General features: G+C 34.1%; 1 non-coding gene and 1 pseudogene across 1 annotated transcript; one reads left to right on the top strand and one right to left on the bottom strand.

Annotated features, from left to right (window-relative positions):
- The first annotated feature begins 17,277 nt into the window (after nucleotides 1-17,277).
- On the top strand, nucleotides 17,278-43,873 carry LOC114051742 (annotated as a pseudogene).
- Nucleotides 26,308-26,432, bottom strand: LOC114051784. The gene has a single exon (XR_003570196.1). It is a non-coding gene; the product is annotated as a U6atac minor spliceosomal RNA (small nuclear RNA).
- Nucleotides 43,874-72,089: the final 28,216 nt, after the last annotated feature.

Below are 72,089 nucleotides of genomic sequence, written 5' to 3'. Positions count from 1 at the left end.
TGACACCTACACAAAAACTGACCATGCATTATGGCATTAAAAACCTCAACATCCAATGCAGAAAGACAAAAATATTAAATGCATCATTTTCACCACAATACAATAAAAATCATATGTAATAACATATATCCCATAACAGACACTAAATTAGAAACATTTAAAATCAAATCAGAGATTAATAAAATTGAAATTAAGTTAATTGTTGAACTAATAAATAAAACTAAGACCTGGTTTTATGGAAAAAAAATAAAGTAGATAAACTTTTATTTAAATTGATTTAAAAAAAGAAAGAAGAAAACCAAATTACCAGTATAAAAAATGAAAAGGATGAATTCACCACAATTAAAAAAGAAATTAAATCAATAATTAGGCACTATTTTGCCCAACTGCATGCCAATAAATTTGACAATCCTAGTGAAATGGATGAATATTTACAAAACCATAGATTGCCCAGATTAACAGAAGAGGAAGTAAAATACTTAATGAACCCCATCTCAGGACAAAAGAAATTGAACAAGCCATCTATTAACTCCCTAGGGAAAAAAATCTCCAGGGCCAGATGGATTTACATGCAAATTCTATCAAACAATTAAAGAACAATTAATTCCAATATTATATAGAGTATTTGGGAAAATAGGAGTCCTACCAAATTCTTTTTGTGATACAAATATGGTGCTGATAACCAAAGTAGAAGAGTCAAAACAGAGAAAGAAAATTATAGATATATTTCCCTAATGAATATAGATGAGAATGTTAAATTGAATATTAGCAAAAAGATTACAGCAACTTATCATGAGAATAATACATGATGACCAGGTTGGATTCATACCAAGAATGCAGGGCTAGTTCAATATTAGTATAACTAACAGCATAATTCATCATATCAACAACAATACTAACAGTAACCATATCATTATCTCAATAGATGCAGAAAAAGCTTTTGATAAAATGCAACACCCATTCCTCTTAAAAACACTACAGAGCATAGGAATAAATGGAGTCTTTCTAAAAATGATAAGTTGCATCTACCTAAAACCATCAGGAAGCATTATACATAATGGGGACAAGCTAGCAGGATTTCTAATAAGATCAGGAGTGAAACAAGGATGTCCATTATCACCACTACTATTCAATATCATACTGGAAACATTCACTTTAGCAATTAGAGAAGAAAAATATATTGAAGGTATTAGAATAGCAAAGAAGAAACAAAGCTAGCACTCTTTGCAGATGATATGATGACATACTTAGAGAATCCTAGAGAATCAAGTAAAATATTGCTTGAAATAATAAACAACTTTAGCAAAGTTGCAGATATAAAATAAATCCACAGAAATCATTGACATTTCTTTATATTACCAACAAAGACCAACAGCAAGAGATAGAGAAATATATATATATATATACATATATAAAGTTACTATAGACATTACAAAATATTTACCACTCTACCCGCTGAAACAAACCCAGGAACTATATGAACACAATTACAAAACACTTTTCACACAAATAAATCAGATGTAAATAATTGGAAAAACATCAGTTGCTCATGGGTAGGCCAAGCTAATACAATAAAAATGATAATTCTGCCTAAATTAATTTGCTTATTCAGTTCCGTACTAATCAAACTACCAAAAATATTTTATAGAGCTACAAAAAATAACAAAATTCATCTGGAAGAACAAAAGATCCAGAATATCAAGGGAACTAATGAAAAGAAATATTAGGGATGGTGGCCTAGCCATATCATATGTATCATAAAGCAGCAATCATCAAAACTACTTATTACTGGCTAAGAAATAGAGTGGTAGATCAGTGGTTATGTCACAGTCATCAATGAGTATAGTAATCTACTGTTTGATAAACCCAAAGACCCCAGCTTCTGGGATAAGAATGTACTATTGACAAAACTGTGGAAAAAAACTGGAAAATACTATGGCAGAAACTGATTATAGACCATAATAATATACTGAAATAAATAAACTAAATTATACCATATACCAAAATAAAGTAAAAAATGGGTGTACAATTTAGATATAAAGCTGATACTATATGCAAACTGGGAGAGCAAGGAATAGTTTACCTGTCAGATTCATGGAGAACAGTAGAATTTATGATGAAACAAGATATAGAGAACATTATAAAATGCAAAATGGATAATATTGATCACATTAAATTGAAAAAAATTTGCACAAAGACAATGCAACCAGGATTAGGATTGAAGCAGAGAACTGGGAATAAGTTTTACAAACAATATCTCTGATAAAGGCCTCATTTATAAAATATATAGAGAACTGAGAGGATTCTGGGAAGATGCTGGAATAGGTCAGAAACTTTCAAGGTCTCAAGATTTTCTTCCACTAAATAGATAAAGTAGTGCTCTGGGCAAACATAGAGCCATGAAAACAAATAAGAGTAGGGTAGAGAGAGGGCTCCTCCTGAGAGAATTGGAGAGAATTGAAGAAAAATCCTGGATGAGATGTCTTCCCTCTGAAGAGTAAAGACCTCCAAGCTAAGGTCTACTTTAACAAGAATTGGCAAGATGCTTAAACAACAAGTGACAAGCACTGGGATTAGCAGGTTTTGGAGGCTGCATTGGCCCAAGCCACAAAAACTTTTACCTCTGGGACAGTGAGGGGAGTTAGGTGTCTGAACTGTGGACTATTGAAGGAACCTCTGCTGACAAGGAATGCCAGACTCAGCTGTGCTGCAGAGAAGTAGTGGGAGCAAGAAGGAACCAGAACATGCCAAGTGAGTGCAGAAGCAGTGGTGTGGGATGCCCCTGTCTATGGGCACTTACAAGAGGCTGAAGGTCTTTGTTTGAGTTCAAGGTCAGAAAGGATAACTGAAGAAAATTAGAGGCACCATTCCCCATACCCCATGAGTAGAGGTTAGTATAAAAACTGTTATTATCAAAAAAAATGCCTAGACAAAGGAGAAAGAATCCAAACATAGAGAGCTACTATGGATTAGAGAAGATCAGGATTTGTCGTCAGAGAATACTGAAGCAAATAAACCATGTTCTACCCCAAAGAATAATGTCAAATGGTCACCTACCTGAAAAGAATTAGCTGAAGAACTTAAAAAAGACTTTAAAAATCAAATGTGAGATATTGGGAATAAACTAAAAAGAAAAATAAGAATAATGCAAGAAAAACAGGAAGATTGTTAAAAGAACATCAACCAATTGGAAAAGGAGATCCAGAATCTTAAGGAAGAAAATGACTCCTTGAAAATCAGAATTGGGCAAGGGGAAGCCAGTAAACTCATAAAAGATAAAGAAATTTAAAAAAATCAAGAATGAAAAAAATAGAAGAGAATGTGAAAAAACTCATAAGAAAAACAACAGATTTAGAGAACAGATAAAAAAGAGAAAACATAAGAATAATTGGATTAACTGAAAGTTCTGATAAAAAAAGAATCTTGATACAATAATAAAAGAAATAATTAAAGAAAATTGTCCTGAAGCATTAGAACAAGAGGGGAAAATAGAAATAGAAAAAAAAACCTCAAATTCCCTGATCACCACCAGAAAGAGATCCTATGAGGAAAACTTGCAGGAATATTATACTCAAATTCCAAAACAAAAAATAAGGACAAAATATTACAAGCAACAAGAAAAGATAAATTTATATATGGTGGTAACATTTTTAGAATTACACCAGACCCAGCAATGGCAACAGTAAAAGATCTCAGGGCTTGGAACACTATATATCAAATGGCAAAATAACAGGATTTCTGACTGAAAATATCATACCCAGTAAAACTAAGCATAATCCTGAATGAAAAAAAAATGGACATTTGATCAACTGTCAGACTTATAACTCTTACAGGTAACTTATAAGGAAGATTGTAATAGACCTGAGTATGATATGACTTCAGAAAGTAAAACCTTTCAAGTGCAGCTAAAAGAATAATTATCTTCTACAAATGAGGTGCAAGAGAAAGAACCAACACAGAAGAATTAATTCTAGAAATCTACTCTTATCAGGAATGGGTTTCAGAGGGCAAATATATATACATTTAAAAGACTATAAAAGTCTTCCAAATTTAGAAAGAAATACAAATGAAAGGGGATAGGGAGAGGGGAAAAGATAAAGGAGGGATCTTTAGAGGGGAAAGAGTGGGAATGGGGCAAAAGGGGTGTATAGAAAGGGGTTTGGATTTAGGGGAATTGGAAGATAAGGGAAGGATTGTCTGAGTGAGGTTAGGTTAAGTAATAGGAGAGAAAGGTAGCAGTAAAAATAAAGTGGAAGAGTTAAGAGAGGTAGGAAAAAAAGATATATGCACAAAGATAAAAAAACAAAGATAGAGAGTAGAATCTCTTAGGGAAAATGTTTGTTTATATATATCTACATATATATTTATGTATGTATGCATATATGTGTGCATATATATGTATAAGTGTATGTATGTATCAATACCTATATACAAATATATCTAATGCTGAATTGTAGCCTGGGGAGGGGAGGTAGTTAAGCAAAGAAAAGATGGACAGCTTTCAACATAATGCACAATATTTACCATATAGGCTTTCTTGAAATGAAAAGTTATTGACATACATTTTGAGTCCTCTATGTTCTGATATGCACATGACATTTTTCTTATTTTTTAAGTTTATAATGTTTCTTTTTCTTTTATTATGTATTTAGGTTTTAACATTTGTCAAAAAAATAAACTAAGGAAAACTGAATAAAAAGTATGTAGAAAACTAAGTCAAATTTATAAGCATACAAGTCATTCCCCAATTGATGAATGGTCAAAGGATATGAACAGTTTTCAGATGAAGAAATTAAAGATATCCAAACTCATATGAAAAAATGCTCTAAATCACTATTGATTAGAGAAATGCAAATCAAAACAACTCTGAGGTACTGCCTCACAGATATCAGATTGGCTAACATAACAAAACAGGAAAATGATAAATGTTGGAGAATATGTGGGAAAATTGAAGCACTAATGCATTGTTGGTGAAGTTGTGAACTGATCCAACTATTTTGGAGAGCAATTTGGAACTAAACTGAAAGAGCTATAAAAATACAAGACTCAAGAGAAACATAAAAAAGTAAACAAGAAAGAAAAAATGCATCATATTATTAATAAGGGAAAACTATTTACATCCCTACAAGGGGAGAAGGCATTTGTAATGCTTCAGAACTGTAATGTCATCATGACATTTAAAAGGCAATATACTTAGAGAGCATGAGTTTAAGTTTACTTTGATGTGACAGTAAAAAACCTAATTAATTGATGAAAAAGGATTGTACTGGGAGAAGAAGAAAAGAGGAGGCAGACAAAGATAAATTACATCATATGAAAAGGCATAAAAACAAATGCAGTAGAAGAAAAAAAAGGGATGGAGATGAGCATTGTTTGAACCTTACTCTCATCATATTTAGTTGAAAGAGGGAATAACATAATCAGTTAGGTATATAAATCTAACTTACCCAATAAGAAGTAGAAAGGGTAAAGGGAAATGAAAAAGGAAAGAATTAGTAGAATAGAGGGCACACTGAGGGAGGTGGTGGTCAAAAGCAAAACTCTAGGGGGCAGCTAGGTGGTGCAGTGGATAGAGCACCAGTCCTGAAGTCAGGAGGACCTGAGTTCAAATCCGGCCTCAGACCAAACATACTTGAGACTTACTAGCAGTGTGACCCTGGGCAAGTCATTTAACCCCAAGTACAAAAAAAAAGCAAAACTCTACTGAGGAGGGAAAGGGAAAAAGGAGAGAAAAAAGAATAAACAAGGTGGGAGGGGAATAGGATGGAGAGGAAGCAACAGATAGTAATCATAACTGTGAATGTGAATGTGAATGTGATGAACTCTCCCATAAAAAAGAAACAGATAGCAGAGTGGATTAAGAAACATAAACCTATTGTCTACAGGAAACATATTTGATGCAGAGGTAAAAGTAAAAGGTTAGATTAGTATATATCATGCTTTGCCTGAAGTAACAAACAGCAAGAGTAGCAATCCTTATCTCAGACAAGGCAGAAGCAAAATTAGATCTAATTAAAAGAGCTAAGGAAAGAAACTACATCCTGCTAAAAGGTACATAGATAATGAAATAATATCATTACTAAACATATGTTCACTTAGTGGTATAGCAGCCAAATACTTAAAAGAGAAGCTAAGGGAGATACAAGAAAAAATAGAGAGCAAAACTATACTAATGGGGGACATCAAAATCCCCCTCTCTGAACTAGATAAATCTAACGACAAAATAAATGAGAATGAATTTATGGAGAATAATAAAATCTTAGAAAATTTAAATATGGTTGACCTCTGGAGAAAACTGAATGGGGAAAGAAAGGAATATACATTTTTCTCAGTGATACATGGCACCTAAACAAAAATTAACCATGTACTAGAGTATAGAAACCTCACAATACAATGCAGAAATGCAGAAATATTAAATGCATACTTTTTCAGATCATAATGCAATAAAAATTACATGTAATAAAGGGTCATGGAAAGATAGACTAAAAACTAACTGGAAACTAAATAATCTAATTCTAAAGAATGAGTGAGTCAAACAAAATAATCACAGAAATAATCAATAACTTCATCCAAGAGAATGACAATATTGAGACAATATACCAAAACTTATGGGGTGCAGCAAAAGTTGTCCTTAGGGGAAGTTTTATGTCTCTAAATGCTTATATGAATAAAAGAGGGAAAGAGAGATCAATGAATTCAGCATGCAACTAAAAAAGCTTGAAAAAGAACAAATTGAAAATCCCCAATTAAATACCAAATTAGATATTCTGAAAACCAAAGGAGAGATTAATAAAATTGAAATTAAGAAAACTATTGAGCTAATAAATAAAACTAAGAGCTGATTTTATGAAAAAAAAACAATAAAACAGATAAACCTTTGGTTAATTTAATTTAAAAAAAAAGAAGAAATCCAAATGACCACTATAAAAAATGAAAAGGGCAAATTCACCACCAATGAAGAAGAAATCAAAATGATAATTAGGAACTACTTTGCCCAACTGTATGCCAATACATTTGACAATCTTAATGAAATGGATGAATATCTACAAAAATATAAATTGCTTAGATTAATGGAAGAGAAAATAAAATACTTAACCCCATGTAAGGAAAAGATATTGGACAAGCTATCAATGAACTTCCTAAGAATAAATCTCCAGGGCCAGATGGATTTCCAAGTGAATTATATTAAATATTTAAAGAACAAGTAATTTCAATATGATATAAACTATTTTTGAAAATTGGTAGAGTCCTACCAAATTATTTTTATGATGCAAATATGGTGCTATCTAAACCAGGAAGAGTCAAAACAGAGAAAGAAAATTATAGACAATTTCCATAATAAACACAGATGCAAAACTTTTAAAAAAAACATTAGCAAATAGATTCCAACAACATATCTCAAGGATAATACACTATGACGAAGTAAGATTTACACCAGGAATGCAGGGCTGATTCAATATTAGGAAAACTATCAGCATAGTTGACCATATCAACAGCAAAACTAATAGAAATAATATGATTATTTCAATAGATGCAGCAAAAATCTTTTGACAAAATACAACATTCATTCCAACTAAAAATACTAAAAAGCAGAGGAATAAATGGAGTCTTCCTTAAAATAATAAGTAGCATCTACCTAAAATCTTTAGCAAGTGTTATATGTCCTGGGGACAAGCTAGAAGCATTTCCAATAAGATCAGGAGTGAAACAAAGATGTCCATTATCACCACTGTTGTTCAATATGGTGCTAGAAATGTTAGCTATAGCAATTAGAGAAGAAAAAAGAAATTGAAGGAATTAGAATAGGCAAAGAAGAAACAAAGCTGTAACTCTTTGTGGAGGATATGATGGCATACCTAGATGATCCTAGAGAATCAAGTAAAAAATTACATGAAATAATAAACAAATTTAGCAAAGTCACAGGATATAAAATAAACCCATTGGTATTTCTGTATATTATTAACAAAGCCCAGCAACAAGAGATAGAAAGAGAAAGTCCATTTAAAATTACTGTAAGCACTATGAAATATTTGGGAGTCAACCTGCCAAAACAAAACCAGCAACTGTATGAACACAATTACAAAACACTTTTCACAGAAATAAAGTCAGATCTAAATAATTGGAAAATATCAGTTGTTCATGAGTAGGTCGAGCTAATATAATAAAAATGGCAATTCTACATAATTTAATTTACTTATTCAGTGCCATACAAATCAAACTACCAAAACTTATTTTATAGAGCTAGAAAAAAAAATAACAAAATTCATTTGGAAGAACAAAAAGTTCAGAACATCAAAGGAACTAATGAAAAGAAGTGCAACTGAAGGTGGCCTAGCTGTACCTGATTTAAAATTGTATTATGAAGCAGCAATCATCAAAACTACTTGGCAATGGCTAAGAAAAAGAGTGGTGAATCAGTTAAAAGGTTAGGTATGCAAGACACAACAGTCAATGACTATACTAATCTACTGTTTGATAAATCCAAAGACTCCAGCTTCTGGGATAAGAAATCACTCTTTATCAAAAACTGCTGGGAAAACTGCTAAAACATTTGGCAGAAACTAGCAGCATAGACTAACATCTCATACCCTTTGCCAAGATAAAGTGAAAATGTATACATGATTTAGATATAAAGACTAATACTATAAGCAAACTAGAAGAACAAGGAATAGTTTACCTTTCAGATCTATGAAGAAGGGAAGAATTTATGACCAAACAAGAGATAGAGAACATTATGAAATGTAAAATGGACAATTTTGATTACATTATATGAAAAGTTTTTGCACAAAGAAATCCAATGTATTCAAGATTAGGAAGGAAGAAGAATATTAGGAAAGAATTTTTATACTCAGTGTCTCTGATAGAGGCATAATTTCTAAAACATATAGAGAACTGAGTGAAAGTTATAAGAATGCATTTCATTCCCCAATTGATAAATGTTCAAAGGATGTGAACAGGCAGTTTTCAGAGGAAGAAACAAGGTATCTATAGTCATATGAAAAAATACTCTAAAGCATTACTATTGTTAAGAGAAATTCAAATCAAAAAGTCTCTGAGGGACCACATCACACCTATCAGATTGGATAGTATGATAGAATAGAACAATTATAAATGTTGGAGAAGATGTGGGAAAATTGGAACACTAGTACATTGTTGGTGGAGTTATGTGCCTCACGTGGTAAAGTGAAAAGAGCACTGGATTTCTGATCCATCCATTTTGGAGAGCAATTTGGAACTGTGCCCAAAGGGCTATAAAATTGTGCATACCCTTTGACTCAGCAATACCACTTCTAGTTCTGTATCCCAAAGAGATCATAAAATGGGAAAAGGACCAACATGTACAAAAATATTGATAGCAGCTCTTTCTGTGGTGGCAAAGAATTGGACATTGAGGTGATGTCCATCAATGGGGGAATGGCTGAACAAGATGTGGTGTATGAATGCAATGAAATACTATAGAGCCATAAGAAATGATGAGCAGGCAGACTTCAAAAAAAAAACAACAAAACTTGGAAACACTTATATGAGCTGATGCAGAGTGAAATGAGCAGAACCAGGAGAAAATTGTACATAGTAACACCTACATTATGGGATGACTGACTTTGATAAACTTGGTTCTTCACAGCAATGCAAGAATCTAAGACAACTCCAACATGTTCATGATCAAAATTGCTATCCACATCCAGAGGAAGAAATATGGAGTCTGAATGCAGATGGAAGCATACTATTTGCTCTCCTTTTCTTTTGTTGTTTTATTTTATTGATTCATTCTCATGGTTCCTCCCATTAGTTTTAATTGTTCTTTACATGATGGCTAATAGGAAAATATGGTTAATGTGAATGTATATGTAGAGCCAACATCAGATTGTATGCTGTTTGGGGTGGGGAGAAATGGGAAAGGGGAAAATTTTAAACTCAAAATCTTATGGAAGCTAATGCTGAAAACTAAAAACAAATAAATTTTTAAAACATCAAGTAACATCTTAAAAATAATCCAAATAGTAAGAGGTACAAAACATCACTGATGGTAATAAGTCTTAAAAAGCAGATCAGAGAAAGATTATAGACATTATATTTCAAAAAAAATTATTAAGGAAAACTGCTTCAACAACCTGGAACAAATTGGTGAAGTAGAAATTGAAGAATCCATCAACCTCTTCCTAACAGAGATCACAAAATGAAAACCCCCAGGGATAATATTCAAATCTAAATTCCAATTCCTGTGAGGTCAAAGAGAAAACATCTCAAGTAGCCAGACAGAAACACTTCAAAAATCATGGAGCCACAGTCAGAATTACACAAGATTTAGCTGATACCATTTCAATAGAGTGGAGGGTTTGCCATATTATATTTTGGAAGGCAAAAAAAAAATAACAAAAAAAACCCCTAGGATTACAACTAGAAATGATGTATCCAGTGGAATTGAGTATAATTCTTTATTTTATTTTAAGGGATTTCTTAAAATAGATGTTTATTGATATTTTCTATTTCTTAAAACACCATAGCTTTCCCCAGGGTCCTTTTCACTCCCCTCTTCTCTTTTTTTCTGCTTAAACACTTTTTTTATTATTAATTTATTTATTTTTAGTTTTCAATATTCACCTCCATACACTTTTGAGTTCCCCTTTCTCTCCCCTCCACCTCACTGAGATTGTGTGCAATCTGATATAGGGTCTACATATACATTCCTATTAAACATATTTTCACATTAGTAATGCCATAAAGAAGAATTAGAATGAATATGAGGAACCACAAGAAAGAAGAAACAAAACAAAGTAGAAGGAAGAGAAAAGCAAATAGCATGCTTTTCTCTGGATCCAAACTCCACAGTTCCCTCTCTGGATGTGGATACCACTTTCCATTATGAGTCCCTAGGAGATGTTTTAGATCCTTGCATTGCTGAGAAGAGCTAAGTCCATTAAAGTTAGACATCATACCATGTGTCTGTTACTGTGTACAATGTTCTCCTGGTTCTTCTCACATCACTCAGAATCAGGCCATAAAAGTCTTTCTAGGCTTCTCTGAAGTCTGCCTGCTCATCATGTCTTATAGTAGAACAGTATTCCATTACATTCATATACCATAACTTGTCCAGCTATTTCCTAATTGATGGACATCCCCTCAATCTCTAATTCTTTGCCACCACAGAAAGAGCTGCTATAAATATTTTTGTATATGTGGGCCCTTTTCCCATTTTTATGACCTCTTTAGGATACAGACCTAGAAGTGGTATTGCTGTGTCAAATGGTATACACAGTTTTATAGCTCTTTGGGCTGAGTTCCAAATTGCTCTCCAAAATGGTATAGGCAGTAATTTGATGAGTTTACAACTTCACCAACAAGACATCAGTGTTCCAATTTTCGTACATCTTCCCAACATTTATCATTTTCCTGTTTTGCCATGTTAGTCATTCTGATATGTGTAATATGGTACCTCAAAGGGAGGGAGGGGAAGAAAAATTTAAAACTCAAAAGCTTATGGAAGTGATTGCTGATAAATCAAAATAAATTTTTAAAAAGGGTGTTGGTCTATGCCTAGTTTCCATCATACTCTTTTCCAGTTTTCCCTTCATTTTTTGTCAAATAGTGAATTCTTATCCCAGAAGCTGGGGTCTTTGAATTTATCAAACAGTAGATTAATATAGTTATTGATTGCTGTGTCTTGTGTACCTAACCTATTCCACTGACCCACTACTCTATTTCTTAGCCAGTAACAAGTAGTTTTGAGGATTGCTTCTTTGTAATACAATTCAAGATCTGGTATGGCTAGGCTACCTTCCATAACATTTCTTTTCATTAGTTCTCTTGATATTCCGGACCTTTTTTTACTTCCAGATGAATCTTGTGATTATTTTTTTAGTTCTATTAAATAATTTTTGCTAGTTTGATTAGTTTGGTACTGATTAAGTAAATTAATTCAGGCAGAATTGTCTTTTTTATTATATTATCTTGGCCTATCCATGAGCAGCTGATGTTTTTCCAGTCATTTAGAAATAACTTTATTTCTATGAAAAATGTTTTGTAATAGTGTTCATATAGTTCCTGGGTTTGTTTCACCAGGTAGACTCCTAAATATTTTATGATGTCTACAGTAACTTTAAATGGGATGTCTCTATCTCTTGCTGTTGGGCTTTTTTTGCTAATATATAGAAATGCTGATGACTTATGTGGGTTAATTTTATATCTTCCAGTTTTGCTTAAGTTGTTTATTATTTCAAGAAGTTTTTTTAACTGATTCTCTAGAATTTTCTAAGTATATCACCATATCATCTGCAAAGAGTGACAGCTTTGTTTCTTCTTTCCTTATTCTAATACTTTCAATTTCTTTTTCTTCTCTTATTGCTAAAGCTAATGTTTCTAGTACCATATTGAACAACAGTGGTGATAACAGACATCCTTGTTTCACCCCTGATCTTATTGGAAATTCTCCTAGCTTATTCCCATTTCATACTTAAGAATCTGTAAGCCCTGACTACCAAAATGAATGTTATATCCTTGGGATCCTTGAATTCAAGTATGATTGTGTAACTGGATTTTTTTTGGCATTGGCTTTATTTGGTGTTATTTAACTCAGAGTAAAAATCAAAACAGAACAACACCAAATCAATAATATAATGAAAAGAATGTTACTCTTAGGAGTCAGGAGAGTCTGTTGTAGTCCTCATTTGACCACTAAGAACCTGTGTGACCTTAGACTTGAATTCCATAACCCATTGTTTATCTTTTACAAAACTGAATCACTGGACTAGAGGATACTTAAAATACTACTAGTTCTGGAAATCTATGAAAAAAGGAATAGAAACTCTAACATAATCTTACATGATATTTTAAGTCCCAGGGACTCCATATTTAAATTCATTAGACATGAACTAAATTTTTATTAATCTACTTCTTTCTCAAGCAATAAATACTTATTTATTAAAATATATCAGTGGCTTGGTATTTTTCTGAGGTAACTGTTCAAAATTGAATAACAATGTTCTTTGATTCTGGGATATGTACACACTAGAAATAATGAATTGATCAACTTTTGGTTGATGATAGTTACTACTTACTTAATTCAAGGAAATAAAACAGTTTTCAGCAATCTGATTGTGTTCCATTGCATTTTGATCAGATTCTTAGTTAAAAATTTCCCCTCTCTGGAATTAAGAAATGCCCTTCACTCAAGGCAACATCTTTAAATTGTTGTATGAGGATGCTTGACAATTGAAAAGCCTTTGAAAATTTGTAATGTAATACTTTTGAGAAATAGGAGAAAAAGAATCATTGAATGATTCTAAGGGAAGAAAAGTTAAGATAATCATGTCAAGGTTTTAATTATAGTAAAAATACAGGTATTTAAACTTTATTGACTGATTTTATTTTTATGCTACATTTTATTGTCTACCTACTTCTACTTCCCCTGCATAGAATTCTCTCCTATAGCAAAAAAAAAGGGGGGGAATAAAAAACAAGGAACTTAAGTGAAAGTATATGCAACATTTGATGCCAATAAGGCCTCATTTTTCTACAAAGAGGTAGAAGAATTATTCAATGATCTATCCTCTGGAAACAATATTGGTTGCTGCCATTAATCTGTATTTTGTTACTTGTTAGAATTGATTTTGTATATTTTATTATGGATATCCTGCATGTATTTTTTTTCTTAGTGATATATTCCTCAGACTGCATCAGTTAATACAAGGCTTAACAATTAATTTTCCTCTGAATTCCACATTTAAATAATGTCTTTCTTATAGTATGGTATAAATTATTCCCTTACCATAATATGCTACAACCTGTTCAGTTATTACCAATGATGGGTATTCATTTGTTTCGATTTTTTTCTTATGAGAATGAGCTGTTATTTATGTTTTGTCATATATGTGACATTTTCTTTTCCCCTCTATCTTTGACAGCCTTGGGGGGACATGTCCAGGAATATAATCACTAACTGAAATTCTATGAAAAATTTAACAATTTTTATTACATATTTCCAGGTCATTGTTTCAGGAATTTGGAACAAATCATAGCTTCCCCAATTGCACATTAGTGTAACTTTTTTTCTTATAGCCACTCTAATATTTATTATTTCTATCTTTTATCATCTTTGTAGATTTGATGGTGGGATATAAAAAAGCAGAATTGCTTTTTTCTTTTTGCTTTTTGTTGAGACAATCAGGGTTAAGTGACTTGCCCAGGGTCACACAGGTAGTAAGTATGAAGTGTCTAAGGCTGGATTTGGATTCAGGTCATCCTGACTCCAAGGCCAGAGCTCTATTCACCGTGCCACCTAGCTGCCCCAGAATTGCTTTTGCTTATAATTATTTGGTTAGTGATTTGAAACATTTTTTTCAAGAGGTTGTGAATAGTTTGAAAATGACTTTTTTATTTCCATTGCTAACATATGGTATTGAAAGGTTCTTTATTTTTAAAAATCATTAATTCTTTTAGTTCCATATAAAATTGTATGTATCTAATTTCTTTCTATTTAAGACATTTGATGCAAATTTTTTCAACTAAAATTTTTCTTTTGACTTCAGATACATTTTTTTCATGTGAGAGAGAACCATAATTGTTTACTTTTTACTTAACACTTTTCTCTAACCCCCTTTTTTGTTTTGAAATATTCCTAATCATATATTTTCAAGGCAATACATTTTGTTCCCCTCTATTTAAAGATAATTTATTGATATTTTTAGTCTTTATATTACCTTCATTTTTCAATATATCCTTCCCTTCTCTCCCACTGAGAGCCATCTCCTAATGACTTTTACACAAAAAAGAAAACTCCAGTAAGAAAACTAAAAATTGATTAAATATAATTTTTAAAGAGATGTTCTATACCCAACATCCCAGTCTTCATCCTAGATCAATTCATATGTTTTCCTTTGCTTCACTATGTCCATCATATTATTTACTATGATGGAATAACATTTCTTTACCTCCCTATGTCATGACTGGCTAAGTAATTCCTTGGACAATGGGCATCTATGTTGTTTCTAGCTCTTTGCAACTAGGAAAAAATATGTATGTGTGTACATATGTATGTATGTGTGTATTTATGTATGTGTATAAATATATCTATAAGTCCTGGGATACTTTAGTCATTCTCTTTGCAGAATTCCAAGCTGGTTTTTATAATGGTTTTACCAATTCAAACTCATATAAAGCAGCGCTTTGAAATGCCCATCATTCCATAGCCCATATGTCACTATTGTCATCTTTTGTTATCTTTGCTAAATTGTTTTAAAATCAAGTTTCAGAGTTTCAAAATCAAGCTTTAGAGTGACAACATTACTAGACTAGGTATCAGTAAGATGTGAATTTAAATTTTGTCTCTGAAACTGTCTGTGAGACCCTGGACAATAATTTTAATTCTCTGAGACTCAGTTTGTTCAAGAATAAAATGAAGGTGTTAGCTTTTTTGGCCTGTTTCACTTCTCAGTTTCTAATTCTATGAAGTATCTCTTCATGACCTTTCATCACTTATGTATTGGGCAACAGTGTTTGAGCTTACATATTTCCAGTAATTTCCCACATATCTCAGATTCCAGATCCTTTTCAAAGATATCTGTCACAAACATTTATTTTTCTAAATTGAACAACTCCTTCCTTAATCTAATTTTATTAATGTTTGTGCTAAAGCTTTTTCAATTTTTAGGTAGGGGAATATGACAAAACTGATTTAAAATTCCAAAGAACTCAGGAATAATAAAACTCAGTTAAAGACTTTGAGCATAAGTAGATAAAGCAAAAAGAAAGATATTGAAAACAGAAGAAAATATGGCCAGTAGATTATGTAAATAAGTCTAAACATCTCTGAATAAATATTACAAAAGAAAATTAATCAACTCCTGGTGGAGCAGAATACCATGGGATTTGGAAGAGATCATGAAATCACAAAAGAATGTTCCCAAATGATTCAAAAGAGGATTAAGAATCATAAAAGCAGAACTTATGGCCCCAATGGCAAAGACTGATGAGTTGAATAGGGGAAAACAAAACAAAACAAAACAAAACAAAAAAACCTTGATTCCATGGTGGTATGTCTCATCAAAGAAACAAAAGAGGAAAAAAGAAGATTAGGAAAACAAAGACACAGAAAAGGACAATCTGGAAGAATAGAAGCAAAATGTCATAATTTTAAAAGAAAAAAAAGTCTTTGTACATGAAAAGCATATTGATTTTGAAGGGAGGATGTGGAAAGACAACTTAAGGATTATAGATCTCCCAGAAGAACACAAATCAAAAAGACTTGAACATCATAAAGTAAAAAAATAGTATAAGAAAATTCCTCAGAACTTCTGAGCACAGAAAATAGAATGCCAATTGAAAGAATACACAGAAAATCTCCAGAAAAATAAAATCATATGGTGTAAACTACACAATGCAAAATCTCAAATTTATCACAATCACAAACAGAAAGCTTTGCTAGTTACCAGGTTGAAGATCTTTGTTGTTGTTGTTGTCCTTCATTTTTGAAGAGGACCAAAATGACATCACTATACTAGAGTTAAGTTTTAGTGTGTCCAACTGTGGCTGATCAAACCAATAAGAGCTTGGACTATTCTACCATAGGTCATGCACAAATAATCCATTTGAACCTTTGGGATGGATTCTCTAAATTTGTGTATCTCTTGAGCTATTTCAGTTCTGCTATGCTCATACAGTCTTTTCTGATGTGGCCATGTCATACTGAGCTGCCCTGTGCCAGTGTCTCCCATGTTACACAGTCAATTCCAAAGTTCTTAAGAGAGACTTTCAGAGTACCCTTGTATTGTTTCTTCTGACTGTCATGTGAACATTTATTCTGTGAGTTCTCCATAAAATAATATTTTTGGAAAGCATACATTTTGCATTCAAACAATGTGGCCAGCCCATTGGAGTTGCACTCTCTGAAGCAGAGTTTAAATGCTTGGCAGTTTAGTTTGAGAAAGAACCTCAGCATCTGGTATCTTATCCTGCCAGGTGATCTTCAGAATCTTTCTAAGATAATTCAAATGGAATCCATTCAGTTTCCTGGCATGTGCTGGTATACTGTCCAGATTTCATAGGCATACAACAATGAGGTCAGCAAAATGACTCAGTAGGCCTTCAACTTGGTAGTCAGTCTAACACCACTTCTCTCCCATACTTTCCTTTGGAGCCTCCCAAACACTGAGGTAGCCCTGGCAATGTGTGTATCAACATTGTTATGAATGTGCACAATCCTGGAAAGTACACTATCAAGGTAAGTGAACTTATCTACAGCATTCAAAACTTCTCCATTTGCTGTAACCAATGGTTCCATGTATGGATGGTGTGGTGCATTGATTTATGATGGTCTGTTGTAGAAGTGTCCAGTCCATCTCTGTAGAGATCATGTCCTAGGATTATGTCCTAGAGAATATCTTTAATAATGAAAGAAAGGATCCTCTTCAGTGCTCCCCTTCACAAGCTGACATTGGACAAAAGAGATAGCAGCAGGAACCAGCAACTACTAGGAAAATCTCTGGAAACAGGTCCAGGAGCTTGAAAATGAACTTGCTCTGAAAGTGGTTTCCTTCAGTAAGCTGTGTATAAGTTATAGTCACTGTAGTGCCCTGATATGGAAGATGTGACAGTTCTGACACAACACCCCTTTTAAATGGATCAAGCCAAGGCAGAATGTGTTGAACAATGGCCATAGAAATTGAACAGCTCTTGGCAAGGCTAATAACAAAATGGCAGAATACATCAACAGTGCTGTCATCCCCTTTCTTAATGCAGTGCTCATTCACACCCTGAAGCAACAACAAGACATCTTTCAGGATTACAAGCACAAATTTCATAAAACCAAAGCAAATTTTTTGGAAATATAGGAAAGAGAGAACCTCATGAGAACAGTATGAAAGGATATTGAGTTGTACAAAAGTGGGTCTGGAGTGAACAACAGAAGAACTGGATTATTTCTGAAATAATATGACCACCTATGAAATTCAAATCAATTGAAGAAACAATAAACATCGCAGTGCCAATGAAAGAAAATATGACATCCCAGAGAGTGATACTGAAGTTTATACAGAGCAGGATGAAGACATTGGCCAATCATTTTCTTACAGTGAACAGCTTAATCCAGTGGATCAACTTGTGTAAACATTGAGACTACCTCATACTCAGTAGTGTCTTTGGCATTTGCACCATTCTCTTGCTACTATATGCTTCTGATAATAGACATTCTTTAAAGACTCTTCACAACCACCACTTCCTTGAGTTGATTCCAGTAACAGAGCAGTGGGAAGGAGACATGGAGTTCTTGACCATCATGTCATTTAGGGGCTGTGAGGGGTTGTGGTGCTCGTATGGGTTGGGGCTGAAGTTGCAATGTTTGTGTTCTCTTTTCACCAAAATTTATCTCCCCCTTTCATTTCAAAACCAAACCAAGAAAAGTTTTCAATCCTTTGTGTCTCTGTATGAGGTAAGTAAACATATTAAGGATAAAAAGTGGCTTCACAATGAAAACTGGCAATTCTACACTAAAAGAAAAAAAAAAGTACATCTGAAACTTGAATGTCTTCAGTAGGCCAGTGTTCCCTAAAGTCCGGATTTCAGACTCTTTTGACCTGTGACCAGTCCATTGGAGTTTTAAGTCATCAGGGTGGTTTGTGAATGAATGCTTTTTTTCTTTCTTTTTTTTATTTTGTGGTAAACAGTCACAGGTAATTCTATGTCATCTGTGCTGTAGATTTCTACTCTTCATCTTTAGTCTTTTTTAATATTCAAAGATAACTCAGTTTCCACAGAAACTAACCCAACTATTTTGTTGACTATATGTCTAATTTGGGGGACTTTGGGGAGGCAGTCTCTCTTGGCATAAAGAAGACTGAGACTATTGCCTTAATTGAAATGCAGTAGAATATTTGTTCTAATCATGAGCAAACTGCAGTGATAGAAGCATTCATGGTATATATGCTTTGGCGGGCTGGTGGTCATCTAAAAATCTTTGAATAAAAGACACATTGATTTTGTAAAAGATTGTTCATTATTTTGACTTTGGCTTCTTTTTTTTTAATTGAATTAATGTTTTCTGCTTTGAAAGTAGAATGAATCTAAACTCTACTATGAAATGAGAAACTTAGGTTACTTCAGTCAACTTTCAAAAGTCCCCCATACTGTTACATGCCTCAAGCCCTCCTGAAGCAGAACTGATATATGCTTGTCATTGAGGAAGGGTATGGTCCAGTTTGCAGTCAAACATGTTCCACCTCAGGTAACTATGTGAAGTGTAAACAAAAACAATAGAGAGCCCCCACATCATCATCTGCTGCATTATCTGTTCCATCTTCTTGCTCCTGCTGTGTGAGGAAACCAGGTCACCCTGTGTCTGTCTTAATGTAGAAGATCTCATCTGGTCAAAATTTCTGAACCTTCAGAATGTTATTGCTGTTCATCGTACGTATTGCAGAATCTTCTTTTCATCTGCTTAGGTCTTCTATCCATCACTGACAAAATTATAAACTCTCCTCTAGAGTTCTCTTAAAGTTCAATCACTGGATCAGTCCTCTTGTCAATTAATTCCCCATCTTGGTAATGATTGTGATGATATGCAATATGGAGACTTGCCTAACATTTCTGTTCCTTAGAGGTCACTTGCTTTCTTTATGTGTGGGATCAGATATATTCACCACTTTCTCTTTAGTATTGGATATAACTAAATGCATTTTATTAAAATATTGTGGTTATGGCAGTACGGAGCACCCATTTCTGAAATGACAAGAAAGGGGCTTAATTTTGTCATATTTTCAAATTGTATAACATATGAAAAATTGAAGGACCCCAATCATACAATATTCCTCTTTGGGTGCTTTTGCATAAAATTTTCCAGTGTTTGATTCATGTGATTCATGGAATATTTGAATATTAATCCAAGAGTCCAACAATAAAACTAGCATTCTCTGCATTTTGTAAATAACCAAGCATAAAATATGAATTCATTTTTCACCTTATTATATTAACAAGTAACCAGAATAGAAAGTTTTGTATCCCCCTGCACCTGCTCTCATGGAAGCTCAGATTTTTTTTTTTTTGGTAAGAAATGAACCATTAATTTATTCCTTCCATAGAAGTAAGGATAAGGTACTTAGCTAAGGGAACTCTTGGCTAAGATGATAGTGTGGTAGGTCATACAGGAGTACAATTCTCCCATTTATACTCTCATTGTGATATTAAAGGAGCACCAGATTGAACAATGATTAGGAAATCCAAAGAAGAACATAAGTAAATGCCTTCATCTATTCAGGAGACTGTTCAATAACATCAGTAGATAATGTAGATCCTGGAAGATGAGTCCTGCCAGAGAAACCTGACAAAAGATCTGGTAAAAGAGAGGACCAAGATATAGTTGAGACAAAAGTAAAAACAATATTATACATCTATACATGCAGCCACAAACTTTTCTGATCCACTTTGCGATTTAACATTCATTTTTTGCCTTTATGTGCATTGTATCCCTGTACAAAGTTGGAAATGAGCATTGAAGTCATTAGAGTAGACAGCCAAGATTGAAAAAGAATGCATATGGGGAGCAGAATTGCTTTTATTTTTAAATAAAGACATAATTTTGGAAGCAAATTTATTTCTTAATGAAAAAAAACTTTGTGATTCTCAAAAGTATTATCTTTATTTTTTTTCCAATTCTCAGTTTTGGAGTGTCCCCATAAGGATCCTCATTCCTTCCTCTTTTGCTTTCCCCAATCCCCACTGGGAAGCTATGCAAACTATTTATCACTGCTGACTTCCATAAAATTCTTTAGTTAGGGGATTCTTTATATTCAGAACTTATATTCAAGAACCATATATACATATATGTATATATATATATATGTATATATATATATATATATATGGCAAGTTCATTATATTGCCAATCTATGGTTCCTAAAAAGAGGTTAGATTATACATATAAGTGATTGTTACTATTAATACTTCTAATTTAAGTTGCACTCATGTTAAATTAAAACACATGGTAATTTTTCAGTATTAAGGTATTCTCATGAAGGTTATTTTTACATTTCATAAAAAGGAAATTGGAACCAAGATCTACATAGTTAAAGAGAAGGTCAATAAATTGGTATCTTTTACTTTTAGGTGACTTTGTCTAGGAATAATATCAGCATAAGAAATCATAAGTAGTAGCGTAATTAGTGGAGGAGCACAGAGGACATAATAAGTCTAAAACTGATCCCTACTTTAAAAGTTTTCGTACTTTAGAATGGTGAATTAAAGTTGATCAAGAAGGAACTTTTAATCATCTTTAATTATCACAGGGTAAAAAATTATTTCTGAGAGATGACATGAATCTTTCACATGACAGAAATTGTACGTTAAACCAACATCTACTACATTTATGATTAAAATAAAAGTTCATAAAGTTATTTAGATGGAAAGTCCTTTAAAGATAATTATCTTCTACATGTTTATTTTAATGAGGAAATTGAGACTTAGAGAGGTGAAGTGACTTCCCCAGGTCTCAGAGGTAATTAATGCCAGATGGTAGTTCAGGGGTCCCAAACTTCAGGCATATGACTTTTTCCTTCTTCCTTTTTAATGTTTCCTATTCCATGCCATCTCTCTGATACAGATGGTACATCATCAATAGATATCATTGAGGAAATATATTATTGGAAAAGAATATGATATGGTCACATTGCAACAGTGAACAATAATAAAGGGATAGTCTGAATGCTGCACTGCTATTTAAAATTTTAATGCAAAGACCTAGAGAACAGCCTCTAAGAAAGTTGATTCATTCTCTGAAGCATGTATGGCAAAACAAGTGCAAGAGTCACATTTAAGAAGACATGGATGGGTGGGATGAAGAAATATAAGTACAAGGATATCTTGGGTAGAGGAGAGATGGTAAGGGAGATGGGAAAAGAAGCATCCAAAGACAGACTTCACTTACATATTAGCCCCCATTAAGAACTGAGGGCACAACTAGGAGAAAGTAGAAATTTCAAAGAGGAAAATTTATATTTGGTATTAGGAAGAGTTTTCTCACTATTAAGACTTTCAAAATGTGATATAGACTATCCCAAGAGATGATGGATTTCCCTTTATCAGAAGGTAGAATGTGGAGGGAGTGTTTAGTCCAGTAAGATTACTTTAAATGGCCCTTGAGATACTCTTGTGCTCATGAAATACTTTGATATTAGTTGTGATCTCAACTGATGAAGAAAAAGTTGTATCAAAGAGATCACTGTTCCATTTAAGTACTGAAATATAAAAATTCATAATACCTGCTTATATTTTAGCCTACAACTTGCAACTGCTGTCATTCTGCCTTTCCTCAAATAAAGCATTGCTTCAGTTAAAGGATGTCTATTTTGTCTCATTTTGCTGTTTGTTTGTTTTTTTTTCTGAAAAAAAGAAGAAGTTTCAGAAGAGACCAAATTCAGGAGGTGGAATCAAGATGACAGAGTAGTCAGAGACTTGCCTGAACTCTCCTCCATACCCCTCCAAATATCTTTAAAATGACTCAAAATAAATTCTAAAGAAAAAGAAACCACAAAAAGACAGAATGAAACAAATTTCCAGACCAAGAAAACCTAGAAGGTCAGCAGGAAAGGTCTGTTGCATCAAGGTGAAAGAGGAATTAGTCTAGCCCATGCCATACCAGCAAAGACCGAGCCCCAGCAAATCAGAACCAGGCCTCCAGGTGACTGAATCACTAGCAGCAGTAAAGGTTTTCAGACCACTCGTACCATAGACAACAAAGACAAATAAGAAGTTATCAGGAAAGGTGTCCCAACCTGGGTGAGAGTGAAGGGTATGCCAGTCACAGCAAATCAGGAGGTGTTGGGAGCCATTGAATCAGTAGTGGCAGTGGCAACAGCTGCTCCCAGAGCTCTCAGCCCACAGATGGTAAAGGGGGTTGAACAACTGGTAAAAAGTAGATTACAGGCGGACTTGTGTTAGCATTGAGGCAGGATCCTGTTGCTTTACTCATACTCAGATGCAGGTAGCAGTCCTAGTGGCAGTTCCCATGCAAGGAGGAGCACTAACATAGCAGATCTTTCAGCCACAGTGGAATGGGGAGCATGCTTACAGTTCCTGGGAAGAAAAGAGTGCTTGTGGTCCCTCACTGATGAGATCACAGGCCCAGAGAGTATTAAATTTCTCAGATTATACCATCTTGGAAGAACTGAAAGCTTACAGGTCCCTAAAAGTATCTTTGAAAAAAGCTGAATAAAACCCCTGAAGTTTGGGACAATGTGCCCTCCACACTGGAAGCAGAACCCTACTTTAACAAAGAGTAAAAAGTCAAGTAATAGGCCAGGAAAATGAGCAAAAATGGAAAAGAAAACTGACTATAGAAAGTTATTATGGTGACAAGGAAGATCAAAACACACACTCAGAAGAAGACAACAAAGTCAAACACCTACATTGAAACCTTCCAAGAAAAAATATAAATTGGTCTAAGGCCATGGAAGACTTCAAAAGGATTTTGAAAATCAAGGAATAGAGGGACAGAAAAAATTGGGAAGAGAAATGAGAGTAATGCAAGAAAATCATGAGAAAAGAGTCAACAGCTTGGTAAAGGAGACACAAAAAATGCTGAAGATAACACCTTAAAAATAGACTACACTAGGCAAAAGAGGAGCCACTGAGGAGAAGAATGCCTTAAAAAGCAGAACAGACCAAATGGAAAAGGAGGTCAAACAGCTCACAGAAGAAAATAATTCCTTAAAAATTACAATGGATAAAATGGAAGCTAATGACTTTATGAAGAATCGAGAAGGAATAAAAGAAAATCAAAAGAATGAAAAAGTCAAAGAAAATGTGAAATATCTCGTTGGAAAAACAACTCACCTGGAAAATACATTGAGGAGAGCTAATCCAAACTACCTGAAAACCATGATCAAAAAAAAAGCCTCAACATCATCTTTCAATAAATTATCAAGGAAAACTTCCCTGATATTCTAAAATCAAAGAATAAAATAGAAATTTGAGGAATCCACCAACCACTTCCTGAAAAAAATCCCAAAATGAAAATTCCCAGGAATATTATTGCCGAATTACAGAGTTTCCAGTTCAAGGAGAAAATATTTCAAGCATTCAGAAAGAATCAATTCAAATATGATGGAAGCCACAGTCAGGATAGCACAAGATTTAACAGCTTCTACATTAAAAGATCATAAGGATTTGAATATGATATTTCAGAAAGCAAAGGAGTTAGGATTACAATGAAGAATCACCTAACAAGCAAAAGAGAATATAATAATTCAGGGGAATAAATGACATTCAATGATATAGAGGATTTTCAAACATTCTTGATGACAAAACCAGAGCTGAATAGAAAATTTGACTTTCAAATACAAGACTCAAGAGAAACATAAAAGGTAAACAGGAAAGAGAAATCATAAGAGGCTAAATAAGAGTAAGTTGCTTACATTCTTACATGGAAAGATGATAATTGTAACTCATGAGACCTCTCTCATTATTAGGGTAGTTAGAAGTAATATATGCAGACAAAAGGCACAGGTGTGAGTTGAATATGAAGGGATAATATCTTAAATATAAAAGTAGAGGATTAGAGAAGAATATATTGGGAGAGAGAAGAAGCAAGAGGTAGAATGGGGTAAATTATCTCAATAAAAGAAGCAAGTAAAAGCTTTTACACTGGAGGGAAGAGGGGAGAGCTGAAGAGGAGTGAGTGAACCTTACTCTCATCAGAATTGACTCAAAGAGTGAATAACATACACACAGAACTGGATATAGAAATCTATCCTACCCTATAGGAAAGCATGAGAGAAAGAAGGGAAAAGGGGAGGTGTCATAGAAGGGAGGGCAGATTTGGGGAGAGGAGATTATAAATCCTTATAATCTTTTAAAACACTTTCAAGGAAGGATGGGGTGAAAGGAGATACACTAGAATAAATAGGGGTGGATGAAAGAGGATGGATGGAAATACAGTTAGCAATAATAACTATGAAAAGAATTTTTGAAGCAATTTTCTCTGATAAAGACCTCATTTCTCAAACATATAGAGAACTGAGCCAAATTTATAAAAATAAGAGCCATTCCCCAATTGATAAATGATCAAAATATATAACCAATTTTCATATGAAGTAATCAAAGTTATATATAGTCATATGAAAAAATAATCGAACTCTCTATTTATTGGAGAAATGAAAATTAAAACAATTCTGAGGTACTACCTCATTCCTATTAGATTATTTAAAGGAAGAGAAAGGTAAATGAGAAATGTTGGAGGGGATGTGAGAAAAATGAGATATTAATGCATTGTTGGCAAAGTTGTGAACTGATTCAACCATTCTGTACAGCAATTTGGAACTATACTAAAAGTGCTATAAAGCCACGCATACCCTTTGACCTAGCAATACCACTGCTAGATCTGTATCACAAAAGAGATAAAAACAAAAAAGGAAAAGTACCTGTATAAAATACTTATAGCATCTCTTTTCAGCAGGAAAAACAAGTTAGAAATTGAGGTGATGCCCTTCAATTGTTGAAAGGCTCAACAAATTGTGTGTGATATGTAATTATGATGGGATATTGTTGTGCTATAAGAAATGATGAGCAGGATATTCTCAGAAAAACCTGGAAAGACTTGGATAGTCTGATGCAAAGTGTAACATACTGTCTACAAAGTAACAGCAATATTTTAAGATGATCAGCTGTGAATGGCTTATTTTGCTGATCTTAGCAATACAATGATCCAAGACAACTCTGAAGGACTTATGAAGAAAAATGTTATTCATCCTCAGAGAAAGAACTGATGGTTTCTGAATACAAATTGAAGCATACTTTTTTTACTTTCTTTATTTTTCTTGAGTTTTTGTTCTATATTTTCTCTCACAACTTGACTGTTATGGTTATGTTTTGCGTAACTACACATGTATAACCTATATTAAATATACATATTAAATATACATATACATGTATAACCTATATTAAATTGATTGCCTTCTCAGTGGGGGGGGGGGTGAGAGAGGAAGGCAGAGAATTTGGAACTTTTTCTATTTATTTAGTATTTTATTTTTCCCCAGTTACATGTAAAGTCAATCTTGACTTTACATGTAACTGGGGAAAAATAAAATACTAAATAAATAGAAACATAACATTAAAAATAGTAAAACAGAAGAGACCAAGTTACCAAGTGCTATCACTAGCAAAGAAGTTACCAAGCACACAATCAGAAACATCAATTCCATTATTTTTATTGCTTTACTTTTCTCTTTCTCTGAGCAATGTATCTACATAGGTGGCTAATTCTGTATCTGAAATAGTCAATGATTATTAGATCACATTTTCTGTGCTAATTTGACCTACCAATATGAAAGTCACAATGAGTTAGATGCCACAGAGTAGGTGATAATGCTTTAACCTTACATGTGTTATAAAGGCCACTAGGAACTCTTCTATCCTTATTAAGGGGAATGCTGACCTGTCCTTTCAGAGAACCTGGAAAGATTCTAGCTTAAAAGGGCCAAGGTATCCCATTACATCCTAGGCAATCTCTAGTTATCCTGATCAATATCTGACCTCTGGGCCCAGATCCTCTCAAGGAGAAAGTGAGGCTGGTGACTTTACACAGCCCTCCCTCACTCAAATCAAAGTCAATTGCAAGTCGTGTCATCATCTTCCTGATGTCATGGTCCTCTTCAAGAATGAAGGACAAATCACACAATGGGTAATGATGTTGCTGGCAATGTGTTGCTGTTGCCATACTCAGTAGGTAGTTCAATTTACTTTCGAAAATAATGTAACAGAATTAGTGATAGCTGTTTTATGGGCATCAGTATTGTGACTAGTAATAGAAGTATCGGTGGTATCCATTAATGCTCTTCCTTATCTTTTTATATCTCCTACTAGACAAAAGTCTGCTACATTCAGATTTCCCACACTTTACCTCCACCTTTGAGGTGACTCAAGTCAGTATATTCTGGAACAGGAGTTCTTAATCTTCTCCTCTGTGCTTTAAATTCCTTTCACTCTTCAGTGAAACACCCTGCTGTTTCCTTCTCAGAGCAATGTTTTGAAATGAATAAAATAAAATTGATTCAATTACAATGAGAATAATTATTTTGGAATATGTTTGTCAAAATTAAAAAAAAAACAGGTTAAAAACTCCTGGGAGCCTATTAATTCTTTGGTTTACCCTCTAAGTTGTGACCCACTTTTATGCATACAAAGTTTATTTGTTACACAGGGTCAGCACTATTACCTTCCTTCTACCATTAGCATGAATAATTGAGAATACAAGTTCCTCAAATCAGAACTACTTTCCCAAATTCTTTCCATCCTCAGTGCCTAGCACAAATTCTAATATTTAGTAGGCAGTTAATACATGCTTGTTGAAGGTTTGGACCCTTTTAATTGTGAAATTATTAAAATTGTATATCTGATTTCAGTTCATCCATATTACTGGTTTCTTGAAACTTAGAAAGGGAATGAAATGGCTGCATTGCAGCTAGAATAATTAGTTAGAGTGAAAAGTGAGAGGTATATAACCAGTAGTTATTTCTACATAATCAGGTCTTTCTTTATATTAAACTTTTGGCTAATAATTTCCCTTAAATAAATTACATACAGCCATTATTCCTTGAAAGAACTTCACATGAAAAATTTAATGTGTGAAATCCTCATAAAATAGCTGTTCTTTAGTTTGAAAAACTTTTAAGAATTGGATGTCAGTCTTACAGATCTGAAGGAAACTCACATGGTCATTGTGCTCGTCTAAACTTTGCCATAAAAATGAAAACAAAAGAGTAAAATGAAAGTCTTACTCTTACAAGAAAAAAATATTTAGTTTATCTTAGGGGAAAAACAGCACAAAAATTCTTCTCCAGGGAAAGTTTGATAATTTATTTATACAATAGGAAACTAGCATAACAGATGCATGTGGCATTGAATAAAAAACATACACACATTTAAATCACTTGCGTATTGTATTTGATGATACAGTTGTAAATTATGTTCTTTTTTCCATTTATGGTTAGAAAGCAGAACAGATGTTGAAGGCTAAGTTTAAAGTGATATGTCCATTAAAAAAAAATAGCACACCACTGTTACGGCTCACTGAAATCAGTAGTTTGTTCCCTAATTACAGTAGAGTTTTACTTTGCTGAAATCCAAGGAAAGCAATACTTTAAAAGATAATCAATTATTTTTGGGATGTTACAATCAAAAGAATTAGCTATTATGTTAAAAGCTAATTTGTGAAGCTCTTTTGCTCTCATGTTGTAGAATATGAAGGTTCATGCTTACAGTTTTAGAGAGGTGAAGTATTGGTCAAAGAATTATATTATAGTCTAAGTTATGCTTGCTTCTGGCTCATTTATTCATGTACCTGCTGTTAGGGGATAAAGCAAAACAAAAATAAAAATGACTGCCTCAATCTACTGAAAAACTTCAACACTAACAACAAAAGATTTGAAGTGCATAGCATCTCACTAATGGGCTTTCTCCCACCCAACTTCCTACATTTTGACCAGGCCTACCTATAAGAATCTAGTGAACTGTTTCCTCAGTATTGGGGAAAAAATAAGAGAAAAAAAGAATAAAGAAGGCTAGGTACAAAGTCTGATAATGATTGTTTGTTTTATATGTATTATCATAGCACAAAATTGATCCAGATGTTTTTCCTATCATTAATTTATTCTGAATACATCAAGTTTTTGTTTTTTTGCTTTAATTTACATTTGAAGGCAAATATGTGAATGACAGTGATCACGTTTTAACCCAAGAATTAGGATATTGCTTTGCAGTTGATGAAGAAATTGCCAACTAAAATATTGTCCTAAAAGATGATTTTGCTTTCAGTCCTTTGAAAATATGATTTGGCCAAAATCTATCTTTAAGGACTAAATGGAAATGTCATATTTGATCTCTTGGGTTTACTCACCATGCCTGAATAAGTTATCAATTATTTTAGCTAGAACATCTTCATTAATGGCTCACCAATTCTGACTTATAAAAATGTAGAGTAACATATTCTTCTCATATTCCTTTATAAATTGTTCAATCTTTAATTTGAATGTTTAGTTTATTTGTTGTCATAAAATGAAGGCAAGGAAAGTCTAAAACTATGTTAACCACTAGTCAAGTATTTAAGCTATAATCATAGTGAATTTTGTTGTTTAATATTTTAATATTAAATATTTTAATATTCCATAGACATCTTTCATAAAGACTAGGAATTGTAATGTTAATAGAATTTCTACCCTATTCTGTCCTACTTGAATTATGAGGTACCATTTTCAAAATATATCTAATCAATTAGAAATTAGAAAAGACTCTTTGACCACTTGGGAACAAATATTTCTAAGTCACAGGGGAGTTCTGGGAGGTAGAAAAAATAAAATTTATGGTGCCAACTGGGATGAAAGTATACCCAGGGCCTTCTCTATGTGGTCTCCTTCATAGTTACACCCAAGTTTATGGTATTCTTGTGATATTCATCTATTCAAATTGACAGTTGGAGTCCCTATTAATGCATCACTTTTTTCCAGAATGAGCTAGACAATGGATTAATTCAAAGCAAAAACTCAGCTGGAATCTCACATCATCTTTGGCCATACATGATGCCTCCCTTTTGATCCACTCTGTTTCTGAAGACGCAAGTTTTTGGCCCTCTGCTAAGATGCTGTTATCATTTACTATTGAGTTTTTTTGATGAGTTGATACCATATGATAGATGTGTTTTTGATATTTCTTCTCTTTTGCAAGACTGATTTGGTTAATCAATATATTTCCAACTCTTGTTAGTCAAGCTCACCGCCATACCCAAATAGTATAGAAAACAATCTCTATGGTCAACATATTTTAATTTTAAACAAACTTAATATACCTCATTAGGGAGTCCCCTAGGCCTGTTGGTTATTTAGTTTGTTGTAAGTAAATTGTTTTTAATTCTCAGTACATACATTCCACCCAATCCAGGACCAAGCAAATTAGCCTAGGATATTGATTAACATCACTGTAAGGGCAGAAAAAAACTGACAATGTATTCTTTGCATTTCTGTAGTCACATGACCATTATGGTAAGAATTTTGGCAAAAATTAGAAAAGAAAATTTATTCCAATGCCTATCCTGTGACAAAAATAGAATAAATGCTAACAGTCAGCTGTCATTCATGCCTCATATATCCTCCTTATTTTTCAGATCAATTTACATTTATTAAACACGTATTATATGCAACAAATTATGTTAGGTGCTAGGTATGAAAAATCAGTTTAGCACAGGCTCTCCTCTCAAGGAGTGTGCATCCAACTATTTGGGTTAGAGATGAGGGGAACTGCCAAATAATTCTAATGCAAGTGAATGTTATATAAATGTAAAGGAAAGTTCCCAGAAAAGTACTAGGAAAAATTTGAGAGGAAATATTACTTTCATCTGGGATATCAGGTAAGCCTTCATGGAAATATGGTATCTGTGATGGGTCTTGATGGAAGAAATACACATTAAAAATGAAGATGTAAAGAAGTCTGTACCAGATTTAGGAATTGGTATGAACAAAGGAACAGCTAAAGAAGAAAGCAGAATGATATAGAAAGACTGAGGGAAACTAGTCAGCAATATGATGCTCTGGGAGGCAAAAGTAGGCCAAAGCCTACTAGGATTTAGAGTCTTCTGTAGTCAGTCCAGCCAGTGGATTGGTTAAATATTTTCTGCAACTGGCAGATCATAACTTGGGTAGGTGACTGGATGGTAAATTACAGAAGGTTGCTGGAATAAAAAAGCTTATATTAGACATTTGTTAGCTGTATGATACAAGCAAATTGCTTAGCCACTCAGAGACTTATTTTCTCCTATAAAATAGAGATGATAATAATAGCACCTTCCTATTATTGGCCCCAAGTGGTAAACCTCCCATCCTGTGAAAGAAAATGGCAAGTAGTAGAAGTACTCTGCATCATTGTTGTGAGAAGATAAAATGAGATAACATATGTAAAGAATGTTTAAACCTGAAATTATTTATTATTCTTATTCTTTATCACCATCATCATCATTCAGAACATCAGAGCATAATAGATAAGGTTAAAGAGTTTGCTTCCTACAGACACACTTAATGCCATTTCTGTTTTAATAAGAGAGCCCTGAAACTTTAATTGGCAAGTTAAAATAGTAGAGTAGAAGGAATAACTACTCCACAAAGACCAGACATCACATTGTGTCCTTAAATTCAAGAAAGAAAAAAAATAGTCATTTTTTTAACTTACACAAGGCTGACAAGGATATAGTCAAGAGAACTCCAGGCTCAGAACTTTTCAGTGCTAGGACTATTCCAAGACCTTTTGCACTGTAGTAGGACAAGAGGAAGTCCAGGATCAAACCAGAAGGAATCTGAAGCCATGTAAGGAAGAGGGACTGGTGCTAAGTAACAGTCTCATGGTTCATACCTAAGAGTTAGATCATAGACCCAATGCAGATGGGAGAAAAGAGCTTTGACTATGGGTGGTAGAAGAAAAATAAAAGTCCTTTGCTAACCTTGGTAGCAAGATTTGGTAGGTTGTTGTTGCTGTTGTTGAGTCATTTCAGTCATGTCTCACTATCCATGACACCAAATGGAGTTTTCTTCACAAAGATAATGGATTGGCTTGCCACTTACTTCAAATTAAGTGACTTGCCTAGTGTCACACAGCTAGTGTCTTAGGCTAGATTTGAACTCATGAAGATGAGTCTTCCTGATTCTAAGTTCAGTGCTTTATTCACTCTGCCACCTAATTGGCCTCATTTGTTAGTTATTTGCAGAATAAGACCAAAAAAAATGAGTTTCTAACCACAGTTGAGATGATAGTTGAGTTTAGATACTCAAAGAAAATAGCAGGGTAGAGATTAATTCAGAGAAATGTTTGGAGAGAAGTTTCTTATCATCCCATATAACTGTCAATGTGTGATACTAGATGAAAATATTCACTGAGTGACTTGACTAAGGAGAGCTATGAAAGATCACATTGGTGGGAAGGTCATCATTTTAGGATGTGAAAAAAAACTGCCTGAGGAGGCTGATATCCCTATCTAAAGGAGAGAAGCTGTGACTAGAGGACAAAATAACAACTATCATTAATACAGTATTCTTTTGGACACATTAGCAGTGTGGATGATGCTGGAAAGGCATTCACTGCAAGCACCTAGAAGAAAATTATATGATGATATTGCCAGAAGATATAAGCATCTTTGCCACAATAGAAGTTTGAGTTCCCGCTCCATGTATGTGATTGGCCATGTATTTCTCATATATCATAATGGGGGGATCAATACACAAACTGAGAAGAAGACAACAAAGTCAAAACTCATATCAAAAGCCTCAAAGAAAAATAAAAATTGGCCCCAGGCCATTGAAGATCATTTAAGGGAGGTAGAGGAAAAAATGGGAAGAGAAATGATAGTGATGCAAGAAAATATGAAAAGGATTCAATAACTTGGCAAAGGAAGCATACAAATGGTGTGTGGGGGGCACCTTAAAAAGCAGAATAGGCCAAATGATAAAAGAGGCACAAAAATCTCATGGAGAGAAGAATGCCTTGAAAAGCAGAATTTGCCAAATGGAAAAAAGATATGAAAAATCACTGAAAAAAAGAACACCTTAAAAAGCAAAGTTGGATAAATGGATAAAGATGTATAAAACTCCATTGAAGAAAAGAACTCCTTAAAAAGTAGAATTGGCCAAATGTGGAAAAAAAAGTTACAAAAGCTTACTGAAGAAAATAATTTCTCACAAACTGGAATTCAGCAAATGCAAGCTAATGACTCAGTGAGACATCAAGAAACAATAAAACAAAATCAAAAGATTGAAAAAATGACAATGTTAAATATCTCATTGGAAAAACAGCTGACTTGGAAAAGAAATCCAGGAGAGATCATTTAAGAATTATTGGACTACCTGAAAGCTATGATCAAAAAAAGGGTGCAGATATCATCTTTCAATAAATTATCAAGGAAAATTGCCCTGATATTCTAGAACCAGAGGATAAAACTGAAATGGAAAAAATACACTGCTCACCTGCTGAATGATATCTCAAAATAAAAAAAGTCACAGTAATATTTTAACCAAATCCCAGAGCCCCAAGGTCAAGGAAAAAATATTGCCAGCAGCCAAAAAGAAAACAACTCAAATACTGTGCAGTCAGCATCAGAATAACACAAGATTTAGCAGTTTCCATATTAAAGGATCAGATGGCTAGGAATGTAATATGCCAGAAGACAAAAGAGCTAGGATTATTCCCAAGAAGCACCTACTCAGCAAAATTGCATATAATCTTTCAGGTGGAAAATGGATATTCAATAAAATAGAGGCCTTTCAAGCATTTCTGATGAAAAGATCAGAGCAGAATAGAAAATTTTAGTTTCAAAGACAAGACATGAAACAAACATAAAAAGGTAAATAGGAAAGATAAATGGTAAGGGATTCAATAAGATTATACTATTTACATTTCTAAAACGGCAAATGATACTTATAACTCCTACAAATTTTCTCCTTACTACAGTACTTAGAAGGAGTATACACAGACAGAAAGGATAAGTGTGGATTGCCTGTCATGTGATGATTATCTAAAAAAAATAATGGGTGAGAAATAAAGATGGCTTGGAAGAAGAGGGAAGGACAAGGTAGAAAGAGGTACATTATCAGACATAAAAGAGGCCCAAGAGAGATGTTATATTATAGGAGAAGATGGGGGAGTCTGGGGGAATGTGGCACCTTTACTCTGATTGGAATTGGCTCAAAGAGGGAATAATGTTATTTCCTCACTCACTTGGGTGGAAATGCCTACATACATACATACGTACATACATACACACATATGTTTATATTGCCATATAGGAAAATTGGAGGGGAAGAGGATGAGAGAAAGCAATGATAATAGGGAGGGTATATTGGGTGAGGTAAAAATCTGTAGCAAAATATTTTTGAGAATGGACAGTATGACAGGAGACAGTAGGACAACTGGGGAAAATAGGAAGGAGGGAAATACATACTTGGCAATCACTTTTGTGAAAGGAAAAATTTACAGCAATGTTCTCTGATAAAGACCTCATTCCTCAGATATGTGAAAAAAATGAGTCAAATTTATAGAAATAAGAGCCATTCCTCATAAATGGTCAAAGTATATGAGCAGGCAGTTTTTAGACAAAGTAATCAAAGCTATCAATAGTCATATGAAAAATGTTCTAAATTACTATTGATTTGAGAAATGCAAATTAAAACACCTGAGCTAACACCACACACCAATCAGATTAGCTAATATGACAGGAAAGAAAAAAAATGACAAATGATGGAGGGAATGTCAAAAACTTAAAACACTAATGCACTGCTGGTGAAATTTTATACTGACTCTAGAGAGCAATTTGGAATTATGCCCAAAGCACTATAAAACCATGCATATCTTTGAGGAAACAATACCACTACTAGGTCTATTTCCCAGAGAGATAAAAAACAAAAAGGAAAAAGACCTATATGATATGTACAAAAATATGTATAGCAACTCTTTTGGTAGTGGCAAAGAATTGGAAATTGAGGTGATGTCCATTAATTGGGAAGCTGTTATATATGATTTTGATGGGATATTATTTTGCAATAGAAAATGATGAGCAGGATATTTTAAAAAATCTGGAAAGACCTACATGAACTGATGCAAAGGGAAATGAGCAGAACCAATGGAAGATTGTACACAGTGATAGCAATATTATGTGATGATCTACTATGAATAAATTGGCTTTTCTAAGCAATACAATGATCGAAGACAATTCTGAAGGAATTGTGGTAAAAGATCTGTCCAACTCCAGAGAAAGAACTGTATTTAATGCAGATTGTAAATACTTTTTCTTTACTTTCTTTGTTCTTGTTTTTTTTAATCTGTGTTTTATTTCATAGCATGAATTGCAATGAAATATGTTTTGCGTGACTATACATGTTTAACCTATGTCAAATTGCTTGCCTTCTCAATAAGAATAGGGAAGGGACAGAGAGAGAATTCAGGACTCAGAATTTGAAAGAAGTTTGTTAAAATTGTTTTTAAATGTAATTGGGAAAAATAAAATACTAAATTTTAAAAATGTATGCTTCTTAGGCAACTGGGTAGCATAGGAGATATATTACTGGACTTGGAGTAAAGAAAGCTGAGTTGGAAGCCTGTCTCAGACATTGGTATTCTACCCTGAGCAGTTTTTCTGAGTCTCAGTTTCCATATCTGTAAAATGGAAATCATAATGCTACCTAACTCATATGGTTAATGTGTATATCAAATGACATAAAATATGTAAAGTTCTTTGTAAATATTAAAGTACTATATGAATATTAGCCATTATTATTACTAGATGTATAACCTTGAGGTAGGCACTTAACCACTCACCTTCAGGTTTTTCATCTATGAAATAAGAATAATAATAGCACATATCCTATCTCGCAGGGTTGTTGTGTGGATTAAATAAGATGATACATTCACAACATTTTGCAAATCTTAAAGTGTCATGTAAATGTTAGCTATTATTGTTATTATTTTTATTATTTGGGCATGGGCTAACTAGTGTAGGGCAGCTAGTGGTACAGTGCAGAGTGCTGGGCCTGGAGTCAGGAAGACTGATCTTTGTGAGTTTAAATATGGTCTTAGATGCTAGTTATGTGACCCTGATTGCCTCAATTTCATCATCTGTACAATAAGTTGGAGAAGGAATTGACAAATTGCTCCAATATTTCTGCCAAGAACACCCTAAATGGGGTAACAAAAAGTCAGACATGACTGAAAAAAAAGACTGAACAAAAATAACTAGTGTAGGGAATCCCATTGATCACTAGTTAAATTCTGAAATCACAAAACAGAAAGTTTACTTTTCTATATATGCCTTAATGTAATATGTAGTTTAAATATGTAGTTGTAATTGCATTAGACCATACTTTATATAATAATGCTACTGAATGAGGAGGTCATTATTTTTGCATTTCAAATAATGGTGAGATATTACCCTGAGATGTTCACAGTGTCAACAAATCCCTTGAAATCTGGTTCAGATTAGGAAATAAATCCTTGTGAACAGAAGTGGGTTGTGTATATATGTATATTTATATGCATTTGTACATGTGCATGTAAATGACAATTAGTCTCAAAAGAGCCTTGAGACAAGTCTAATTAATTTGTAAACTATCCTGCTTGTATGAGCTCAAACACTATTAGCCCAAATGCCAATATATTTTCTGTTGCCTTTTCTATGAGACATAATCTTTCTAATTCACAATTTGAATTCTTCTTCAAAAGGATAGTTTTATTAGGAATTCCCATGAGAGAATTTTCTTTCTTTCTTTCTTTCTTTCTTTCTTTCTTTTTCTTCCTTTTTTCCATCCATTTTCCCTCCCTCCCTCCCTGTGTCCCCTTCCATTTCTTCATGCTGTCATACAAAATGGAGCAAATTTATTTGTGGTTATCATAATGTTATCTGACTGGAACAGCACCTGAAATCATAGTTATTTCATTTGTCATAAGCCCTTAGACCTTATTTGCTTCCATTTTTATGTTTTTGTTTGGTTTTTAATAACTGTTCTTTATATTATATAAATATGGAATTGAATAAGTGCAGCTACATTTTCTTTTTTTATTACTATTTTCACATTAGTCATGCTGTAAAGAAGAATTAGAACCAATAGGAGGAACTACAAGAAAGAAGGGGGAAAAAAAACAAAAGAAAAAAAGAGCAAATAGTATGCTTCCATTCACATTCAAACTCCGGAGTTCTTTCTCTGGATGTGGATAGCATTTTTCATCCTAAGATTTTTGGAGATGTCTTAGATTCTTGCATTTCTGAGGAGAGCATCAGTCCATACAAGTCTTCCAAGATTTTTCTAAAGTCCACTTGCTCATCATTTCTTATAGCTATAGCACAATAGTATTCCATTATATTCATATACCACCACTTGTTTAGTCATTCCCCAATTAATGATCATTCTCTCAATTTCCAACTAAATTTCCAACAGAAAAGAGCTGCTATAAATATTTCTGCACATGGGGGTCCTTTTGACAATTTATATGATCTCTTTGGGATACAGCCCTAGAGATTGTATGTGCAAAGGGTATGCACACTTTTATAGTCCTTTAGGCGTAGTTCCAAATTACTATGCAAAATGATTGAATCAGTTCACAACTCAGCTACATTTTCTTTTATTTTTAATTTTTAATTTATTTATTTTTAGGTTCCAACATTCACTTCCACAAGATTTTGAGTTCCAAATTTTCTCCCCATCTCATCCCTCCCCCCAATCTAAGATTGCATGAATTCTGAATATCCCTTCACCTAATCTGCCCTCTCTTCTATCTCTCCCACCCCCCCTTCACTTATCCCCGTCCCATTCTATTTTCCTGTAGGGCAGGATAGATTTCTATATGCCATTTCCCGTATTTGTTATTTCCCAGTTGCATGTGAAAACAATTTTTTTAACTTGTGTTTTTAAAGCTTTGGGTTACAAATTTTCTCTCTTCCTCCCTCACCACCCACCCTCATTGAAAAGGCAAGCAATTAGATACAAGTTATAGATGTGTAGTCATGCAAAACACTTCCATAGTAATCATGTTGTGCAAAACTAAGTATATTTCCCTTCATCCTATCCCACCCCTCCGTATTCTATTCTCTCTTTTGACCCTGTCCCTCCTCATATGTGTTTGCTTCTGATTATACCTTCCCCCAATCTGCCCTCCCCTCTATCAACACCCTGCTGTCATGTCCCCTTCCCCCCTTATTTTCCTATAGAGTAAGATAGATCTCCATACCCCATTGTGTATGTTATTCCCTCCTTAAGCCAAATCCTATGAGAATAAGATTCACTCATTCCCTCTCACCTTCCCGCATTTCCCCCCCTCTGTAAAAGCCTCTTCTTATCTGTTTCACGTGAGATAATTACCCCATTCTACTTCTTCCTTTCTCCTTCTCCCAGTATAATCCTCTCTCACCCCTTAATTTTATTTTCCTGATATCACCCCTTCATCTTAAACTCACCCTGTGCCATCTATCTATCTATCTATCTATGTATCTATCTATTTATCTATACATACATACATATAATTTTTTCCCTCCCACTACTCTAATATTGACAAAGGACTCATGAGTTATAAATATCATCTTTCCATGCAGGAAAATAAACAGTTCAACCTTAGTAAGTCTCTTATGATTTCTCTTTCCTGTTTACTTCTTCATGTTTCACTTAAGTCTTGTATTGAAAGTCAAGCACAGGCAAAGCAAGAGAATCCTGTGCCAGAAAAGAGATTCCTGCAATTCCCCTATGATCTTGATTCCCCCTCAGTCTGCAGGCCAGAAGCTCAGGAAGCAGCCACCACCCTGAGGCAGAGCTTGGGGAAATGGAACTAGGACCCCATGCTTCTCTCTCACCACAGAAACAGACTTTTCCCACTGACCTTCTAAATTGTCTTTTGTGTTCATGGGTTGGGAAGTCTGGAGACTGCCACAGCTGCACATGATGAAGTTCTCTGAGGCCTGCTCCATGTTCACTGGAAATTGGAATCAAGAACTGCATAGTTAAAGAGAAGGTCAACAAATAGGTACCTTTCACTTTTAGGGGATTTTGTCTAGGAATAATATTAGTATAAGAAATCATAAGTTGTAGCTTAATTAGTGGAGGAGCTCAGGGGTCATAATAAGTCTAAAACTGATCCCTACTTTAAAAGTTTTCTGACTTTAGAATGCTGAATTAAAGTTGATCAAGAAGGAACTTTTAATCATCTTTAATTATCACAGGGTAAAAAATTATTTCTGAGAGATGACATGAATCTTTCATGTGATGGAAATTGTATGTTAAACTAACTAATTTTGCTTTTTAGGCATTCTTCTCCTCATTGTCTTTTTGGATCTCTTTTGCCATATATATATGTATATATATATGTATATGTGTATATATATATATATGTATATGTGTATATATATATGTATATATATGTATAGAGAGAGAGAGAGAGAGAGAGAGAGAGAGAGAGAGAGGAAGTAATCTGTTGGGGAAAGTGGGATGTAATGGAATCACTTGTGCATGTGGAGAGGTGTACTTGGTCAAGGAGAAGGGGCAACTCTTTTTTTATGGTAATTTTTACTTATTTTTTTTGTTTTCAACATTTACTTCCACAAGATTTTGAGTTCCAAATTTTCACCCCATCTCACCCCTCCCCCCCCAAGATGGCATGCATTCTAAAACTCCTTCCCATAGTCTGCCTTCCTGTCTATTTCTCCCCCCCTTCTCTTATCCCCTTCACCTTCAATTTTCCTGTAGGGCAGGATGGATTTCTGTACCAGGATAGGATATTTTTTAAGGAGTTATTTTCTTCAGTATTTTTTGGGTCTCCTTTAGCAAGTTGTTGACATGTTTTTCATGACTGTCTTGCATCACTCTCATTTGTCTTCCCAGTTTTTCCTCTCTTCTCTTACTTGTTTCTCAAAATCCTTTTTGAGCTCTTCCATCACCTGGGACTGATTCATATTTTTCTTGGAGGTTTTTTATGTAGGAGCTTTGACTTTGTTGTCCTCTTCTGGTTGTATGTTTTGATTCTAAGAAAGATTCTATGGTCTGACTTTTTTGTGCCTTTGTTTGCTCATGATCCCAGCTGATTACTTGAGTTTTAAACTGTTGTTAAGGTAGGGGTTTGTTTCCAGTGTGTCCCAAGCTTTAGGGGTTTTGTGCAGCTGGTTTCAAAGATACTTCTAAGGACCTGTAAATTTCAGTTTTTCCAAGGTGGTATGATAAGGAGCAAGGTGTTTACTCCTCTCCTGGCCTGTGCTCTGGTCTATGAGTGACCACACCACTCTTTTCTGCCTTGGAACTTTGAGGAGGATTTCCTCTCCACCACTACAAGCTTTACCACACCAGCAGTCCTCCTCAACCCAAGACTACTACCCAGAACTGTGACCCAGATCCAAGCATGGGCAAAGCAAGAGAATCCTGCCTTAGCACCAGCAAAGAGATGCCTGCAATCCCCCCTCTGATTAGCCACTAAATTTCCCCTCAATCTGTGGGCCCAAAACTCCAGAAGAAGCCACCTCCTGGGGCTGCATTTAGGAGTGAGGCTGGGACCGTGCTTCTCTCTTTCCACAGTCACAGACTTTTTCCACTGACCTTCTAAGTTGTCTTTGGTATTCATGGGTTGAGAAGTCTGGAAACGTCCACAGCTGCACATGACTAAGTCCTCTGAGGCCTACTCCATGTTCACTGAGGGCTGTTTTGCCTGTGTGCCCGCACTGAACTACGTTCCTCTCTCTGCCTGGTGTAAGATACATTTCCAATCAACATCTAGGCTGTCTTGAGCTAGAAATTTGTTTCACTCTGTCTTTTTGTGGATTCTGCTGCTTTAGAATTTGTTTAGAGACATTTTTACAGGTATTTGGAGGGGTTTGGGGGACAGTTCAACCAAGTCACTGTTTTTACCCCACCATCTTGGCTTTACACCTCTCAGTTACATTTTCTTATTAAATGTCATAGAGTTTATTAGAATCAAGTTTACTAAAGTGTCAGGAAGTTTACAACTTCCCTTCCTACCTTTAACCTACAGGAAAAACTTAGTAAATCCCAACACTTAAAAATAGATGCTATAAGGTAACATGAAAGGCAATGGTATGGGCCTTTGAAACAGATCACTGTCAAGATTCTAAAGAGGGCCATGTGAGATATGGGTAGTCTGCAGGTAATGAACTGAGATAATCATAGCATTTTGATGCTGCCCAATGACAGAAATAGTTATGTCATTATGTTTCACATAACCTTCCCTTACACTATCCCTCTAGCTATTGGACAGGCTATCCTATTTAAATCACCTCGTCTCAGCCTCCGGTCATGATAATGGTAGTCAACTCTGCTCAACTCATTGGTCCTGTCGTATTCCACTTCTATAGTGAATGACTGAGCTTGAAATAAAAATAAACTATTTGTTTAAAATAGTTATCCTATTTATTATAGACTCCCAGAGGAAGCTTTCTAGAAGACTTTAGAAGTTAAAAATCTTCAAAGTATATGTTTGTATTATATATGTTTATACTGAGATAGAATGACTCATGATTACAATAATTTCACATGTAGTTTTTAAATAAGAGAGCCACAGATAAATATGGATATTAGTCCACTAGCTAGTGTGTCTTAGCAACATCATAATATCAAGAGAAACAAAACTGCTTGCATATATACATACTCACAAATCACAGGTGGTAATTATGCTTCTAAATGGTAGGAAGTTTGAAACATCCCTTGACTCTTCATCTTAAGATGTTCTTATTAAAATAAGTGACTTCAGGATGAATGCTATAAATTGCATCATGATGGAATGTCCATAGCCTAATGATTTAAAATCAAATGTTACAGAGATTCATTTTCCAAACTCTGAAAGAGCTATTTTTTCAAACATTAGTGCAGTTATTGGTAGGAGGATTTTTATCCATATTTCACCCTGTATATATCTTTGAAAAGTACTCAAATATTTTACATTATTATTATTGCCCTATGGCCATTCAGCATGCAGCCATCAAAGTGGAGGATGTATGGCCCTCAAGTTCTAAACAACAAAGCAATGAGCCAGTGCAATTCACCAACATTAGAGAGAGTATCATTTAAAATTCATAGCTCCTACATGGGAATATGGAATGGCATACAAAGGCTTGTAGAAACTAGGAGCTTTGCTTCCATGAGAAAGGGATTAACATTGCTAATGTCGACAAACATTAGACATTCATCTGAAATCTCATCAGTCTAAAAACCTTATTATAGGGATTGATACTACATTATAACTTCAAATAGTGCAAATTTAAATACATAGGACCACTTCATGAAATTCATTATCAACATTAATCAGAATCTAACTGTATATGATTCCTAGGGAAATATTAATTAAAATATAATGGGAAATAAAGGATAGGAGGATTGGTGGCCATATTGAATAGCTGCTTATTGCTTATGGTTATGAGCTCAGCTAAAAGTAATCCAAACTATTTATGGACAGAGATTTCTTTCATTGTAAGGCTCTTGTTTCTGCAGATAGAGAATGAGAAATGAATATGTCATGAATCAAAATCACTGAGAAAGAAGAAAAGAGAGGACTAGAAAGCAAGAATGCTGAATCTGAAGAATGATTCAAGCCAGCCTAGAAGTAAAAAACACTTACTTCAGATCTGACAGATCAGATAGATCTACTTGATTCTAAAACTCAGTTCTGTGGGAGAAGCATAAATGTTCCCATTGATTTATGTACACATTCACCTTTCCTCAAGCTTTTCTCTGATACCGGGACTAGTAGATCCAGTATTGAAATTTCCCCTGTTGTTGAGCTATTTTGCACTTATTAATGATGTATTTAAGGGGAAGAAAAAGGCTGCAAACAACAAGATGGTTTTGAGTGAGTGACTGAGAGCGGGAAAAGAGATTATATACATACATATATACATACATACATATATATATATTCACATCCATATATACATCCACATTCATATATATATCCATATACATATATATCCACATACATATATATCTCCACATACATATATATACACATACATATATACAACATACACATACACACATATATGCACATATACACATATGTGTATATATACATATATGTGTGTGTATATATGTGTATATGCATGTATGTGTGTATGTATATGTATGTGCACATGCATATGTGCAAGTGTATATGTGTATATATGCATGCATGTATGTATGTATATGATTAAACACAACATTCTTATTCCTAGCCATGGATAGTCTAGACTTGCTTCACTTTCCCAAGCTTTTTATACTCATTTCTAAGTAATGGTCTGAGATATGGCCTAACATTGTGGAAAGCAGGCACAGTTTGGAGACTCAGCCCACTTCTGGATTATGGGTTTTGGGTAATAGCTCAGGGACAATGAGGTACACTTTCTATCAAGCTCTAAGGAAACAGAGAACCTGAAGATCAGTATTGATTGCAATCCCAAATGAAAAAAAAATGTTCCTTGTTGGGTAAGAACAAGAATGCAGAGCAAGAGAACAGTGATCATATGTCTCCCAAGACTATACCACCTGGGAAGCACAGAAAACTTCCAAACCCACAGAACTAGCTCTAGAAATAACAGTATGAGAAAACCTGAAGCCTGAGATAGTGTTGCTCCTTGTCCCATGCCAGAAAGAAGAGCCCATTAATATAATGTTCCAAATCAAGAAAAGGGTGGGAAAATGAGCAGAGAACAAAAATAATCAGAGCATAAAAAGCTATTATGGTAGCAGGGAAGATTAAGGCACAAATTCAACAGAAGACAGTGAAAAGAAAACAGTTACAAGCAAATCCTCAGAAAACAAAAGGTTGGAGTTGGACATAAGCCCAAAATGATTTCTGGGAGACTTAAAAATATTTTCAAAACCAAATAAAAGTAGTTGTGAAAAAAAAACACAACTAAGTAATGAAATCAAAGAAAGCAACTTTTGAAAAGATAATTATTAACAACAGAATTGGCAAAATAGAAAATGAGGTACAAAAAATGTAGTGATGAAATAACTTAGTAAAAAACAAAATTGGTAAAATAGAAAAAGGTATACAAAAGTTCTTCAAAGAAAACAATTCCTGCAGGGAAGGGGCAGAGCCAAGAAAGCAAAGAGAAGCCTAAAAGTTGTCTGAGTTCTTCTCAGTTTCCCTCAGAAACAACATTAAATGAAGCCTCAAAAGAATTCTGGAGTGACAGAATACACAAAAAGACAAAGTGAAACAATTTTCCAGCTTAAGATAACTTCACAGGACTTCAGGAAAAATCTGTCTCATTTGGGTAAAAGGGGAGCAGAGTCTAACTCAAGTGGTGCCCAGGAAAGCCAGCTGGAGGCTCTTAGCCATAGCACGTATCATCAACCAAGGCCCCATGATCCTGGTTCAGCACGCCAGTGACACAAGACAGCTGTGAGGCCTCCTGGCCCAGTATAGAATGCAAATGGCCAGTCCCAGAGCCCAAGGCACAACAGGCAAGACTAGACCGGTGTTCCCCACCACAGTGGACAAGCCATTAGTACCTGAGGCCCCAGCACATAAAGGTAGCAACCAGGCCTACAGCACAAAATACAATAAGTTTGGGACAATATTCTGTGTCCCAGGAGCAGAGTTCAACTTTCCAAAATGAGCAAAAACCAGAATAGAATTTTAAGAATCTGAGCCTTGATCAATTATTTCAATGACTCTGATTGTAGGCTATGAGAGCATTTTATGTAAGGAGGACAAGCTAGAAGAATTTCCAGTAAGATCGGAGGTGAAACAAGGATGTCCATTATCACCACTGTTATTCAATATGAGAATAAAAAGAAATTGAAGGTATTAGAATAGGCAAAGAAGAAACAAAGCTATCACTTTTTGCAGATGGTATGATGACATACTTAGAGAATCTTGCAGAGTCAAGTAAAAAACTGCTTGAAATAATAAACAGCTTTAGCAAGGTTGCAGGCTATAAAATAAAACCACATAAATCATTGGTATTTCTATATATTACTAACAACACCCAATAGCAAGAAATAGAAAGAGAAATTGCATTTAAAGTTATGGTATACATTATAAAATATTTTGGATCCTACCTGCCAACACAAACTGAGGAACTATATGAAAACCAGTACAAAACACTTTTCACACAAATAAAGTCAGATCTAAACAATTGGAAAAACATCAGTTGCTCATGGATAGGCCGAGCTAATATAATAAAAATGACAATTCTACCTAAGCTAATTTACTTATTCAGTGTCACACTAATCAAATGAGCAAAAAAAAATATCATTGAACTTTTAAGAATAATAAAAAAATTCATTTGCAATAAGAAAGTCTCCAGAATATCAAGGGAACTAATGAAAAGACATGAAATGGAATGTAGCCTAGTCATACCAGATCTTAAATTGTATTATAAAGCAGCAATCATCAAAACTACTTGATACTGGATAAGAAATAGAGTGATGGATCAGTGGAATAGATTAGGTATGCAAGACACAGTTGTCAATAACTATAGTAATCTACTTTTTGAGAAACCCAAACACCCTAGCTTCTGAAATAAGAACTCACTATTTGATAAAAAACTGCTGGCATCACTGGAAAAGAGTAGAGCAGAAAGTAGGCATAGACCAAAATCTCACACCACGAACCAATATAAAGTCAAAGTTCATGATTTAGATATAAAGGCTGATACTATAAGCAAACTGGGAGAGCAAGGAATAGTTTACCTGTCAGATTTATGGAGAACAGAAGAATTCATGACCACACAGGAGAATAGAGAACATTACGAAATCCAAAATGGATAATTTTGATTATATTAAATTGAAAGGTTTTTGCACAAACAAAGCCAATCCAACCAAGATTAGGAGGGAAGTAGAAAACTGGGAAAGAATTTACATAACCAGTATTTCTGATAAGGGCCTCATTTCTAAAATATATAGAGAATTAAGTGAAATTTATAATACCAGTCATTCCCCAATTGATAAATGGTCAAAGGATATGAACAGGCAGTTTTCAGATGAAGAAATTAGAGCCATCTATATAGTCTTACAAAAAAAACGCTCTAAATCACTGTTGATTAGAGAAATGCAAATCCAAACAACTCTGACATACCACATCACACCTATTAGATTGGCCAACATGACAAAACAGGAAAATGATAAATGTTGGAGAAGATGTGGGAAAATCAGAACACTAATGCATTTTGGGAACTCAAGATTTTCGGTTCCAAATTTTCTCCCCCTGTTGCCACTTCCCCTACCCCAAGATAGTGTGCATTCTAAATACCTCTTCCCCTAATCTGCTTTCCCTTCTATCACCCACCTTCTCTTATTCCCTTCCCCTTCTATTTTCCTCTAGGACAGGATAGATTTCTATACCCAATTGCCATTGTATCATTTCCCAGTTGCATGTGAAAAGAATTTTTAATGTTTGTTTTTAAAACTTTGGGCTCCAAATTCTCTCCCTTCCTTCCTGCCTACCCACTCTCATTAAGAAGGCAAGCAACTTGATACAAGTTAAACATGTGTCATCATGCAAAACACTTCCATAGTAGTCATGTTGTGAAAAACTAACTATATTTCCTGTCATCCTATCCCTACCCCCATTTTTTCTATTCTCTCTTTAACCCTATCCCTTCTCAGAAGTGTTTGCTGCTTCTGATTACCCCCTCCTCCAATCTGCTTTCCCTTCTATCATCTACCATTCTCTTATCCCCTTCCCCCTATTTTCCTGTAGGGTAAGATAGATTTCCATACCCAGTTGAATGTGTACGTTGTTCCCTCCTTAATCCAAATCTGATACGAATAAGGTTCACTCACTCCCTGTCACCTTCCCACAATTCCCTTCCATTGTAAAAGCTTTTTCTTGTCTGTTTTATGAGAGATAATTTACCCCATTCTACCTCTCCCTTTCTCCTTCTCCCAGTATAATCTTCTCTAACCCCATTATTTTATTTTTTAGATATGACCACTTCATCTTCAAATCATTATCTATCTATCTATCTATCTATCTATCTATCTATCTATCTATCTATCCATCCATATATTTTTTTTCCCTCCAACTACCCTAATACTGACAAAGGTCTCATGAGTTACAAATATTGTCTTTCCATGTAGGAATGTAACTAGTTCAAATTTAATAAGTACTTATGATTTTTCTTTCCTATTTATGTTTTCATGCTTCTCTTGAGTCTTGTATTTGGAAGTCAAATATTCTATTCAGCTCTGGTCTTTTCATCAAGAATGCTTGAAAGCCCTCTATTTCACTGAATTTCCACTTTTTTCCCCTGAAGAATTATGATCAGTTTTGCTGGGTAGGTGATTCTTGGTTATAATCCTATCTCCTTTGCCTTCCAGAATATTATATTCCTAGCCTTCCAGTCCCTTAATGGAGAAGCTGCTAAATCTTGTGTTATCCTGACTATGTTTCCACAAACCTTTCCTCCTGACCTTCTAAGTTGTATTTGGTGTTTGTGGGTTGAGAAGTCTGGAAACCACCACAGCTCCCCTTGATTCAATCCCCTGAGTACTGCTCTAGATTCACTGAAGACCAGTCTTTGCCTGCATTGGCCATGCTGAACTGCACTCCTCTGTCAGCCTGGCACAACAGACTTTTCCAATCAACAATTCAGGTTGTCTTGAGATGAAAATTTGTTTCACTCTGTCTTTTTATGGGTTCTACTGCTCTAGAATCTGATTGGAGCTATTTTTATACGTATTTGGAGGCATTTGCGGGAGAGTTCAAGTAAGTCACTGCTTTCACTTGGCCATCTTGCCTCCGCCCTGAATTGGAGCATACTTACAGATTAATAAACCTAACTGTTTCATATTATGTGATAATGTGATAATGTATGTAAAGTACTTTGCAATACTTAAAGCACTATATAATAGCTATTATTATTAGAAATAAATAAACTGAGGCCAAGAGACCAGAAGTGATTTGCACTGGATAACTCAACAAGTTTGTGACAAAACTTGGACTGGAAATGAGGATTTCACAACTCCGTATCTTATGCATTACATTACACAATTTTATTGAAACAAGAAAGAGAAAAAGACAGAACAGTTTTGCAATAGTTACAGTTGTATCACCAGCTGAAAGACTGGAGTGTATATGAGACGTTGCTGTAATGGAGTGATTGAAAGGTTTGAGAATGAAAGTAGCCAGATTTTCACCAGGCTATATGAGGATCAGTTCTTTTGATACCCAATCTAAATATTTCAGTGTTAGAGATATCTTATAAAAAAAAACAGTTAGCTAAGGGAGGTGAATAGACTTCCATGTAGTATAACAGCTCATACTAAATCATGCCCAAGTTTAGAAAAATGATAGACATTGGTTAAGTTGATTAGAAAATTGGCAAAATTTGATATTAGTCAAAGAAAGCATTATCTTTTATCAGAATAATAACTGACCATAACACATTAAACTAGGAATAATAACAGGAGTAAATATCTATTTTAAGTTTTACAAAGTCCTTTACAAATATGGTCTCATTTTGTCATCATAGTACCTTAGGAAGGAAGTGCTTTCATTATTCTAATTTTCCAGATGAGGAAACTAAGGTGGACAAAGGTTAATTGATTTGCCCATAGTCACATAACCAATAAGTGTCTGAAATAGAATTTGAACTTATGTCTTCCTGACTCCAAGACTAGTACTCTAGCTGCTGTACCACCTGCTTGCATGGTATGATAGAAAAGTCCTTTTAAAAATTATAGCCCAGTAAATAATATGCTTGAATTGGGCTCAGGAACCTTGGGATTCAATCCCCATCAATTCTTAATTGACTCAGACTGCTGAACTAGAACCATATTTCACATGTGACCCAGCATTTTCATTAGCATAATTTAATGTGTGTCTAGGAATGCAAGATATAGTAATGACAATAAAATTAAATTGAGGAGACAAGAAAAGGAAAAAATAAAGATAATTATTTAGTTTTAGTGATATAGTAATTTGTCTAGATTTGTTTAGATAACTCTAGAGATGAAACTAAAATTAATTGAAATATTTCATAATTTCATTAAAGTAACAATATATAAAGTCATTGAAATAATCAAATTTCAGTATATCAACAATAAGATCAATAGGAAGAGATAGAAAGATGAAAATTAAACAACTGAGATTCCAACTCACATCCATCAGATTGGCAAAGATGATATAAAAGGAAAAAATGTTTTTATGTTTTTAAGACAGACATCATTATGTGCTATTCTGAAATTGTCACTTGGTAAAAAACATTCTGGAAAATAGTTTGGAATTATACCTGAAAATTATTAAGCCATGTATACCTTTAGATGCAGTGTTACCACTACTAAAATATACACCAAAGGGATCAAAACAGAGAAAAAACACACATACAAAAGTATTTATAATAAAACTTTGTTGTTGTTGTTGTTGTTGTTGTTGTTGTAACAAAGAACTGGAAAAAAATTCATTTCCATTAATTTGGGAATTGCTGAAAAATATTTTTGCTGCATGAATGTAATGGAACACTGCTGAGAGTTAAGAAATTAAGAAAGGGGTGGATTCCGACAAATAGGGAGAAACTGTTGGAAATGATAACTGCAACAGATTCATGAGAACAATTTCTTTAGTGACTGTGATAATATAAAGCAAAACAACTTCAAAAGATGAAAGAACTCTTCTCAATGCTATGACCTATACTAATTCCAGAAAATCAATAATGAATCACATATCTCATCTCTTGACAGAAAGGTGGTAAGCTACAGTTCAAAAGGAGATTTCTTTGTTATTGTTCTCGTTGTTGTTGTTTTTGAGTATACTTTTTCTTTCAGGACAGAACTTTTATTTTAAGTGGGAAGAGTTGCTTATTTTCTACTCCTATTTTCCCAAATAGTTTTTATTACATTGGTTACATGTCCAATTCATTGATCTACTCTTTCTCTATTTAATGGATGTAAACATCTTTTACTGCACCTGGAAATTTTAATATGTTGTCTTATTGTTCTCTTTAAGACAATTACTGATTTTCTGATTTATTCTTTGACCCAGTCATTCTTTAGCATTAGATTAGTGAGTTTCCAATTATTTTTTAATCTACCTTTAACATGGCTCTTTAATAAATATAACTTTTTATTGAATTATGATCTCAAAAGGATATATTTGATATTTATTCCTTTCTTCATTTGATTTTGAGGATTTATTGCCTAATACTTGGTCAGTATTTGTGTAGGTGTCATATACCACAGAGAATTTTTTTTTTATTTCCCATTGAATTTTCTCCAGGGGGTCTATCATATCTAATTGTTTTATTCACTACTTTAACATCTTTCTTGTTTATTTTTATTAGTTTTATCAAGTTTTAAGAGGGTAAAGTTGAGGTGCCCCACTAGTATAGTTTTATTTTCTATTTCTTCCTGTAACTCATTTCATATCTCCTCTAAAATTTTTGAGTTTTGCCATTTGGTGCATATGCATATATATATTTACTATTAATATTACTTCATTGTCTATGGTAACTTTATGCAAGTTGTAGGGACAACTAGGTGGCAATGGATAGAGCACTGGATTTAGAATCAAAAGACTCATCTTGATGAATTTAAAGCTGGCCTCAGACATTTGTGATGGTGGGCAAGTCATTTAATCCCATTTGCCTCAGTTTTTTCATCTGTTGAATGAGCTGGAGAAGGAAATGATATATTACTCCAGTAGCTTTTTCCAGGAAATTTCAAATGAAGTCACAGAAAGTCAGACATAACTAAAAAATGACTGAACAATAACAAAAATTTCCTTACTTAACTCTTTTAATTTGATCTTTTTTTTATTTTGTATTTTCTGTGATCATGATTGCTACCCCTGATTTTTTTAGCTTCTGCTGAAACATAGGATTGTGCTCGAGCCCTTTTAACTTTACTGTGTGTATCTCTTTCCTTAACATGTAATTTTTATTTAAAAATTATAGAATTCTGGTTTTTAATTTTTTCTGTTATCTGATTCCACTTATATATGAGTTCATCACATTCATAATCCTAGTTCTAATTACTAACTAGGTATTTCTCTCCATCTTATTTTCTCCTTTTATTCTTCCCTCTGTCTCTCCTTTAATTTTGTCCCTTCTCAGCAGTGTTTCTCAACAATGCTTCCGACAACTGCCTCCCCAATCTGCCCTCACTTCTCTCAGTCTTCCCCCTTTCTATTATTTACCTCTCCTCCTACTTTCCTGTAAGTTAAATTAAATTACAATTCCCGACTAAATGTGTGTATTATTTTTTTCCTTGAGCCAATTCCAATGAGAGTAAGACTCAAGTGATTTCCAGTTTCCATATTTCCCTTCTCCACTGCTGAAGGTACTTTGAGTCTCTTCATATAAGATAATTTACCTCCATTCTACCTCTCCCTTCCCTCTTATCCCAGTGTAATCTATATCAACCCTTGTTTTTTATATCATCCTACTATAGTCAAGTTACACCCTCACTCTCTTTTTTTTATTAGATTAATAGGGAAAAAGTTCTTAAGAGTTACAAGTATCATCTTTCAATGTAGGTATGTAAGTAGCTTAATATTATTGCATTCCTTGTGTGTTCTCTTTCCTGGTTCTCTTTTTATGTGTCTCCTGAGTCTTGTTTTTGAATGTCCAATTTTCTACTCAGCTTAGGACTTTTCATTAAGAATGCTTGAATGTCTTCTGTTTCATTGAATATCCACTTTTTCTTGGGAAAGATTATGCTCAGTTTTGCTGGGTAGGTGATTCTTGGTTGTAATTCTAGCTCTTTTGGCCTCAAGAATATCATATTCCAAGCACTCTAATCCTTTAATACAGAAACTGCTAACACTTGTGTGATCCTGACTGTGGATTGATGATGTTTGAATTGTTTTGTTTTTTTATTTTGGCTGCTTGAAATATTTTCTCCTAAACCTGTGAGCTCTGAATTTGACTCTAATATTCCTGGGAGTTTTCATTTTGGCAACATTTCAGGAGATGAGTAATGGATTGTTTTCATTTCTATTTTACCCTCTGGTTCTAGAATATCAGGGCAGTATTCCTTGATCATTTATTATCTAGGCATTTTTTTTATCATGGCTTTCAGTTCAAAATATGTAAATTATTTCTCTGGAATCTCTTTCCCAGGTCAGTCATTTTTGTTAATGAGGTGTTTCCTATTTTTTAGTATTTGTTTTTCATTCTTTTGTTGTTTTATTGTTTCTTGATATCTCATGCAATTATTATCTTCTACTTGCCCAATTCTAATTATTAAAGAATCATTTTCTTCATTGAGTTTTTGTACCTCCTTTTGTATTTGGTCAATTCTACTTCTTTTTGGAGTGGTTTTTTTCAGTTAATTTGTGTACAATTTCCCCCATTTTGGGGGCTTATTTTACCAAAGTGTTCATTCTTTTTTCATTATTCTTTTGCATCACTTTCACTTTGTTGAAATTTTTCATCCACTTCTATTATTTTAAAAACCTTTTTGGAATTCTTAGAGGAGTTCCTCTTGGGCTTAAGACAAAGTCACATTTTTCTTTGAGGATTTGAATGTAGGTGTTTTGAAATTATTTTCCTCTTCTGAGTTTATGTTTTGATCTTCCTGGTTACTTTCTAACAGCAAGGTGGATTTTTTTGGTTTATTTTCTTGCCTATTTCATGACTTTTAATTTTATGTAAAGTTGGGCTCTATTCCTGGGGTGAAGATGAGACTATCCCATTCTTTTTTCTCACCCACTAAATAATATTTTGTTTGTTTTCAGATTTTATGCAAAAATATCTTTCAGCAATCACTTTTACAAGATTTTGAGTTGCAAATTTTTTCTCCCTCCCCACTCACCTACATGTTGTGCAATCTGATGGGCTATACATGTACAGTCATATTAAACATATTTCCACAGTAGTCATGTTGTCAAAGAAAAATCAGAACAAGGTAAAAACCATGAGAAAGAATGGAAAGCAAAAAAAAGAAAAGAAAAAGAAAACAGAATACTTCAATCTGCATTCAGACTTCATAATTCTTTCTTTGGATATGGCCAGCATTTTCCATAATGACTTCCTTGGAATTGTTTTACCCCATTGTATTGCTGGGAAGAGCTAAGTCTATCAAAGTTGGTCATTGCACAATGTTGCTGCTTCTGTGTACTATGTTATCCAGGTTCTGCTCACTTCACCCACTATCAGTTTATGTAAGTCTTTCCAGTTTTTTTTCCTGAAATCTGCCTGATCATTATTACCTATACCACAATAGTATTCCATCATATTTATATACCACAACTTGTTCAGTCGTTCTCCAATTGATGGGCATCCCCTTGATTTCTAATTCTTGGCTACCACAAAAAGAGCTACTATATATATTTTGTACATGTGGGTCCTTTCCCCTTACTTATAATCTCTATGGTATACAGACACAGTAGCTATACTACTGAGTCAAATGTATATGCAATTTTATAGCCTTCTGTGCATAATTCCAAATTGATTTCCAAAATGATTGGATCAATTCACAATGCCACCAACAATGCATTAGTGTTCCAATTTCTCCACATGTTATCCAACATTTACAGTTTTCCTTTTTTGACATATTACCCAATCTCCTATGTATGAAGTAGTTAGTTAAGTTGTTTTAATTTTCATTTCTCTAATCAATAGTGATTTACAGCATTTTTTCATATGACTATAGATAGTTCTAATTTGGAAACTGCTTGTTCATGTCTTTTGACCACTTATCAATTTGGGAATGACTTGTATTCCTATAAATTTGACCCATGTATTTTAGAAATGAGGCCATTATCAGAGACTCTGGTTTTAAAAAAAAAGTTACTCAGCTTTATGCTTTCCTTCTAATCTTGGTTGCATTGGCTGTGTTTCTGTAAAAAAACTTTTCAATTTAATGTAATCAAAATTATCCATTTTGTATTTCATAATGTTCTCTATCTCATCTTTCATCATAAATTCTTCCATTCTCTATAGATCTGACAGGTAAACTATTCCTTGTCTTACAATTTGCTTGTGATATTACCCCTGATATCTAAGTCATGTACCCATTTTGACCTTATATTTAAATAAAGTGCGAGATGTTGGTCAATGCCTAGTTTCTGCCATAGTATTTTCCAGTTTTTCCACAGCAGTTTTTGACAAATAGTGAGCTTTTATCCCAGTAGCTGAAGTCTTTGAGTTTATAATATAGTAGATAACTATAGTAATTGACTACTATATCTTGTGTACCTAGCCTATTTTACTTATCCACCACTTTATTTCTTAGCCAATATCAAGTAGTTTTGATGATTGCTGATTTATAATACAAGTTAAGATCTGGTGTGGATACGCCACTTTCCCTTGGATTACTTATCATCAATTCTCTTGATATTCTGGACCTTTTGTTCTTCCAGATGAATTTTGTTATTATTTTTTTCACTCTGAAAAATAATGATTTGGTAGTTTGATTGGTATGGCACTGAATAAGTAAATTCATTTAGGTAGAATTGTCATTTTTATTGTATTAGCTCAGTCGACCCATGAGCATCTGACGTTTTTTTCTTATTATTTAGATCTGACTTTATTTGTGTGAAAAGTGTTTTGTAATTGTGTTCATATAGTTCATAAGTTTCTTTTGGCAAGTAGACTCCAAAATAATTTATAATGTCCACAGTAACTTTAAATGGAATTTTTCTATCTCTTGCTGTTGGGATTTGTTAATAAAATTTAAAAATGTCGATGATTTATCTGGGTTTATTTTATATCTTGCAATGTTGCTAAAGTGGTTTATTATTTCAAGTAGGTTTTTTATTTTACTTTCTAGTCTAGTATTCGCCATATCATCTGCAAAGAGTGGTAGCTTTGTTTTTTTTTTTCTGTGTATATTCTAATTCCTTCAATTTCTTTTTCTTCTCTTATTGTTAAAGCTAATGTTTCTAGTACCATATTGAATAACTGTGGCAATAATGGACATCCTTGTTTCACCCCCTATCTTAAAGGAAATGTTTCTAGCTTATCCCCAGTACATATAATGTTTACTGATGGTCTTAAGTAGATGCTACTTATCATTATAAGGAGGACATTATTTATTCCTGTGCTCTCTAATGATTTTAATAGGAGTGAGTGTTCTATTTTGTTAAAAGCTTTTTCTGCATATATTGAGATAATCATATGATTTCTGTTAGTTTTGTTATTGATATGGTCTGTTATGCTGATAGTTTTCCTAATATTGAAGCAGCTCTGAATTCCTGGTGCAAATCCTACCTTGTCATAATATATTATCCTCATGATAAGTTGCTGTAATCTCTTTGCTCATGTTTTCTTTAATTTTTTTCACCTATATTCATTAGGGAAATTGGTCAGTTATTCTCTTTCTCTATTTTGGCTCTTCCTTCTTAAGATAACAGCACTATATTTATATCATGAAAAAAATTTGTATTTTCTACTCCTATTCTCCCAAACAGTTGGTATTGTATTTGGAATTAATTGTTCTTTAAATGTTTGATGGAATTCTCTTGTAAATCCATCTGGCCCAGGAACTTCTTTCTTAGGGAGTTCATTGATGACTTCTTCAATGTCTTTTTCTAAAACGGTGTTGTTTAAGTATTTTACTTACTCTTCTGTTAATCTGAGCAATTTATATTTTTGTAAATATTCATTCATTTTGCTAAGATTGTTAAACTTATTGGCCTGCAGTTGGGCAAAATAGCTCCAAATTATTGTTTTAATTTCTTTTTCTTTGGTGGTGACTTGACTCTTTCCATTTTTGATACTGGTAATTTGGTTTTCATCTTTTTTTTAAATCAAATTAATCAATGGTTTACCTATTTTTTTAATTAAAACCAGTTCTTAGTTTCATTAATTAATTCAAGAGTTTTCTTAATTTCAATTTTGTTACTTTCTCCTTTGGTTTTCAGAATTTTGAGTTTGTTATTTTTTGGGAATTTTTAATTTGTTTTTTTTTCCTAGTTTTTTTAGTTGCATGCCCAATTCATTGATCTCCTCTTTCTCTATTTTATTCATGTAAGCATCTAGAGAGATGAAACTTCCCCTCAGAACCAATTTTGCTGCATCCCATAAGTTTTGGTATATCATCTCATTATTGTCATTTTCTTGGATGAAGTTATTAATTGTTTCTATGAATTGTCATGTGACCTATTCATTCTTTAGGATTAGATTATTTAGTTTCCAATAAATTTTTTGTCTATCTTTCTATGACCCTTTCCTATATGTAATTTTTATTGCATCATGATCTGAAAAGGATGTATTTACTATTTCTACAATTCTGCATTGGAATGTGAGATTTTTATGTCCTAATATATGGTCAATTTTTGTGTAGTTGATAAAATTAACTTTTAAATCCATCTGGCCCTGCAGATTTTTTCTTAGAGAGTTCATTTATTACTTGTTCAATTTTTTCTCTGAAATAGGCTTGTTTAAGTATTTTATTTTCACTTCTTTTTATCTAGACAATTTATATATTTTTTGTAAATATTCATCCATGTCTCTTAGATTGTCAGGTTTATTGACATACAGTTGGGAAAAACAGCTCCTAATTAGTGGAGAATTCATCCTTTTCATTTAGGATACAGATAATTTGGTTTTCTTCTGTTCTTTAATCAAATTAACCATGTTTGCTTATGTTTTTTTAATAAAAACAGCTCTTAATTTTATTTATTAATTCAGTACTTTTTTATTTTCAATTTGATTAATCTATCCTTTGATTTTTCAGAATTTCTAATTTGGCATATAACTGGCAATATTTAATTTGTTCTTTTTCTAGGTTTTTTAGTTGCATATACAATTCATTGATCTGTTTTTCTAATTTATTCATGCAAACATTTAGACATATACAATTTCCCCTAAAGACACTTTTGACTGCATCCTGTAAGTTTTGGTATATTGTCTCATTATTGTCTTTCTCTTTGATGAAATTATTGTTTCTATGATTTATTGTTTTGCCCATTCTTTCTTTAGGATTATATTATTTAGTTTCCAATTAATTTCTCATCTATCTTTCCATAGCCCTTTATTACATGTAATTTTTATTACATCATGATTTGAAAAAGAAGCATTTAGTATTTCTGCCTTCTTACATTGGATTGTAAGGTTTTCATGCCCTCATACGTGGTTAATTTTTGCTTAAGTGCCTTGTACCACTGAGAAAAAAGGTATGTTCCTTTCTATCCCCATTGTTTTTTTTTTCTGCTGAGGTCTACCATATCTTACTTTTCTAAAATTCTATTCACCTCCTTAACTTTTTTCTTGTTTAGTTATCTATCTTGTTATTTTTCTATAAGATTTATCTGTATTTTTATCTAGATCTATAATATATGTTATTTATCTATAAGATTTATCTAGTTCTGAGATGGGGAGGTTGAGGCCCCAACTAGTACGGTTTTGCTGTCTATTTCTTCCTGGAATTCCCTCAATTTCTCTTCTAAGAATTTGGATGCTATGCCACTTGGTACATATATTTCTTAGTGATTACCTATGATACCTTTTAATAAGATTTAGTTTCCTTCCTTATCTCTTTTAGTTGGATCTATTTTTGTTTTTGCTTTGTCTGAGATCAGGATTGCTACCCCTGCTTTTCAACTTCAGCTGAAGCATAATATATTCTGCTCCAGCTTTTTATCTTTACTCTGTGTATCTCTCTGTTTCAAATATGTTTCTTGTAAACAACATATGGTAGGATTCTGGGTTTTAATCCACCGTGCTATCTGCTTCTGTTTTATGGTAGAGTTAATCTTTTTCATATTCAATTATGATTACTAACTATATCTTTCTCACCATCCTATACCCCCTTCTGTTCATACTTTTCTCTGTCCTTTCATCCTTTCCTTCCTCACCAGTGTGTTGCTTCTGACCACTGCCACCCTTAATATGCTATCTCTTCTATCAGTTCCCCTCCCTTTTCTTTCCCCTTTCCCCTACTACTTCTTTCCTCTCTTTTGTCTTCACTTTTATCCACCCACTCTCTTTTGTTTTTTTTCTTTTTTATAATTAATTCATTTTTATTTTTCTACATTCACTTCCATAAAATTTTGAATTTTAACTTTTCTTCCCTCACACTCTACTCCCCCCAAAATGGCATGCAATCTGATATAGCCTCTACTTATACATTTATATTAAGCATATTTTCCTATTAGTCATGATGTAAAGAACAATTAGAACCAATGGCAGGAACCATAAGAATGAAGCAATAAAACAAAATAAAAAAGGAAAAGGAGAGCAAATAGTATGCTTCCATCTGCATTCAATGTTTATAGTTCTTTCTCTGGATGTGGATAGCAATTTCCATCATGAGTCTTGGAGTTGTCTTAGATTCTTACATTGCTGAGAAGAACCAAGTCTATCAAAGTCAGTCAATGCACAATGTGACTGTTACTGTGTACAGTGTTCTCATGTAAGTCTTTCCACTTTTTTAAGCCTGCCTAATCATCATTTCTTATAGCACAATAGTAGTCAGTTGAATCCCCCTCCCTTTACCTTTCTCATATAAACTAGGTACAGGGTGGGGAGCCTGTGGCCTTTAGTTGACATGTGGCCCTCTAGATCTTCAAGAGCAGCCCTTTGACTGAATTCAAACTTCATGGAACAAATCTGCCTTAATAAAAGGATTTGTTTCGTGAAGTTTGGATTCAGTCAAATGGCCACACTTGAGGACCTAGAAGGCCACATGTGGCCTCAAAACTGAAGGTTCCTCACCTCTGGTAAACACTTTATTTAATGAAATAGTGCATAAAAATATCCCTGAATTGTTAACATAAAAGCTAGCATAGAAGATGAATAGAATACACAGGAACAGAAATAAAGCTCAAATTCAATGGGTTAGTATGATATCAACAAGCTCTAAATCTATAAAAAAAAAAAGATAAAGTAGTTAAAAAGAAAAAAAAACATATCAATCTCATTTGAACTTTACCAAAATGCTGAAATGCCTGAAATATTATTAATTAAAATAAGATAAAATTTCACATCCATACACTATAACCTACCAAACTAATTGATTTTGAATATAAATTTTCAGTATAAAATATGGTTCCTTTTGGTAACAAAATAATTTCAAGATGTCATCAGGAGATGAAGTCCTGATCTGTATTTTAAATATGTGAAAATATCATAAGATATCAAGGTAACTCCAAAGCAATATCTAAAAAAGACTGACTAATTGTTGAGTATATGTCTCTATTCTGTAAGGGTAATAAAAAGCAAGAGAAGATACCATGGCACAATTATTTTGGGGAAATGGAGAGAACAAAACTAATCAAATGAAAATAAACAGAAATTTTGATTTCTTTGAACATTACCTCAATGTAAATCTCAGGGGATGAAAGCTAGAAGTGACAGTTTTTTTTATTAATGACTTAAAGAAACAAATAGTCATTGCAATAGATGTTCTAAATATTTTTATGTCATAATATAGGGTTAACTGTATGGGAGAGGAGGTTTAAAATGATTGTGATACAAAGACAAAAGGCATAAAAATTGTTCATTTAAAAATATAATGTAGATGTGTGATGGACATGTGATGGATGAACATGATATGTATAACTAGATATCTAACTTGGGTTCCAGGTTACTATATCTCCAGAGATAAGTGTGATTCTACATTGTGGGGAAGAAAAAGGATGGCCATGGCTACACATTTATCTCTTTGCTCTCCTATTTCTGAGAATGATATTGTGTTAGAAGTGTATCTATATACCATCATTCAAATATTGGTAATCTAGGAATACAGTGCTCTCTTTTGGAAGTTGAGAATAAAATATATTTTAATATAGTATCTAAAGGGGAGGGCTAGCAACCTACAAGACATTCTTGAACAACTTACCTTCCTCTCATCAAACTCTGGTTATACACAAAATATTCTTGAAAAGCAAGCAAACATTTATTCAAACAGATATCAAATAGAAATAGGGAAAACTATTTAGATTGAATAGCTGATAGAATACAAGAGAGCAAATGTGTTTTTTGACTTGGCAGCAAGATAAAATCATAATTTAAGGAGAGAGTGCTCTCATCAGGGATGTAGACATACAATAATCTCTGGGGTTGCAGGTACTGGTGGAAGCCTTCCTCAGGTCTAACTCCACAGACTACCACTGTTATTCAAGTCAACAAATAATTATCAAGAACTTACTGTATTCCATTGCAAGTGCTGTCTTTTGTCTCTTTTTGTTTACCCAGAAGTTTGCACAGCACTTGGCACAAAATAGGCACTTAATAAATGTTTATTGAAAGATTGATGGATAAAAATAGATAACAGTCTCTGCTCTCAAGGAGCACACAGTCTAATGAGGGACACAATATGCAAACGACTATGTATGAACTGCTATATGTATGATAAATAAAAAGTAATCAACAGAGGAAAGGCACTGGGATTAAGGAGGATCAGAAATGGTTTCTTGACTTGATTCTTCTCAATCTCTCAAACTCCATTTTTTTAAACCTCTAATTCTTTCCACACATATGCAACACCTGAAATTCAAAGGCCTTTTAGTCAATCAGGAACTAGTTCTACCTTGAGAAATCTTGTATCCATCTATATCTATCTATCTATCCATCTATAAATCTATCTGTATGTGTGTATATATATATATATATATATTATATATATATACCTTAAGTAACTTCAAGGAATTATTATACCTTCCTGGGGAAGGAGGAGAATGTTTAGAAAAAAATAAAAATGTAAACATCTATTAATGGACTCTTATGTGTTCAGTTGAGTGAAGATGCTATTTAGTTCAGTATATACTCTATGGAGGCTGATGACCTCTGTTTGGTGAGTAGCTATCAAAAATGAATAGAAATCCCTGATATTTTGAACTATCCATTTGCTGTACTTCCTAAACAAAGTTAGAGAGGTTGGTGAATAATTCAGTCTCTATACATTGGTTCCCATATTTGTATTAGATGTGACTAAGTGTGTAACTGAGCATAGATTTGTGCTTATATTTGTTATTTGTTTGCAGGGATACAAATGGTAGATTCTGGTGTTCTTTTTAACTTTATTATATTTTATCAGTATATCAGTAATATATGTTAATGAATAAATAAAATATTACAATGATATGGAGGATTTTTATGCATATATTCAACTAAAAGGCATGTAGTGAATGCTACTTTGTAGTTCACTACTGGGGACACAAATACATACATACATACATATACATATATGTGTATATATATATATGTGTGTGTGTGTGTGTGTGTGTGTGTGTGTATCCATATCTATATTGATATCTATACGAAGGATGAACAGAAGTTGAAAATATAGAAACACCAGAAATAAGATTAAAAAATATGAAGGATGTTAATAAAATATAAGCAAAATATAATAAGGAATTATCAGTAATGAAAGAACCATAGTGTTATTCTTTGCCATCAGGACCTTAAAACATGTTTAAGGAGACAAAATATGAACATAAAAATACACAAAACTATAAAATATTTTCAGATGCCTCTCCTGCTCAGTTTTCTTGATTGACAAATCCATACACCTCAAATTCTGACTAGTCACATTAAGCTGGAAAGCCTTTAAATATAGACACACAATAGTTTATACATCTATTGTAATATCTATCAAAAGAAGAAAATTGGAAAGACTCTTCAATAGATTGTCTCCAGGGTGAAATTTTTGGCCTCAAAATGTTATAAAGGCCACTAATTTTGTCATAGAGGATTTGCAATCAATATTGGTGGAGGGAATATTCATTCTGAGGAAATTGAAGAGACTTAAAATATTGAAGCATTCAATGAACAAACTTTACTACTTTTAAAGTTGAACAAATAAAAATTGTGCAAGATGCCAAAAGGCAATATAGAAAAAAGGAGGCAAATGAATGGCATAAAATTAAACAGTAAATTCTATGCATTCCTAAAAAGGAGAGATTATTGTAGGTTAGGGATGACTACATGAAGAGACATAAAATTGGGCAGAATCTTAAATGATATTAGTATATTCCAGTTCCTGTAAATGTTGAATATTATGAAAAGGGGAAAAAAAGCTTCCTACACTTTCGGGAGCCAAGATGGTAGAGTATGAAGTAAGTAGCTCTCAATCTCATTTATTGACTTCTATAAAACCAAAATAATATCACCCCAGGAAAAATCCTGGAACACTTGAACAAGCAGAAAGAAGGGGTATAGCAATCTTTTAACTCAAGAAGCTTGGTACCTTTCCTGGTGCCTCTTGCTCTGATGGAAGAAGAGCAGCACAGGATGGGAGATGTCCCACCCAGCCAACAGTAAGCCCCACCTCAGCAAACTAGTGGCAGATACTGAGACCCAGCATGGTGGAGCAGAGCAAATGCCAACACCAGGACCCCAGAGTGATATAGCACAGGCAGGAAAACTGGTAAATTCCAACATTCAAAAATGCTGGTGCATCAGAGCAGCCATCCTCCAGGAGACAGACCCTGCTCTACTTTGAGAGTTTCAATGTTGCTGACCTCACCTCAGCAATAGTTAAGCTGCCAGACCCCTACAGCTTTAACAACAGTTAAGCTGCCAGCACTTGAGATGCCACCACACAAAGACACTGACCAGGTCACTGACCCCCAGGACAAGAAACTTGAGTGAGTGCACCCTCTGCTGCAGCAGAAGAGATCAACTTAAAAAGTCAGAAAATAGGCAAACGTCATAAGTAAAAAGCAGAAATGGACAATGACCATAGATTCTTACTATGGGGACAGGGAAGATTAAGGCACAAATTCAGAAGAGGACAACAATGCAAATATACCCACATCCAAAAAGTCAAAGTGGAATAGGAACTGGTCTTAAGCCCAAAAAGCCTTCTTGGAAGAGCTCAAGAATGATTTAAAAGCCAAATAAGAGAAGTAGAAGAAAAATTAAGAAAAGAAATGAGAGGTATCCAACACCACAATAGCTTGGAAAAATTGACTGAAAAAAACAACTCCTTAAAAAGTAGAATTGGGCAAATGGAAAAGGAGGCCCAAAATCTCACTGAAGAGATTTCCTTAAAAGGTAAAATGGGCAAAATGGAAAAGGAGAGACAAAATCAAGTTGCAAAAAACAATTCATTAAAAATTAGAACTGGATTGGGTGGAGCCAAGATGGCAGAGTAAAAGCAGTGACTCTCCCCTAAACCCCTCCAAATGCTGGTGAAAAAATGGCTCTAAACAAATTCTAGAGCAACAGAACCCACAAAAAGATAGAGTGAAACAAATTTCCAGTCTAAGACAACTGATGGTTAATTAGAAAGGTCTATCGTGATGGGCTAGGAGAAGAATACAGTTCAGCATGGGCATGCAGGGACAACAGGCTTCAGTAAAGCTGGAGCATGCCTCAGGGACAGAATCACAAGCAGCTGTGGCAGTTTCCAGACTTCTCAACCCACAAATGCCAAAGACAACTTAGAAAGTCAGTAGGAAAAGTCTGTGACCACAGTGAGAGAGAAGCTCAGTAGCAGACCTAGTCCTGGTCAAGCCCTAGGGAGGTGGCTGCTTCTGGAGCTTCTGGTCAACAGACTGAAGGGGAATTAAGTGGCTGATCAGAGAGGAATTGCAGGGATCTCTTTGCTGGTGCTGAGGCAGAATTGAATTGCTTTTACCTATGCTTAGATCTGAATCACAGTTCAAGATGACTTTCCTGGGGTGAGGAGGAGTGCTGGCATGGTGGAGCTTGTAGTGGCAGTGGAGAGGGAATCCTCTTCACAGTTACAAGGCAGAAAAGAGTGCTTGTGATCACTCATAGACCAGAGCACAGGCCAAGAAAGGAGTAAACACCTCACCCTTAATCATGCCACCTTGGAAAAACTGAAAACTTATAGCTACCTAGTAGTATCTCTGAAAACAGCAGCACAAAACCCCCAAAGCTTAGGACAGTACATTCTCCACGCTGAAAGCAGACCCCTACCTTAACAAAGAGTTTATAACTCAAGTAATTGGCTGAGATCTTTAGCAAACTGTGTAAAAAAAAAAAAGTCAGACCATAGAATCTTTCTTTGGTGACAAAGAAAATCAAAACATACAACCAGAAGAAAACAATGAAGTCAAAACTCCTACATAAAAAGCCTCCAAGAAAAAATATGAATCAGTCTCAGGCCATGGAAGAACTTAAAAAGGATTTTGAGGAAGCAGCTAGGTGGTGCAGTGGATAGAGCACCAGCCCTGAATTCAGTAGGACCTGAGTTCAAATCTGTCCTCAGACACATAACACTTACTAGCTGTGTGAACCTGGACAAGTCACTTAACCCCACTGCCTAGCCAAAAAGAAAAAAAAAAGGATTTTGAGAAGCAAGTAAGAGAAGTAGAGGAAAAACCAGGAAGAGAAATGAGTGATGCAAGAAAATCATGAAAAACTAGTCAATAGCTTGCTAAAGGAGACCCAAAAAAATACTGAAGAAAATAACACCTTAAAAAATAGCCTAACCCAAATGGCAGAAGATGTCCAAAAAGCCAATGAGGAGAAGAATGCCATCAAAAGCAAAATTGGCCAGATGGCAAAGGAAGTCCAAAAGTTCACTGAAGAATATACTTCCTTAAAAGTTAGAATGGAGCAATTGAAAGCTAGTGGCTTTATGACAAATCAAGACATTGTAAAACAAAAACAAAAGAATGAAAAAAATATAGAAGATAATGTGAAATATCTTATTGGAAAACAACTGACCTGGAAAACAGATCCAGGAGAGATAATTTAAAAATCACTGACTGTCTAAAAGCCATGATTAGATAAAAAGAGCCTAGACATCATCTTTCAAGAAATTATCAAGGAAAATTGCCCTGATATTTCAGAACCAGAGGGAAGAATAGAAACTGAAACAATCCACTGATCATCTCATGAAAGAGATCCCCAAAGGAAAACTCTTAGGAATATTGTAGCCAAATTCCAGAGTTCCCAGGTCAAGGAGAAAATATTGCAAGCAGCCAGAAAGAAACAATTCAAGTGTTTTGGAAACACAATCAGGATAACATAGGATTTAGCAGCTTCTACATTAAGAGATTGAAGGGCTTGGAATATGATATTCTGGAGAGCAAAGGAGATAGGATTACAGACAAGAATCATCTACCCAGCAAAGATGAGGGGGGAAATGGACATTCAGTGAAATAAAAGACTTTCAAACATTCTTGATGAAAAGACCAGAGATGATTAGAAAAACTGACTTTCAAAAACAAGACTCAAGAGAAGCATGAAAGGTAAACAAGAAAGAGAAATCATAAGGGACTTATTAAAGTTGAACTGTTTACATTCCTACATGGAAAGATTATATTTGTAACTCATGAGACCTTTGTCAGTATTAGAGTAGTTGGAGGAAAAAAATTATATATATATATATATATAATGTTATATATATATATATATATATATAGAGAGAGAGAGAGAGAGAGAGAGAGAGAGAGAGAGAGAGAGATTGATAGATAAAGGGCACAGGGTAAGTTGAAGTTGAAGGGGTGATATCTGGAGAATAAAAGTAAGGGGTGAGAGAGGATTATACTGGGAGAAGAAGAAAGGGAGAGGTAGACTGGGGTAAATTATCTCATATAAAACAAACAAGAAAAGGCTTTTATACTGGAGGGTTAGTGGGTAAAGGTGATAGGGAATGAGTCAATCTTATTCTCATTGAATTTGGCTTAAGGAGGGAATAATTTACCCACTCAACTGGGTATGGAAAGCTATCTTACCCTACAGGAAAATGGGGGGGAGGGAATAAGAGAGCAGGGGGATGATAGAGGGGAGGGCAGATTTGGGGAGGGGGTAATCAGAAGCAAACACTTCTGAAAAGGGAGAGGGTCAAAAGAGAAAATAGAATAAACAGGAGCGGGGCAGGATAGGAGGAAGGGAAATAATGTTAGTTTTCCACAACATGACTACTATGGAAGTGTTTTGCATGACTATACAAGTATAACCTGTATAGAGTTGCTTGCCTTCTCAATGAGGGTGGGTGGGGAGGGAGGAAGGAAGAGAATTTGGAGCCCAAAGTTTTAAAAACAAATGTTAAAAATTTGTTTTCACATGCAACTGGGAAATAAGATATACAGTCAATGGAATATAGAAATCTATCCTGCCCTACAGGAAAATAGAAGAGGAAAGGGATAAGAGAAGGGGTGAGATAGAAGGGAGGGCAGATTAGGGAAAAGGGTATTCAGAATGCACACTGTCTTGGGGTTGAGGAAGGAACAAGATGGGAAGAAAATTTGGAACTCAAAATCTTGTGGAAGTGAATATTGAAAACTAAAAATAAATAAATTAATGAATTTGGAAAAAAATATTAGAACTGAGCAAGTGGAAGCTTGTGACGCTATGAGATATCAAGAATCAGTCAAACAAAATCAAATGGATATAAAAAATATAAGAAAACATAAAAGACCTCTTTGGAGAAAAAAACCAATTGACCTGGAAAATAGATCCAGGAGAGATAATTTTAAAAATATTGGTGTGACCAAAAGCCATGGGAAAAAAAAAAAAAAAAACAAGAGCCTGCACAACAACTTTCAAGAAATCAAGTAATAATTCCCTGATTTCCTGGAAAGAAAGGGCAAAATAGTCAATGAAGGAATCAACTGATCACATCCTGAAAGTGATCCCAAATTGTGAACACCAAGGAATATTGCAGCCACATTCCAAAATTATCAGGTCAAAGAGAAAATGCAGCAAGTAGCCAGAAAAAAAAAATCTAAATATGGTACAACCACAGTCAGGATTATGCAAGACCTAACAATTTGTACATTAAATGATCAGAGAGCTTGGAATATGATATTATGTAAGACAAAGGAGCTTGGATTACAAGTAAGAATCAACCACCCAGTGAAATTAAGCTTAAACTTTCAGAAGAGATGGACATTCAATGAATAGGGGTCTCCCAAGTTTTCCTGATGAAAAGACCAGAGCTCAACAGAAAATTTGATCTTCAAATATAAGACTGAAGAGAGGCATAAGCAGGTAAACAAGAAAGAAAAAATTGTGTTATTCAATAAGAGCATAGTATTTTTTCTGAAAGAAATGATGAATAGGCAGACTTCAGAAAAACCTAGAAAGACTTACATGAACTGATGCTGAGTGAAATGAGCAGATCCAGGAGAACATTGTACACAGTAACAGCAACATTGTGCAATGACTAACTTTGTTAGACTTAACTCTTCTCAACCATGCATGGATCTAAGAGAACTCCAAAAGACTCTTGATGGAAAATGTTGTCTATATCCAGAAAAAAAATAACTATGGAGTCTGAATGAAGAATGAAGAATACTATTTGCTTTCTCTCTCTCTTTTTTTCTTGTTTCTTCTTTCTCATGGTTCCTTCCATTGGTTCCTCCTTTTCTTTACAATATGACTAATGTAAAAATATGTTTAATGTGAATGTATATGTTGAGCTTATATCAGATTTCATGCAGTCTTGTAATGTGGGAATGGGAAGGAGAGGGAGAAAATTTGGAACTCAAAACCTTTTGGAAGTGAATTTTGAAAACTAAAAATGAATAAATACATAAAAAAAGAACAAAGAACAAAAACTATTTAAAAGACAATGGTAGTGATAGTAGTATCTATCTATGACACAGTTAGAGTTAAAAGGTATTCCATCTATGACACAGTTAAAGCAGTGTTTAGAGGGTGACTTTTATCCCAGATTAATAGATATAATATAAACAAAATATAGGTGAGATGGTTCATGAAATGAAAGTGAAATTTTTGGATAAAATCACTAAATTTAATTTACAAAAAATAGAATATTTAGAAAATTATAGGAGAAATATATCAATTAGAAGAGACAAAAGCTTAAAAACTGATAGAAATTAAAAGGCAATATTTACAACTAATAAAAATAAACTTTTAGTCCATTTAATTACAGAGAAGATAAAGGAATTTAAATGAACAAAATTGAAAAAAAGAACAAAGTGAAACTACCAAAAATAAAAAAAAATTTAAAAAAGCAGACTCTACTATGCAGACATATATGTCAGTAGGACTATATGGATTTGAGGGCTGCTGAACCCCTTTAAAGACTGCTTTCCCCTTTTGGTGTCCACCTAATTCACTCAACTGTCACCTATGGCTCCAAGAAGCTGTAGAATGTGCAGATTACCTGACAAGGAATAGAGTCCTCGTGAAGAATACAGTTGGAAACAGCAACAGCAATGGTCACTTACTACTGAAGACTTGTGTATCTAGTGACCTTCCCATGACTGTCTTCTGTTTACCTAAATACAATAAAATTTCTTGGATGCACCCTTGTAGCAAATATTGGCATTTAATAAACTATGCCATTGTAAGGAGAAGAGATAGAATGTGAGAGTAATACAGACAATGTATGGCACAGAGTGCTGGACTGATCATGAGCGTCCACTCACAGCTAAGCATATATATTCAACAAAAGCAGTGGACCCAAGGTAAGATGACTACCAGAAGACTTACTGTCAATAGATTAGAATGTTTCTCTGGGCAGGAACAGTTTGCTGCTAACTCGGAGGGAAAGTTGAACCAAAATATAGTTGGTAATCATGCAGCAGAAAAAGAGTGGGCAGGTTTTAGAGATTTGGTGTACAGCACTGCATTTCCTCATCTGGATCAGAACATTCACAAATATCAAGAATGGTTTGATGAAAATGATGAGGAAATTTAGAAGTTTGCTAATGAAAAATGAGAACTCCAGACGGTTTACCAGCAGGAGAGTTAATCTGTCTTTAAGAATACAGTGTTTAACTCCATCAAAAGTAATGTACAAGTGAAGCTTAGAATGATGCAGGATTCTTGGCTCAATAAGATGATAAAATTCAATTTTAGGCTAATACTAACAATCCAAAGCACTTTTGTGATGACCTGAAGGCTATTTATGGGCTAAATATATATGGTCCATCTCAACTACTTGGTTGTGATGGAGGAACATTGATTAGTGATAAGGGCATGATTCTTGAGATATGAACTGAACACTCTCATAGTGTTTTCCACACACATCAATCAATGTTGAAGCCATTGATAATCTATCTCAAGTTAAATTCAATATCTCTCTAATCAAATTTTCAACTAAAGAAAAGGTTTTGAATGTCATTAGGGTCCTTTCCTGTGGCAAAGAACCTGGTCCTGATTTTATTGCAGTTGAGATTAAGAAGGCTAGGGGTGCACTGCTCATACAAAAGCTGAATGAAATCTTTCAGATTATGTGATAAAAGATGATTATCTTTCAGGGGTTCTAGGATGCCTCCATTGTCTATCTCTATAAGGGAAAAGGAAATAGATTGTCCTGTGACAGTCTCATAGGGGTGTTGTCTCTCTTAGTCATTGCTGGCAAGATTCTTGCCAGAGTTCTTCTTAAAGAGCTGATCTTTCACCTGGAAGATGGTCATCTATTGAGAATCAGTGTGGTTTCAGAAAGGTCTGAGGAATGTCAAAATGGAGTGTGCTGCCTGGCAATTCCAGAAGAAATGCCAGCAACAGAATGGAGATCTGTATGCAATGTGTATCAATCTGATCAAAGCCTTTTATATTGCCAGTCATGAGGGCTTGTGGAAAAACATGGCAGAATTTGGTTATCTGGAGAAGTTCATCAGTAATGTATGTCAATTTCTTGATGGCAATGCTTTCCTGGGTTTTGTATAATGGATGATGGTTTCTTCCTTTCTCAGTCACTAATGGAGTCAAACAGAGATGTGTGTTAGCTCCAATGTTTTTTTTTAGCATGTTTTCAGCCATATTGTCAGACACATTCAAAGAAGACAAAAATGGCATCGACATCAGCCATGACAATGATAGCAAATTATATAACTTGAAATGGCTACAAGCCAAAACTAAAGAGGAGGGAGAATTGGCGCATGACATTTTTTTTTTTGCAGGTGATTGTGCACTCAATGCAGCCTATGAGGCTGAGATGCAACAAAGGATGGATTTATTCTCTGCTGCTTATGCAAATTTTGGCCTACAATCAAAACCAAGAAAATACAGGTTCTACACCAGCCAGCACCACACTATCAGTATGTGGAACAATTGGTTACAGCAAATAGAGAAATTTTGAATGCTATGGATAAGTTCACTTAACATGGTGGTACACTTTCCAGGGATTACACATAGATGATGAGTTTGATGCATACATTGCAAGAAGTAGTTCAGTTTTTTGGAGTCTCTGGATGAATACATGGCAGAGAAGAGGTATTAAGCTGCCTACCAAATTGAAATTCTACAGAACCATTGTGATGACCTCATTGTTGTATGACTGTGAACCCTGGACAGTATACCAGTACCATTCAAGGAAACTGAATTGCTTCCATCTGAATTGTCTTATGGAGATTCTGAAGATCACCAGGCAAAGTAAGATACTGGACACTGAGGCCCTTTCTCAAGCTGAACTGCTAAACATGTAAACTCTTCTGCAAAGAGTGCAACATTGATAGGCTAGCCATGTATGAATGTCAAGTGTAGATATGCCTAAAAGACTATTTTACAGAGAATTCACACAAGGCAAACACTGACATGGAAGTCAGAAGAAGCAATACAAGGACACTTTCAAGACCTCTTTGAAGAACTTTGGAGTCAATTGAGAGATATGGGAAACAGTGGGACAAAACTGCCCAGCATGACATCCACAAAAAAAAAGGTGCTCAATGAGCAAAGCAGATTTGCAATGGCTCAAAAGAAATGTTAGATGTAAAAATTTAGAAACATCTCTAGTCTAAAAAATTATGAACTATTTGTGCTTGATCCATTATAAAACCTTCTGAGCTCATAGTGGTTTGACCAATCACAGTTGGACACACTATACCTTCACCCCAATATAGTGATGTCATTTTTGTCCTCTTCAAGAATGAAGTACACTACCAAGCAGTCATATATGCCAGTAAAACTGAGAATTTAAAATAGAGTAATAAAATAGCAAATTTATAGAACATAATGTAAATCTTAAATTATTCAATTTTAAAGAAAAAAAACTGAAGTAGTAATAAAAGAGTTAACAAAAACAAGAACCCTATTGTCCCTGTGGTTTAAAGAAAATTTTCATCAATCTTCAAAAATTAATTAATAGTACCCAAATCATTTTCAAAATTAAAAAAAGATTTCAAAACACATTTTTATGAATCAAATATTATTTTAGTAACTAAATTAGAAAGAGAAAATAAAGAAAGAGGACTCCTATAATTGTTATTAATCAATATTGATTCCATCAAGAAAAAAATGATTCCTTAGGGGGAGCAAAACATAACTATCTATGCAAAACAGCTATTACTGTGATGATGTCAAATAATAGTAGGGAAATAAAGTGGTTAAGCATTAGGAAAGTAACCAATATAACAAATCATGTTAAAAAGGAAAACATCTAAAACTCCATGATAATATCTATAAATACAGGAAAAAATGAAAATTTAACAATTTACGAGGACTTGCTCGTGTTAAAGGGCAAAAAAATAAAGCATATGCAGAAAAAGACTTAAAAGTACATATCTAAAGGTAAAAACTAGCATTATATGCAGTGAGGAAATGATTGTTTTCCAAGGACAAGAAAATAAAAAGATGTTTTCCTAGAAATGATACCACTTAAAAATAAAATAATAAGGATTGAACCTGTGATAACATTGGTACAGTGAATAACTGGAAGAGAAAGGTGTCTTTTCTGCATTTTATTTTTTTAATTAATTAATTTATTTTTAGTTTTCAACAATCCCTTCCATAAGCTTTTGAGTTTTAGTTTTTTCTCCCTCTCCCTCTCTGTCTCCATCTCCAAGATAATATGAAATTTGATATAGGCTCTACATATATATTCCTATTAAACATATTTTCACATTAGTCATGTTGTAAAGAAGAATTAGAACCAATAGGAGGAACCACAAGAATGAAGAAACAAAACAAAACAGAAGGAAAAAAAGGGCAAATAGTATGCTTCGATCTGCATTCAAACTCCATAGTTCTTTTCTTTGGATGTGGATAGCATTTTCCATCATGAGACTTTTGGAGATGTCTTAGATCCTTTCATTGCTGAGAAGGGCTAACTCTATCAAACTAGTCATTGCACAACATAGCTATTACTGTGTACAATGTTCTCCTACTTCTGCTCACTTCACTCAGCATCAGTCCATACAAGTCTTTCCAGGTTTTTCTGAGGTCCACTTGCTCACCATTTCTTACAGCATAATAGTATTCCATTACATTCATATGCCACAACTTGTTTAGCCATTCCCCAATTGATGGGCATCATCACAGTCAAAGGCAATTTAAACCCACCTCCTTTGTCTATGTATATCCCTTTTAAATGTTGTAATAAAGATACAGTTCTCAGTCCATAGGTCAGACACAATCCATGTCTGTCTGGGGCTCTTGACTCACCACAATGCCATGCCAAGCTTGACTAACTATGCCAGGCAACAGGGCTCCCAGGAACAACAGGCCTGGTGGAGGTTTTGTCTATGAGGAGAGAGATGTTTACCAGGACCAGGACAAACCAGTGAAGATCTGCCTCAGCAACATCTCTGCCACCAAAGCTGTTACGGGATTCTATTACAACTAGTCTTAGACTCAAATGAATTAACAAAAAGATTCAAAATGGAAAAGGTATCAGTTCTTCCTCTCAAACCTCATTATATAAGACAATTACTCTTTTTTTTTACTAGATGGTTTACTTTTTAGTATTGCATTATACTCAGGTCTACTCCAATCTTTCTTTCAAACTACCCAATTAACTAATAACAATCAGACATATGTTTTACATTTCCCCATATAAAAGAGTAAACAGTCTTTCCTACTGAGTCCCTTGTAATCAATCTTTGATGTTTACATCAGA

The sequence above is a fragment of the Vombatus ursinus genome, unplaced genomic scaffold (assembly GCF_900497805.2).
Source record: "Vombatus ursinus unplaced genomic scaffold, bare-nosed wombat genome assembly UNPS02014805.1, whole genome shotgun sequence".
Taxonomy (NCBI): Eukaryota; Metazoa; Chordata; class Mammalia; order Diprotodontia; family Vombatidae; genus Vombatus; species Vombatus ursinus.
The sequence above is the reverse complement of the archived record's forward strand: the minus strand, read 5'-3'. Positions and strand labels throughout refer to the sequence as shown.